The sequence below is a fragment of the Microcaecilia unicolor genome, unplaced genomic scaffold (genome assembly GCF_901765095.1).
Source record: "Microcaecilia unicolor unplaced genomic scaffold, aMicUni1.1, whole genome shotgun sequence".
NCBI classification, from domain to species: Eukaryota; Metazoa; Chordata; class Amphibia; order Gymnophiona; family Siphonopidae; genus Microcaecilia; species Microcaecilia unicolor.
The window spans coordinates 48,832-113,241 of NW_021963352.1; the positions used below are offsets into that span (position 1 = coordinate 48,832).

Below are 64,410 nucleotides of genomic sequence, written 5' to 3' on the forward strand. Positions count from 1 at the left end.
CAGACTTGCTGTATGATGTTTTGAGAGCCTCGGCTAAAGGTATGTCTCAGTCTCTGCCTGTCAATGGCTATGGCTTAAGCATTGGTCAGCTGACCATGCCTCCAAATCCCGCTTAGCCAAGTTGCCTTTTAAGGGCAAGCTGCCCTTCGGGGATGAGCTGGACAAGATCGTGACAGATCTCGGCAGTTCTAAAGGCAAGAGGTTGCCGGAGGTCAAGGCAAGGGCCAGCAGTGCTCGCCCAGGTTCCTCTAAGGGCCGTTTTCAAAAAGCCCGTCAGTATCGCCCGGGCAAGTCGGGCTCCTCCTCCTCCTTCAAGCAGAGGTTCTCCCCGAAGCAGCTTTCCTTTCGCAGAGACTGCCGCTCAGGAGGTTCTTCCTCCGGTACTCCCCCAGGGTCTCGTACCCAATGACGGGGCCCTGGTCCATGGCCCACAGCAGATAGGAGGAAGGCTGTCCTCTTTTCTGGGTGAGTGGACCAGGGTAACTTTAGACACTTGGGTTCTAGAAGTCATCAGAGACAGCTACAAGTTGGAGTTCTGCCAGCCCCTGAGAGACGGGTTCATGAACTCTCCCTGCAAGTCTCCCCTCAAAGTGGCAGCAGTTCAGCAGACTCTGGACAACTTGCTCCGCCTTGGGGCGGTGGTCCCAGTGCCCGTAGAGCAGCGTGGCACAGGACCTCCCCCTTTGGTCTTACAGCCTGGCTCTTGAGCGGAAGCGGGTGAAGAAGGGCTTCTCGGCCAAGGTCATTGCCACTATGCTGAGAGCATGGAAGCGCTCTACTTCTACTACGTACACCAGGGTATGGCGTACCTTTGTATCATGGTGCGAGGCAGGATCCCTGTCGCCCTTCACGGCGCCAATTGCTTCAGTGTTGGCGTTCCTGCAAGAAGGTCTGGAGAAAGGCCTGTCACTCAGCTCTCTTAAGGTCTAGGTAGCGGCTCTAGCTTGCTTCAGGAGTCGCCTGAAGGGTGCTTCCCTGGCTTCTCAGCCAGATGTGGTGCGCTTTCTCAAGGGGGTTAATCACCTACGCCCTCCTCTGCACTCGATAGTGCCTTCATGGAATCTCAATCTGGTGCTGCGGGCCTTGCAGAAGCCTCCCTTTGAGCCATTATCGCGGCTGTCTCTGAAGGACCTGACATTGCAAGTGATCTTTTTGGTGGCAATCGCTTCAGCCAGGAGGGTTTCCGAGCTCCAGGCGCTCGTGTAGAAAGCCGTTCCTGCGGTTCATGGAGGCAGGAGTGTCTATTCGCCCAGTGCCTTCCTTCCTGCCCAAGATTGTTTCTCGCTTCCATGTGAATCAGCAGCTTTGTCTACCCTCCTTCCATAGGGAGGATTATCCAGAGGAGTATCGTGCTCTCAGATGCCTGGATGTTAAGACGAGTTATCATCAGATACTTGGAAGTGACCGATTTCCGGAAGTCGGACCACCTGTTCGTGGGCCCCCGTAGGGGTCTGCAGGCATCTAAGCCTACCGTGGCACGTTGGGTCAAGGAAACGATTGCGGCGGCTTATGTGGCCGCAGGGAAGGTGCCGCCTATCCAGCTGAAGGCTCATTCTACTAGAGCACAGGCGGCTTCGATGGCAGAGTCCAGGTCCGTTTCCTTGGAGGAGATTTGCAGATCAGCAACTTGGGTGTCGGCTCATACCTTCTCACGGCATTATCGCTTGGACGTGGCAGCATGGGCCGAGGCCCAGTTTGGGGCTTCAGTGTTGCGTTCTGGGATTTCCATATCCCGCCCTGGGTGAGTACTGCTTGGGTACATCCCACCAGTCTATGGATTGATCTGCTTGATGATATAGAAGGTAAAATTATGTATCATACCTGATAATTTTCTTTCCATTAATCATAGCAGATCAATCCATAGTCCTTCCCAGATATCTGTACTGTTTGTTCTAGTTCAGTTATATTTCAGGTTCAAGTTTAGACTTCAGTTCCTGTTCAGGACTTCGAGTTCAAGTTCTTCCACTTGGATTTCCCTGGAGTTGGGACGACTTTGTGTTACAGTAAGCTGCTGCTTCTTTCCCCCCGTTTCGACGGTGGTTGGATTCATAACTAAATTATGCCAGTACTCCCTTCCGCTTCGTGAAGTAGTAGAGTAGATTTGTTTCCCTCTCGCTTTGGCAGTGATGGGTTAAGCCAGCTCCTCCCGCGGTTGCGGTAGAAGGACATGCCAGTTCCCCCTGCGTCGGCAGGTGTGGCATAACTAGGACTAGATGGGCCTCCTATAACACCACTGCGCCCAAGGTAGTGGAGACCAAAGAAGGGAGGGTAGGTAGAGGGAGGATGTACTTTCACAACACACAATTAATAAATTCAGAAAAACAATACTTCCACTATTGCTGTCTGAGCACGGCTTGGTCCAAGGGTCTCTTCTGCTTTTCTTTTCAGGGGTTCCTGTCCTTTTGATATTTCTACTCTATGTCCAGCATGTATATTTTCTGTATGTCCCTATCTGTCTTGTCCAACATGTCTCCTCATCCTCTCCTGATGATCAGTATCTCTTTGTGTCCCATCCATCATAACCCTAACCCTTCCCCTTGTGTCCAGTATTGCCCCTCTGCATTCTTGTCTTTACTAGTAAAAAAAAGGCCCGTTTCTGGAACGAATGAAACGGGCACTAGCAAGGTTTTCCTGGGAGTGTGTATGTTTGAAAGAGAGAGCCAGAGTGAATGTGCGGGTGTGTGACAGAGTGAGACTGTCTGTGTGACAGTGTGTGTGTGAGAATGAGTGTGTGTGGCAGGGCCCCCTCCCCTGTTACTAATGCCCATCACCCCGTTCCCTCCCCTCCTTTTCCTTCTCCTTCCCACACTTTGGGTTCCTTAAGGCTTTCAAAAGTCTATGTACCCCCGTGGCCCTAACGCCCAGTATCCGGATACCCCACCGCTTTCCTCCTCACCCACGATGTAACACTTTCACGTCCTTCATTTTTTTTTTAGTGTCCTATCTACCCTGTGTCCAAATGCCCGGCATTCAGATTGTGTTCCTCTCGTAAATTTTCATTTCTTTCATTCATTCAGAACTTGCGCCCCCCCACCCCCACCAACACTTTGGGTTCCTTCAGTCTTTTAAAACTCTGCTATGTACCCTGTGTGCTAATGGCCAGCATTGAGATTGTTTTCCTGTCCCAAATTTGCATGTCTTTCAGTCGTTCACAACTTCCCCCCCCCCCCCCCCCCCCCCTTCTCCAGTTTAACACTTTCGTTTCCTTCAGTCTTTTAAAACTCTCCCATCTACCCTGTGTCCTAATGGCCAGCATTCAGATTGTTTTCCTTTCCCAAATGTTCATGTCTTTCAGAACTCCCCCCCTCCCCCCATTTAACACTTTCAGTTCCTTCAGTCTTTTAAAACTCTCCTATCAACCCTGTGTCCTAATGGCCAGCACTCAGATTGTTTTGCTTTGCCAAATTGTCTGTCACTGATGTTACTGAGGTCAGTGCGTGCCTGCCCAGCAGACCACTTCCGGCAGGCACGGGCCCAGGCACATCCTGTTGGAGGTGAGAATTATTATATAGGATGTTCCCTCCAGAGCCAGTAAGGACCTCTTCTGTGTCCCTGTTAATGTTATAGTCCTCTTAACACCTAAAAATAGGTCAAGTGGATTACAATTCAACATCAAACCAGTCTACAAAACTGGGAGCTTCACAATATAATCATCAAATTAATGTAAAGAAAAACATAGCAACAACTAATTAGAAAGCACATATTTTCTAAATAGATGTGTCTTTAACAGCTTGCAAAGTTAAATAATGTGACTGAGATTTCACTAAGATTGACAAAGAATTCCAAGTTTGAGAAGCTTGATAAAAGAATAAAGCTATACAATATTTCTTAGAATGTAAACCCCTATAAGAGGGGAATGATAAATTTAGATTATTTTGAGTACCATATTTCCCATGCCCAGTTTCTGTCTTTACTTCACCCTGCACCCCAACCCTCTGTAGCCTGACATTTATTTATTTATGCATGCATGCATATGTACTCCACATTTCCCAATCAGGTAGTCAGTTCAGTGTGGAGGAAAAGAGAAATGGGTTATATGATACAGACATTCAAATATTTGAAAAGTATTAAGCCACAAATGAACCTTTTCCGGAGACGGGAAGGCAGTAGAACTAGAGGACATGAATTGAGGTTGAAAGGGGGCAGACTCAAGAAAAATGTCGAAGTATTTTTTGACAGAGAGGTTTTAGTTTTGATTAGTATTTATAATTGTCAGTGTACTGAAGGGTCACAGTACATCTTGTGAGTAATGTTCTATTGTATTTTGGCTGTGTATGCAATTAAGAAAAATACATAAAAATGGATTGAAGAGAGCTGTCACTTACTGGAATGCAGAAATACCTGCATTGGCACAGAAGACTTAAAAAGTTTTTGTGAGTAAATAAGAAAGTAGAGCTTATTTTTGTAGAAGCAAGCCTGCAGCCTGAAAACAAATGTTAATGCTTATGTGAAAAAAGGAAATGACTATCATCAAAAAGGTCTTCAAATTTGTTAAAATGTTAGAAAGGGAAACTACAGTATATTTTGAATTTCGTGCTGCAGAAACAAGATATTTGCTTATATCATAAAACATAACGCTTACTGTCTCACACATGCAGGTCCTTCAGTAATGAGAGTTGTGGCTTGCCTTTCATTGCAAATGGAGTATGTATACAGGAGGTTAATGGATTGCTAGTATCTCCAACCAATTAATTAAGAATATTTTATTGAAAATTCTGAAATTAAAAAACAAAAAAAAAACACCACAATACAGATTTCTTGGCACAAGAAAATTAACATTCCAGGAATTGTTTTTATTTTGACCTTACATTCATCCCAAGCAGTGTGAAGCATTTATAGTCCCCAATTTTATCCAATGAAATTGGTGTTTCCAACTACCATAATGCCCTAAGATATGTCTATCAGCAACCTAGGCTTGTATCTCATTCCTGGAACTGGGTAATTTGACAGCCCTATGGCACCAAGCATTTGCTTGTGCTTAGAAACAGACCATGAAGTAAGTCAGGGATAGTAGATGGCATGGATGGGCAGACTAGATAGAAAATTGAAGGCAGATAAAGACGATATGGCCTATGTTTTTATGTAAGCAGGCACTGGGAGCCTCCAGTCCTTGAGGGCCACACACTGGTTAGGCATTCAGGATACCCTGATAAAACACGATGAGAACTCCATACACTGAAGGCAGTTTAGGTACAAATGCATAACGCTTGAGGGCGTACAAGCAATGTTTAAAATTTACTTAGAAATAGAACTACAAGGTTCACATATTTTTCCTAAAAAAAAAAAAAAAAAAAAAAGGATTACACACTTCTGAAATTTCTACTTGGATTTTTAGTCAGGTGTTTGAGGACCAAATATTAAGTAGAGGAGATAGTGGGGGGGGGGGGGGGGGGGGGGGCTGTACTGTACCAGGATTTGTTTTATTCTTATTTTACACACATGAGCAATGTATGTGTTGGACTGATTGTGATCCACCTAAATGCTTAAATGGTTGAAGTGTTAAATCATAAGTCAAAAGAAGAAAATTACAGAACACTTTTGAACTATAAAGAATTTGATATCAAACTTTTGAAGAAAAAATATTGGCTTGCAGAATTTAATGGACAACAAAATTGACTTTGCTTAATTTAGTAAGGGTGCCAAGATGAAAACAGGCAATAGGATAGTTCCTTTGTTGTGAAAAGACTCATGGGAATTGTCTCTCACCAAGTCTGCCTCTTAACTGGGAAGACACCACTGTTTGGATGAGGCAGAACATCTCAAAGTGTTTCAATTAGCAGATTGGGTTAACCCATCAAGTTTACAATTGATAAGTACAGGGAATACAGAAGCATATGTAACGTAACCCGGGTCTCACTCCCAGCACAGCGTTCTGGGGCACAGACTAGCTCCATCTCAGTGTCGGGCACCCCTAGACCTGGGTCACAAACAAATTCTTCACTTTGAGCTTGGGCCAGGGCTGGATTTAAGATCCAGTAGGTTGTAGGGTTGCAAGACTCACTGGGTTTTTTCCCCCTCTATCCAGTCCAGTAGTAAATAGACCACTCATACACAAAGAATACTGCCCACACCAAGGATTGCATTTTATATCAAACAAGTTTACTAAATTCTGAAGTTGGCAGTTACATTTAATCTTCAAAGCTCCAACTCTCTGGGATAGATCCAGGCTGAATTCTCCCACAGGAATACATGCATAGATAGCTAAGTATTTTTCCTTATGTACATGACCTTCTGTCCTTTATCCATCCCATGGCCTCAATAATGAAAGGCCGTTCTCTCCGTCACAAGCTCTCTCCTTGTAGGGCCAGACTCCTTCGCCTGCCCTTCTCCCATCAGAGTCAGTCTCTGGTTTCATACAGGCTTTAATCCTGCTCTGGCTCCTGGGCTAGGATCCCCTTAACCCACCTGGAGCACTCCTCCTGTTCCAGTTATTGCCGTATTTGGCAATAGTTCCCTCTGAGGATTAGCTTTGGGTTATTTGCCTCTCTGGGACACCCCCTCTCCTCAAAGACCCTGCACTTTTCTCAACATGTTATTTTATAACTCTCAAACTCCATTTGTCAGTCATGGAGCTATTGGTCCACTTCTCACTTACTTTTTTTTTTTTATTTTAATCATCAACCAGATGCATTTCCCTCTGTATCTTCTCCCACAACACACCCCCTTGGGCTGGTTCCTAATCCAACCCCTCAGAGACCACTCCCCCCCCCCCCCCCCCCCCAGTAACTCTGGAAAGTCATCACAGATCCACTTAGTAATCCCCATTTTTAATGGGGGATTACACATATGTAGAATAAAAGGCTTTTATTGGTTAATTATTTTTTCCTGGCTGCAAGACAGTTAATTTACAGCCAACTAAATACCAGCTTAAAAACTTCTATATATATTTAATTAAAAAGTGTCATTATGACCACCATTGTTAAAAGAACATAAAATTCTTCAACAAGAAACACCCTGGAAGAAAGCTCAAAGACATCTTCAAAACAATAATATACAAGGTGCAGGTTACAAAAAAAAAAAAAAAAAGTTTCTCTTATCTTTCGTTACCAACTATGATCATTTCTTTTAGTGCACTGTTCCGTCTGTAGATGAAGGCATCTGTTTCAGCTCCCAACTTCGATAGTTCCTCAATTGAAGACACACAAGGATCATGATCTTGTAGCATTTTTGGCAGGTGACATCTATTGCGCTCAATACGTTGAGACCGCCTCACTGGAGTCAAAAATTTAAGTTCCCCAATGGTAGAATCATTGTCCTGAAACTGAATCCTTTTCTTCACACTACAAAGGGGCAAAAATCAATACAGGTTTTAGTAACTGTGCATCAATAATAAACTAAAAACTCTTGAGGCACTAATCTTAAAGATCTCATTTGCAATTCCCTACACCATGGAGGTATGTTGAGTTGGTTCTCTTCTTTCCTTCAACAAAGAATTTTGTGTGAGTTAGGGTTCAGATATTTCAGAATATGTAAACATTTCAACTGGTGTACCTCAGGGGTCTTGTCTGTCTGCAGTTTTATTCAATATTTTAATTTTACCATTATATTGATTGTTGAATTGTTTTGGTGTGGTGTTCAGTTCAGGATTTATGCTGATAATATTGTTTCTGGTGCCTGTAATATTCAATAAAAATGACTTGATCAATTAAGTCTCTACATGTGGTTTATGAGTTGGATGAAAGCGAATCACCTAAAGCTGAATGTCATCAAGACAGAGATTCTGATCTTATCCAGTTATTTCAGTTCTGATGTACCAGCTGTATTTTCTTTTGAAACTGAGGGCATTCCCACTGTTAATAGTCTACAGAATTTAAGGGTTATAGTAGACTCTACATTGACTACGAGTCCTCATGTTCAGAACATTAATAAGATTAGTTAAGAGACTGAAAGAGCAGTTAAAGTTGAATAATTTTCAGATGGTTATTCAAAGTATCATTTCACTGTGTTTTGATTATTGTGATAGTCTATTGTTGGGGGTTAGGAAGAACCTACCAAGTGGCCCAAAACTCAGTAGCAAAAGTATTGATGGACTGTAACCATTTTTTTGAGCACCTCTCTCCTATTTTTAAGAATGGATACCCATTAAGTACAGAATACAGTTTGTACAGAGAATCTTAATTTTTTAAGTATAAACTGGGCAAATATCTAAAATGCTTGCAGCCAAGCTTCAACTTTATCAGCCTGTATAATCTTTGAGGTCAGCAAATACATTTTTTGTTAGAAGTTCCATCACATTATGTGATTAAATCTGGCAAGTATTGTAGTCCAACCTTTTATATTGCAGTACCTCAATTGTGGAATGCTTTGCCCATGAGGTTGAGAGGGATCCAGGGTTTGGGTGAGTTCAAGACAGAATTGAAGACATTTTTATTTCTACAAGCTTATAAAGCGGTTTGAAGGGAAATTTTGTATACTATCAGGAAGGTGAGATGGGAGTTTTATTGAAGGAAATTCAGGAAAAAATCCATAAAAAAGGATCAGAGTATGAAACTTTGATTGTATGAGGGCATAGAGGTCTAAGAGGCCTTTATTTGTTTTAGTTTATTTTTATTGTATTATGTATATGAAGAACTGTAATCCACCTAGAACCTCTGCAATAATGTAAAATACATTTTTTAATTAAAATAAAAAAATGCTAATGGTGTATGCTGTCAACGCTCCTATAAACCAATTTTAGCTAAAGAAACAGCATAAGGAATGTCAAGTCAAATGCAAAGTGCTGATAAGGAAGGCTAAGAGGGACTTTGAAAAAAAGATTGCGTTGGAGGCAAAAACACATAGTAAAAATTGTTTTTATGTATATTAAAAGCAGGAAGCCGGCAAAAGAATCGGTTGGACCGCTAAATGACCGAGTAAAAGGGGTGATCAGGGAAGACAAAGCCGTAGCGGAGAGATTAAATGAATTCTTTGCTTCAATCTTCACTGAGGAAGATTTGGGTGGGATACCGGTGCTGGAAATGGTACGAAGCTGACGAGTCGGAGAAACTTAATGAATTCTCTGTAAACCTGGAGGATGTAATGGGGCAGTTTTACAAACTGAAGAGTAGCAAATCTCCTGGACCAGATGGTATTCATCCCAGAGTACTGATAGAACTGAAAAATGAGCTTGTGGAGCTACTGTTAGAAATATGTAATTTATTCTTAAAATCGAGCATGGTACTGAAAGATTGGAGGGTGGCCAATGTAACGCCGATTTGTAAAAAAGGATCCAGAGGAGATCCGGAAAATTATAGACCGGTGAGTCTGAAGTCGGTGCCGGGCAAAATGGTAAAGACTATTATTAAGAACAAAATTACAGAGCATATTCAAAAGCATGGATTAATGAGACAAAGTCAACATGGATTTAGTGAAGGGAAATTGCCTCACCAATCTACTACATTTCTTTGAAGGGGTGAACAAACGTGGTGGGGTACAAATGTAACAAAAATAAAATAAATAAATAAATGTGGATAAAGGTGCGCCGGTTGATATTGTGTATCTGGTTTTTCAGAAGGCGTTTGACAAAGTACCTCATGAAAGACTCCAGAGGAAATTGGAGAGTCATGGGATAGGAGGTAGTGTTCTATTGTGGATTAAAAACTGGTTAAAAGATATAAAACAGAGAGTAGGGTTAAATGGTCAGTATTCTCAATGGAGAAGGGTAGTTAGTGGGGTTCCCCAGGGGTCTGTGCTCGGACCGCTGCTTTTTAACATATTTATAAATGACCTAGACATGGGAGTAACTAGTGAGGTAATTAAATTTGCTGATGACACAAAGTTATTCAAAGTCATTAAATCGCGGGAGGATTGTGAAAAATTAGAACAGGACCTTACGAGACTGGGAGATTGGGCGTCTAAATGGCAGATGACGTTTAATGTGAGCAAGTGCAAGGTGATGCATGTGGGAAACAGGAACCCAAATTATAACTACGTCATGCAAGGTTCCACGTTAGGAGTCACAAATCAAGAAAGGGATCTAGGTGTCGTCGTCGATGATACTTTGAAACCTCCTGCTCAGTGTGCTGCTGCAGCTAAGAGAGCAAATAGAATGTTAGATATTATTAGGAAAGGAATGGAAAACAAAAATGAGGATGTTATAATGCCTTTGTATTGCTCCATGAATTAAAAAGGTGCAGAGAAGGGCGACGAAAATGATAAAGGGGATGGGACGACTTCCCTATGAGGAAAGGCTAAAGGGGCTAGGGCTCTTCAGCTTGGAGAAAAGGCAGCTGAGGGGAGATATGATAGAGGTCTATAAAATAATAAGTGGAGTGGAACGGGTAGATGTGAAGCGTCTGTTTACGCTTTCCAAAAATCCTAGGACTAGGGGGCATGCAATGAAGCTACAATGTAGTAAATTTAAAATGAATCGGAGAAAATTCTTCTTCACTCAAGGTGTAATTAAACTCTGGAATTCGTTGCCAGAGAAATGTGGTAAAGGCGGTTAGCTTAGCGGAGTTTAATAAACGTTTGGACGGCTTTCTAAAGGAAAAGTCCATAGACCATTATTAAATGGACTTGGGGAAAATCCACTATTTCTGGGGTAAGCAGCATAAAATGTTTTGTACTTTTTTGGGATCTTGCCAGGTATTTGTGACCTGGATTGGCCACTGTTGGAAACAGGATGCTGGGTTTGATGGACCTTTGGTCTTTCCCAATATGGCAATACTTATGTACTTATGTAACCTTCCTTTTGATTAGAAGATAAAGAAACATTAAAAGTCCAACTAGTTTCTTTCTGCCTGCCTTCTCCAAACTAGAATTTGAGCTTCTGTCATTTCATACTATATATGAAACATTTTTTTATAGTATGTCTAGTACTTAATTTGTGCATAAAAAGGAAGTGCAATGAACTGTGGAGGAGGAAGTGAGGGGTGGGAGGACAGAAGCAGGAAGAACTTTCACACCCCATCTCTGGTGAAGATATGGAGACCTTGTAATCTTCAACAGAAAAATAGATTTGTTCCATTTGAGCCTCATAAAGGAAGGCAGGCCTTAATGAACCCTTGAAGGTCCCAATTAGAGAGCTGCACGGGAACGGGTTCCTGCGGGGTTCCCGCGGGGACAGAGGCAGTTCCTGCGGGATTCCCGCGGGGATGGAAGCAGGTCAGCGGGATTCCTGTGAAAGTATAAGCTACACCTGCACCAGCCTCTCATCTACCGAATACCAAGTCCTTTGAGTGCTGTCTCCTCCTCTTCCTCCTTGCTTTAATAGCACAAATGTGGAAAGTCTTCCATTAAGGAGGTGGTAGAGTCACAAATGATGACGGAATTCAAAAAGGCATGGGATGAACACAAAGAACCTCTAATTAGAAAATGGAAGTTATATAAAACCTAACCTTAAATGGCTGCATGTGTGTGGATGTGTCAAGTGACGCTTAGATGGCGACTCTGGCTGTGATGAACTAGGGCTGATACCTGGCAGACTTGTATGGTCTGTGTCTCGTATATGGCAATCTGGTTTAGGATGGGCTGGAAAGGGCTTAGACAGCAACTTCAGTGGCTGGAATACGAGGACAGTGCTGGACAGACTTTTACGGTCTGTGTCCCACAAATGAGAAGACTGGAGTGGGCTTCAACAGCAATTTCAGTAGTTGTAACATAAGGATAGGGCCAGATAGACTTCTGTGGTCTTTGTTCCAGAAACACGAAAGAAAGATCATAATCAAGTATATAATATCACACTCGTTGATTTAATGATGAATTGATAATGAGTGTGACTATTGGGCAGAGTGGATGGACTGTTCAGGTCTATTTGCTGTCACTTACTATGTTACTATTAATCCTCTTTGCTCCCAGGCTGGTGCACAGACCTCAGCTCTGACACAGGCATGAGAATCAGATGTCACCTGACCTACTGGCGTGTTCATGTGGCGACCTCTCAGCACACAATGCCAGTGAATCAGAGACAAATCTTACATGTGCGCACCAGAGAGTTCCAAGATCCAACTTCCGGTCCTTCCTTGCCTACAGTGCTGTGGCTCAAATCCAGAGACTGAGGGAGCTGACTGGAATTTTCTTTTATGTACCATTACATTTTACGGGGATGGGTTAAATTCTTGCGGGGACGGGTTAAATTTTTGCGGGGATGGGTAAGATTTCTGACCCCATGCAATTCTCTAGTCCCAATATCCCTCCAACTTTACTTAAAGTAGAACAAAGAACTAATCCCCCTGTTTACAAAGCTGCACAACAATGCTGACACAGCCCAAAGTTAATGGGCTGTGTCGGCCTTACCGCACCAACACCTGCTAGCGTGGCTTTGTAAAGGGGGGGGGGGGGGGGGAATGTCTTGCGATTTTATATTTATGACCCGTAATAAAATCACAATTGTAATTAAAATATATAAATGGAAAATGACCTTAAAAACAAAAATTGTAAATGATGAATTGAACTCTCGACACTTGATTGCTTAATTTACTCTGTCACCATTGAACTTTAACGCAATACCACTATTTCTCATTCCAGAAATTACTCTCTATACCTGACTGCTTAAAGTACTCTGTCACTTATGAACTTTAATGCAATATTCTGTATTTCTCATTCCGATAATGGCGATCACCACTACGGCATAATGTAAGCCACACTGAACCTGCAAATAGGTGGGAAAATGTGGCATCAGCAAACCTTACTTTGCTTTTGGAATAAGTGTGATACTGCTCTTATTCCTTTTATCTGTCACATTCTCAACCTCTCACTTTCCACTGCGACTGTCCCTGCTGCCTTTAAACATGCTGTGGTCACACCTCTCCTTAAGAAGCCTTCACTCAACCCATCTCCCTCCTTCCTTTTCTCTCCAAATTACTTGAGCGTGCTGTTCACCGCCGCTGCCTTGATTTTCTCTCCTCACATGCTATTCTTGACCCACTACAAACTGGTTTTCGCCCTCTCCACTCAACCGAAACTGCGCTTACTAAAGTCTCCAATGACCTATTACTGGCTAAATCCAGAGGTCAATATTCCATCCTCATTCTTCTTGATCTTTCCGCTGCTTTTGACACTGTCGATCACAGCATACTTCTCAATACCCTGTCCTCACTTGGATTCCAGGGCTCTGTCCTTTCCTGGTTCTCTTCCTACCTCTCCCTCCGCACCTTTAGTGTTCACTCTGGTGGATCCTCTTCTACTTCTATCCCTCTGCCTGTCCTCAGGTTTCTGTTCTTGGTCCCCTCCTCTTTTCTATCTACACTTCTTCCCTTGGTTCATTAATCTCATCTCATGGCTTTTCCTACCATCTCTATGCTGATGACTCCCAAATCTACCTTTCTACCCCTGATATCTCACCTTGCATCCAAACCAAAGTTTCAGCGTGCTTGTCTGACATTGCTGTCTGGATGTCTCAACGCCACCTGAAATTAAATATGACCAAAACCGAGCTTCTCATTTTCCCCCCCAAACCCACCTCCCCGCTCCCCCCGTTTTCTATTTCTGTTGATGGCTCTCTCATTCTCCCTGTCTCCTCAGCTCGAAACCTTGGGGTCATCTTTGACTCTTCTCTCTCCTTCTCTGCTCATATCCAGCAGATTGCCAAGATCTGTCGTTTCTTTCTTTACAACATCCGTAAAATCCGCCCCTTTCTTTCCGAGCACTCTACCAAAACCCTCATCCACACCCATGTCACCTCTCGTTTAGACTACTGCAATCTGCTTCTTGCTGGCCTCCCACTTAGTCACCTCTCCCCCCTCCAGTCGGTTCAAAACTCTGCTGCCCGTCTCATCTTCCGCCAGGGTCGCTTTACTCATACTACCCCTCTCCTCAAGACCCTTCACTGGCTCCCTATCCGTTTTCGCATCCTGTTCAAACTTCTTCTACTAACCTATAAATGTACTCACTCTGCTGCTCCCCAGTATCTCTCCACACTCATCCATCCCTACACCCCTTCCCGTGCACTCCGCTCCATGGATAAATCCTTATCTGTTCCCTTCTCCACTACTGCCAACTCCAGACTTCGCGCCTTTTGTCTCGCTGCACCCTACGCCTGGAATAAACTTCCTGAGCCCCTACGTCTTTCCCCATCCTTGGCCACCTTTAAATCTAGACTGAAAGCCCACCTCTTTAACATTGCTTTTGACTCGTAACCACTCGCCTCCACCTACCCTCCTCTCTTCCTTCCCGTTCACATTAATTGATTTGATTTGCTTACTTTATTTATTTTTTGTCTATTAGATTGTAAGCTCTTTGAGCAGGGACTGTTTCTTCTATGTTTGTGCAGCGCTGCGCATGCTTTGTAGCGCTATAGAAATGCTAAATAGTAGTAGAGTGACTGAAATGTTAATCTCCCTGGGCAGGGTGTATTTTACTCTTCCTATTGGGGAAAACAAAACAAAAACAAAAAAAAAAAACTTTCCAAGGGTTGTAGTCCCCTCCCCCCCTCTCCAGGATCTTGCAGTGTCCAGTGAAAGAGGGTAGATTTTGTTTTCTGCCCTCAGTCCCATCTTTGGCTACTGAGCTTGGGGCCAAAATACCAGGGGGGGGGCGGGGAAGAGCGGTAGAGTCTGAGGTAACATTGAGATTTTCTACTTTTTCAATATAGGGCTAGATTTGTGCTGCTACTGATCACAAAGTTTACACTGGCCTAGTAGACTAAAGGTCTTTTCAGGCTTTGAATTCAAATCCCAGGAGACAGTCCTAGCTACCACTATACAGCACTTCCTAGGCAAACAACTACTTTGTATCATAAGATGTGGTCCATTTTGCATGTGTAACTAAAATAGCTAAGCCAGGGCTTCACAAACCTGTCCCGATTTTTCAGCAAATACACAAATGACCAGGTAAAATATAGAGTTTGCATACATTGGAATCTGGTGCAGCAAAGGCCTCAAGTATCCTTCCTTTACTTAAGAGGAATATTAAGTCATTGCTCCTATGTGATGACTAACAGGGACGCCCCTCTCTATTGCAAGGGGAAGGTGTCTCCTTATGAGTGGGGGAGGCATAGAAAGGCATACAAGCTAACGCCCAGTCATAGGCATTGCTACAGGGTGGCAAGTACCACTCAAGTTTTTCCCACCATTTTCCACCCACCTAGAGAATGACACAGGAGTGGGTAAGTGCAGTAAACCGTGGAAAAACTGCGGGAACACAAAAACCAGCTTTTTACCGTGGATGCAAACAGCAGTTAATTCCCTGCCCTGTGGGAGCGGTAATAACCCCTGCTCCCGCAGTAAATCGAAAGCGTACCTTTTTACTGTTGTTTTACCATCCTTCCTAACTCTAGCCGTAGTCCTCCCTGAGCATAGTCCCCTCTCCGCCCACTAAGCATGACATCACCATCCCATTCACGCAGGACGACTCACTCATCAAGATCACGTAAATCTCTTCTCCCCCCTCCCCATCCATAGTAGTGTAGGCTGCCAGCATTCAGGGCTGCCCGCAGCCTGTATTGAGCCAGGCAGTCAGAAGGAAGCAGCACCACTCTTAGCAGCAGCACTGGTGGCCGGGGCAATGCTGTGGTTAAGCGGCAGCCACAGGTACCGGCACCAGCAAATGCAGCCACAGATACCGGCACTTGCAACAGCAAATTCAGTCGCCCCAGCTTTCCCCTCCCCCTCTCGCAGCAGCCAAATCTGGGTTGGTGGGAGAACTGGCGCTGGCTGGGAGGAAGCAAAGAACTACAACAGCTGCCTCTTCCACATCGACCACAACACCCGGCAGATGGCGTGGATCAACCCGCGGGACAGGAGAGACAGAGGTTGGCAAAGTGCCAGCCCGATCCCGGGTTTCTTGTTGTAGTTGCAAACACAGGAAACAGGGCTTCTGGCCAGCTGAAACTTCAGGTTTTACACGGGAGCCACATGTTTCTTAAAATGTAAAGTGTCTGTTTCATTTAGGGGAAATTGCTCTGTTAGTTAGAAAATGTATTTCCTGCTCGCTAATTCAAGAGCTGTGTTAATTTTCAAGTCATAGAATGGGGTGATATTGGATAACAATGTGGGAAGGAAGCACTATTTCCTTAGCTTTGACACAGATATAGATGGTGGAGCCGCCCTGTTTTCTTGAATGTATACAGTTGCTCACGAGTGATGCTTGGATGGAGATTCTTCTGCACTAGCTGATGTAGGGACTAGGGAGAGCTAGCATCATGACATGGTGAATCCCAACTCTGTATGTTCTCTGGTTTAGATTTGGTTGGATACTACCAGAAGTACTGCATTTAAAAGTATTACTCCTTTTCTATGAAATAATTTGTTTCCCCTATTAACATCTGAAACTGTTCATTTCAGCTAGTTGATATTTACTGCCACCAGTGAAATTAGATCTGAAATTGCATTGCATATCTGGGTCAGCAGCACAGCAGTAATACTTGCCCAGATGTTTTGGTCATGCATTTGCTGTTCTGCCCCCATATTCATGGAGGGAAGGTGCATTATGAAGTATATTTTGTATGATTATTATTTGTATTTAATTGCATTGTCTGTGTAATAGATAGCACTGTGTACTGGCTGGGGCTCTTCCCCCCCCCCCCCCCCCCCCCACTTATAATTTGCAGCAGTATCCTGTGACTGACTCCTTGTAAGTTTTCCCTTTTGGCAGTAGCCTGTTAGCTCTGAAAAAGGGCCAGCTCTCCTCTCTCTGCCCCTGTGTGTGTGAGATCCCAGTTTTGCATGCTTTTGTGATAGCTGTTCTAGGGGCTTAGCACTATTTCATTATTGCTTGCTACCAATATTACATATTAAGGATTAAGGGTGGTTAAACAATGTTTCTGACTTTACTTTTTTTGAACTACTTTGGGTCCTTCCTACTGATCTGTATATCTGCTGTATATGGAATATATGGATGCCTGGTGTGCATGTATACATATGGCTGTAATCATAATCATTAAAAGGACAGACTTTTAAATGCCCATCTTCTTGCTCCCATGATACAGTTGAATACTATTATTATGTCTCACTATATTTTCAAATATAAGGCACATTGAACCTGAGTTTGCTTGGGATAATGTGGGATATACATGTCAAAAACTGCAGGGTTTTTTTTGTTATGTGTTGTATTTTTTTTTTTTTAATGTGGTCAACACTGCTTTTATTTTTACTGCTGGAAAGATGATACTGGGTTTGATGGACCTTCAATCTGCCCCAGTATGGCAACGCTTATGTTAATTATGGATAGCCTGAAAACCCAGTTGGCTATGACTACAGAGCCGATTTGGGAAGCAATAAGCTGGCTGTTGAGGTTGCTAGAAATGAACATGGTTTAATGGGCCAAAAAATACCCTAGCTGACCTAAATGTAGACCTATGACATCTAAAAGCCTGGGGAGGAGAAAATCTCCCTCTCCTCAAACAAGTCATCTATTTTCACAAGGTGACTAAACAGAAATAGTTTAATATGGATTAAGTCAGCCAAAAGAACAGTGTATTGTCTATTAGATTGTAAGCTCTTTGAGCAGGGACTGTCTCTCTTTGTTAAATTGTACAGCGCTGCGTAACCCTAGTAGCGCTCTAGAAATGTTAAGTAGTAGTAGTATTGACTACATTCACATTTTAGCATTTTGAGAGGCAAAAGCACTAATGAAAGAAACAGTCCTTACCTTTGCAAGTACGGTGTGGTATGCACACTAAACTTGATCACACTTGATTCTTCATTTTCCTTTTCAGGAGACACATGGTCGCCTGAGAAGTCCTTTACTACATCTTCCTCCTCCCTTCTCTTACTAGCACCTTTCAACTCTACTTTCCGCTCCATGGTTTGACCACCTCTTTTTCTTCTCCTCCTCCCGCTTTGAGATTTTGCTTTTGACGTCTGCTCTGAATCTTCTTGGACTTCATGCTCTCTCACTTCCTCTGCCCTCTCTTCATCATTCAAATTCTTCTCTTCTTCAGCACACTCTCCTAATGTGTTGGTTGAGAAAGCAATCATGTAAAATTTAGCAGCTTTAATAAGCCCAGTTCTCATTCACAATGATGACCTGTACAAATTATTTATAATGGTATACAGTTCAAAAAGCTATATTGACTCTGGAGAAAACCAAATCCTCCATTGGTTGCAATTTCTTTTATCGAGTCAACAGAAAGAGAAAATAAGTGGATGACATAGGCCTTAGAGACTCTCTTGAAGACACTCGGAGCTAATGCTAGGCAAAAAAAGTCAAAGTATTGATGCTAGTTTAAAGTTTTTCAATTTGGTAAAGTAGGATAATACTCAAAAGCGAAAACATCTGTATAAAAGCATGCAACTGTTTACATATCCTTATTTCTAACAGGCTACAGAAATTTTACTTACCAGATTCAGATTTCAGAAGATTGTTCTTTAAAAGATCAGCTAGAGTGTTCTGCAGCTCTTTTACTGGCTGAAATCCAAAAGAAAATGAATTTAACAAAACTGAATATTTTCTGGTGCCCACATCAAAAGGCAACACAAAAGGTATGCAAATAGTTTCTTTGCACACTCCAACTTGGACTTTCCATACGGCATAGCACTACTACTGTGCCACTAGACTGGCTGAAACTTAATACAAACCAGGCAGAATCTCTTTTTAATTGAAGGGGGGCAGACAAACCAACTGCTCCTAGCAGTCTGGATGCCAATGCCGAGCTGGGAAAAATTATGTTGGGGCCATGGCCCCTGTGCCCACCCCACTCCACTGCCTATGTTTGCCACAGTCTAACCTAAATGGGAAAATTAGGTTTAGGTTCTTACCTTGGTAATTTTCTTTCCTTTAGTCATAGCAGATGAAGCCATTACATATGGGTTGTGTCCATCAACCAGCAGGGGGAGATAGAGAGCACTCAACTTTTCACAGTGCCTCATGGCCAGCCAGCTCCACTGCCTCTTCAGTATTTGAAGCTTCCAAAGCAGTATGGCAAACCGCAATGGGAATAACATGAACTTTCCTCACAGCGAACGATGACCCCTTAACAAGGGCATGAACTCAAAAGGAAGGAATGAACACATCCTCCTGGAGGGAATAAACTCGTCCTCCTTATTGTATAACTGGAGGGGATACACGCAACCTCCTGGAGGGAATAAACTCATCCTCCCAAAACATAAACTGGAGGGAATAGACTCATCCTCCTATAAGTGAACATGAATCCTGAAGACTGTTTTCCAACTTTCTCCCAAGGAAGGAACTTCAGGAAACAAGAACAGAACCTGAAACAGATTCACAGCATACAGACAATCATACAGGGAGGGCTCATGGCTTCATCTGCTATGACTAAAGGAAAGAAAATTACCAAGGTAAGAACCTAATTTTCCCTTCCTTGTCATCAAGCAGATGAAGCCATTAAGTATGGGATGTAACAAAGCAATCCCTATATAGGGTGGGAACAGGTCACACCACGCGCTAGCACTTGTGCTCCAAAACGCGCATCCCTCCTAGCAGCCACATCCAGCCTGTAATGTCGGGCAAAAGAGAGCTTAGAAGCCCATGTTGCTGCACTGCATATCTCTTGACGAGAGAGTGCTCCAGTTTCAGCCCAAGAGGAAGAAATCGCTCTGGTAAGAATGAGCCTTAAAGGCTACAGGCGGACACCGGCCGGCAAGCAGATAAGCTGAAAAGATAGTTTCTTTGAGCCAGCGGGCAATAGTGGCTTTAGACGCTGGAGACCCTCTGCGAGGACCTGATAGCAAAACAAACAGATGATCATAGATCCTGAAAGAGATAGTAACTCGCACATACTGCAGCAGCGCCCTGCGCACATCCAACAGGTGCAACTGCCCAAAAGATTCTGGAAACTCCTCCTTATCAAAGGAGGGCAAGAAAATAGGCTGGTTTAGGTGAAACGCTGAAACCACCTTAGGCATGAAGGAAGGCACGGTTCGAACCGTGACCCTGGACTCTGAGAATTGCAGAAATGGGTCTCTACAGGACAGCGCCTGGAGCTCTTACACCCGTCTCGCCGAAGTAATGGCCACAAGAAAAAACGGCATTTAGTGTCAAATCTTTCTCCGATGCTCGCCGAAGCGGCTCAAAAGGAGAAGCCTGCAGGCCTTCAAAACTAGCCCCAGGTTCCAAGCTGGACAGGGTGCCCGCACGGAAGGCCGGAGCCGAAGCACCCCACTAAGAAACCGTGCCATATCTGGATGAGCAGCTAAAGACACGCCTCCAACCTTACCACGAAGGGAGGCCAACGCTGCCACTTGCACCTGCAGGGAATTATAGGCCAAGCCTATTTGTACATCATCCTGCAAAAAATCCAGAATCGGCGAGACAGGAGCCCGCATGGGTGTGATCGCTTTTGAAGCACACCAAGACTCAAACTGGCGCCAAATCCTGGCATAAGCCACGGAAGTGGAACGCTTGCGGGCCTGCAGGAGAGTGGAAATGACTGTGTTTGAATAGCCTTTGTCCCTCAATTGCGCCCTCTCAATCGCCATGCCATAAGACCAAAGCGGCAGGCGTCCTCAATGGCTACCGGGCCCTGTGACAACAGGTTTGGTACCAGAGGTAAAGGAAGGGGAGCCTCCACTAGCATCTGTTGGAGGTCCGCATACCAAGGCCTCCTGGGCCAATCCGGGGCGATGAGGACCACTTCTCCTGGGTGCAGCCGAATCCGCAGGAGCACGCACCCTATCAAGGGCCACGGAGGGAACACATAGTAGGCCCGGAGGCCAGGGCTGAGTCAAGGCATCCAACCCTGCCGAGCGAGGATCTCTCCATCTGCTGAAGAAGCACGGGACTTTGGCATTTGAACTTGTCGCCATAAGATCCATCACGGGCTTGCCCCATTTGGCACATATCTGCAGGAATACTTCGTCTGCTAGTTCCCATTTGGCTGGATCGATCTGATGCCTGCTTAGATAATCGACTTGCACGTTGCTCTGACCTGCAATGTGAGCTGCCGACAGAAACTGAAGATGCAGCTCGGCCCAGTGGCAAATCTGTTCGGCCTGCGCTCTGCACCGAGTGCCGCCTTGTCGATTTATGTAGGCCACTGCTGTCGTGTTGTCCGACATCACTCTGACAGCCAATCCTTCCAGGGTCACTTGAAAGGCCAGAAGCGCCTGAAACACCGCTTTCAACTCTACTACTACTACTACTACTATTTAGCATTTCTATAGCGCTACAAGGCATACGCCAGGCGGTTGATGGACCACTCCGATCCTCGGGTGTCCAGAGACCCTGGGCATGCTTCCCCTTGCAATGTGCGCCCCAGCCCTTCAGGCTGGCATTTGTCACTACTAGACACCAATCGGGGAGCGCCAGCGGCATTCCTCGCCGCAGCATGCTGTCTGAGAGCCACCACTCCATACTGAGTCGGGCCACAGGGAACCAAGAAAGTCTGCATTGATAATCCTGAGAAACTGGAGACCATCTTTGAAGTAGGGAATACTGTAGAGGTCTCAGGTGCGCTCTCGCCCAAGGCACCACTTCCAATGTGGCTGTCATCGATCCCAGCAGCTGGACAATGTCCCAAGCTCGTGGGCGGGGCATCCTCAGGAGCAGACGGACCTGATTCTGAAGCTTGCACTGCCTTAGCTCGGGTAGGTATACATAGCCCGAGTCTGTGTCGAACCTGGCCCCCAAATATTCTAGAGATTGTGAGGGGGTCAGGTGACTTTTGGCCATATTGACAACCCAGCCTAGAGACTGAACTACTGAGACCACTCTGGCTGTAGCTTGATAGCTCTCTGTTACAGAGTCTGCTCTGATGAGCCAGTCATCTAGGTATGGGTGAACCCTGATACCTTCTCGCCTGAGCAAAGCAGCTACTACCACCATTACCTTCGAAAAGGTTCGTGGAGCTGTGGCGAGGCCAAAAGGCAAGGCCCGGGAACTGGAAATGTTTTCCCAACACCGCAAACCTCAGAAACTTCTGGTGCGGGGGCCAAATTGGTATGTGCAAGTAAGCTTCTTTCAGGTCTAGAGACGTGAGAAACTCTCCTGGCTGTAACGCAGCAATGACTGAGCGCAGGGTTTCCATGTGGAAATGCCGCACTCTCAGGGACTTGTTTAATTCTTTTAAGTCCAGAATAGGGCGAAAAGACCCACCTTTTCGTGGCACTACAAAGTAGATGGAGTATCGGCCGTAGCCGTGTTCGGCGGGAAGTACCGGGGACACGGCCCCTAACTGAATCAGACCTTGTAAAGTCTCCTCTACCGCCGCCCATTTGGCGGCAGAACCGCATCAGGACTCCACAAACACGTCTCTTACTGGGGCGTTGAATTCTATTCTGTAGCCATCTCTGATCAGGTCCAGAACCCACTGATCTGAGGAAATATTGGCCCATTCCTCGGCAAAGAGGGAAAGATGTCCTCTGATGACAGGAAGCGAGGAGGGGGCTGGCGCACCATCATTGAGAGGGTCGCCCCTGAACTCCAGGCCTAGAGCCGGTGGCTGCGGAATGCTTGTCCGAGCGAAAGGAGTTCCTCTGCTGAAAAACGGGCATGAGAAGTGAACCCAGCAGAACGCCCCGGGCGGGACCTTCTAGCTTCACGGAAGCGAGGTCTATAAGAGGAGTGGACCGCCTGGCCCTTGGAGGAAGGCCTTGGCCTATCTTCAGGCAAGCGCTGGGGTTTAGGATCTCCCAGGCCTTTAACAAAAAAATTTTTTCCAACTCCTCACCAAATAGGAGAAGGCCTTGAAAGGGCAACTTCACCAACCTTTGCTTAGAGGCCATGTCCGCTGCCCAATGTCGTACCAAATAAGACGGCGAGCCACCACTGCTACTGCCATTTGTTTAGCTGAAGCTCTGACAATATCGTAAAGGGCATCAGCCAAAAAGGACAAGGCCGACTCCAGCCGCGGAGCCACATCCGAGAAGGGCTCCGCTCCATCTCCGGGCTGTTCCACTGCCTGTTGCAACCACGCCATGCAGGCTCTAGCAGCATAACAACAGCATGCAGACGCCCGAACAGTAAGACCTGCAATTTCAAAGGACCGTTTAAGTGCTGCTTCCAGCCTACGGTCTTGTATATCCTTCAGGGCAACTCCTCCTTCCACAGGGAGGGTAGTTCTCTTTGTCACCACAGTGACTAGGGCATCTACTTTAGGCATTGCAAAGCGAGCCAAATGCTCCTCAGGCAGAGGGTATAATTGCCCCATAGCCCTGGAAACATTCAAAGGTCCCTCAGGGTCAGCCCACTGAGCGGAAATAAGCTCTTGGATGGATTCATGCAAAGGAAAGGCTCGAGCAGGCTTGTCACTAGCTATCCTAGGATTCACAGAGGAGGCCGTGCCACTGTCAGGCTATTCAATAGAAAGGACCTGTAGGGCATCTGAAATAAGCGCTGGCAGCTCATCACAGTGGAAAATCCTCACTGCGGAGGGATCATCCAGATCCTGTGGTAATTCTGCACCTGACTCTGGCTCCTCAGACCACGAAGGCCTGCCAGAACTCTCCGAATCCTCACAGCCCGACCACCGGGGGGGGAGGGGGGGGGGAAGGGGGGGAGTAGGAGGTGCACCACAATCTGAAGGGGAATTAGCCCTTCTACGCTTTTCTTTATGCCAATTATCAGGGAAAATAGCCTCAGTCCCAGGCCAGAATCCACCGGGGGAGACAATAGAAGGGGCCTCAGACGACCCTTGAGGGAGAGCTCTTTTCAGCATGTATGCTTTATGCAATAACACCACAAAATCAGGGGAGAAAAACTCGCCCTGGGCACCCAGATCCCGTCCGGGGCTAGCTGCTCCCTTAATAGCCTCAATTCGAGGTCCCACCCCCCCCCCCCCCGGCTCAGGGCTCTCCGCCTGTACGGAGGCCGCGCCATGCGGAGAATTCAAAATGGCGTCCGCTGCCAGCTCTGAGCGGGAAGAATCATCGCTCACCATGCTCGGGCCGGCTCTTACACCTGTACAGCACGATTTACATAGCCCCACTGCTGATTTGCGCTTGCCACACCGGGAACAGCGCTTTACATTCTCTGCAGCCATCGCCGAAAACGGCGGGAAAATTCAAAATGGCAGTTTCGCGCCAAAAACGCCCCGATCGCGGGCCCACCCCGGAGGAGTTAGAAAACACTCTTACCTCACCGGACCGAGTATCACAGCTCCGGTCCCATAGAAGAATCAAAGGAAAACCTCTGTTCCATTTTTTTTTTTTTTAATGCTGTGAGGAAAGCAGAGGTAATAAGAACTCCGGAGGCTCAGATGAGTGGGAAAGGCAGGGAAAGGCGAACCAATGTGCCTGCATCCACTGAGTGGGAAAGGACAGGGAAAAGCAAGCTAATATGTCCACATCCACGGGGGCATGGGTAAGGCAGGGAAAGGGCTAACCTATGTGCCTTCAAAGTGAAGCTGCTATAGCCTCTAACACCCCGGCTAACAACTGGCAAGCCAGGAGCCACCCCCAGGCAGATTTTTGATGGAGCTCGAAGAAGCTGCAGCCACCCTGCTTGGGGAGATAGAGAATACTGAAGAGGCAGTGGAGCTGGCTGGCCATGAGGCACTGTGAAAAGTTGAGTGCTCTCTATCTCCCCCTGCTGGTTGATGGACACAACCCATACGTAATGGCTTCATCTGCTTGATGACAAGGAATACCTAGTTTCCTACGGCAGCCCAAGTCTGAAGCATAAAATATAAAAACTCAGTTGTTTGTGTAGTAAAAAAAAAAAGCTCACTACACATGCGAGTTTAAAGAAAAAAGAAAAACCCAAAAAGCAGGTGTTCTCCGAGGACAGCAGGCATATATGTAGCTGCCATCATCCACAGAGCCCAGTGTGAACACTGCCAGTGCCCCATCTCGCATGCAAGGGTATCTTCTTGCCTGATGCTCGAGCATAGAACCAGCATTATAGTACAAAAGCTAAGACAACAACTCCAAGTGGAGGCAGGAGGGATGCAATATTATGATGTCTGCTTGTCATCAGAGAAAGCATAGTTAGTTACCTATAGCAGATTTCTCCGAGGACAAGCAGGCAAGTTTTATAACTAACTGAAGTAGAAAGTAAGGGTTGGGGGGGGGGGGGGGGGGGGGGGGGAGAGAAAGGACTAAAGGGCGCAGTTGACAGTCAAGTAGTAAGATTTTCACAGGACTGCCTGTCCAAACCGGCTATCCCACCTGGAATTTTACTCTACACAGCAATGAGCAGTGAAGATGTGGATAGACCATGTTGCCACCTTGCAAATTTCTTTAATGGAGGAAGAATAGAAATGTGCTACTGAAGTTGCCATGGCTCTTACATTGCGAACAATGACATGGCCATGAATGGTCAGCCCAGCATGACCATACAGTCAACCAGCCAAGTTGAGATAGTATGTTAGTGATGGGAATCCCCAATCTGTTAGGGTCAAAGGATACAAAAAGCTGGGAGGACTTCATATGAGGTTTAGTATGTTCCAGATAATATGCTAACGCATGCTTGCAGTCCAAGGTATGCAGTGTTGCTTCTTCAACATGAGAGGAGAGTGTGGCTTCAGGAAGAAAATAGGAAGTACAATGGAATGATTAAGGTGAAACTCTGATACCACTTTAGGAAGGAATTTAGGGTAGGTTTGGAGGACAATTCTGTTGTGGTCGAACCTGGTGTAAGGTGGGTCTGCCACAAGAGCCTGAAGTTTGTTTACTCGTGTGGCAGAAATAAGTGCTATTAAGAATAGTACTTTCCAACTAAGGAACTTTAGAGAACAGGTACGGAGTGGTTCAAATGGAGGATTCATGAGAGCTGCGAGGATGACATTAAAATTCCATACCACCGGAGGCAGCTTCATAAGTGGTTTTGTATGAAATAAACCTTTCATGAATCAAACTATCAAAGAATGGACAGAAACTGGATTACCACCAACTCTTGAGTGGAAACCACTAATGGCACTCAAGTGGATCCCGATGGGAGTTGTTTTGAGGCCAGAATTAGAGAGCTGGAGTAGGTACTCCATAACAGAAGGAAGAGAACATCTAGCAGGATCAAGTGCTCTGGCTAAACACCAGAGGGAAAATCTTCTCCATTACAAACAGTAACATTTCTGCATAGAGGGCTTTCTAGAACCTAGGAGTAGCCTAGAGACATCTTCTGAAAGATTTAAAGGAGTTAAATCTATGTCGTCAAGAACCACACCGTCAGGGTTAGAGAGAGTGGGGGGACTGGACGAAGGAGGGACCCTTCATTCTGCATTATTAGGGTCAGAAAGGGATCCAACCTCAATGATTCCTTTGACAATAACTGTAGGAGAAGAGGGAACCAAATCTGTCAGGGCCAATAGGAAGCAATTAAGATAATGGTTCCTTGGTCTCGACAGAGCTTAAGAAGAGTTTTCCCAATGAAAGGAAGTGGGGGAAAGGCGTATAGAAGATCCGTTCCCCAGTGGAGCAGGAAGGCATCCAGAGCTACACGGTTGGGAGTGTACAGCCTGATACCACAATACTAGAGAGCAGCAAAAAGAAAACCCAAAGGGTAAAATGATTTGCAATTCTTAATGAATATAGGTAAAGCCCTCAGAGACCAAGGATTGACCGAGGTCTGACCTGCAAGACTAATATCTACAAGAGATTGTATGGTCTGCGGTCCTATCTCATTCATAGGGCTATGTTTTACCCATATTAGTTTGCTTATGAACAAAAAATCATTTAAGAAAATATATCAAAACAGTCAGTCTTTTTGCTGAATATTTGTTAGATAATACAATATAGATAAACGACAGAGAAAACTTCAAAACTTAGCTTTCACTGAAGTAGTGCAATAACCCCTCTGGTTGGATAAGTCTTAAATTGAATAAACAACGGGGCCCATATCGTTTCGCTTTGTTACAGGCTTCTTCAGGTTTTGCCCAATAGGATTATTAAGCAGGGGTATCACTTTACCGTGCTAAGACGTAAATCTTGGGACCAGTTCTTAACAGTCCCGAAATCTTTTCAAACCTGTACAGCCTGAAACAGAAGTGAGGAAGCTTGTTGTTCTGAGGAGAAATGAAGAGATCTATAGCTGGGGCTCCCCACTGCTAGAAAATTCGACAACCACCAACATGCTCAAGGACAACTTGTGAGGTTAAATGATTCTGCTCAATTTGTCCGCCACAGCATTCTGCTTGCCTGCTATGTAAATAGCCCTTATAGAGATTTTGCGAGAATTTGCCCAAGTCCATATCTGGATTGCCCATTGACAAAGGAAATAAGAACCTGTTCCCCCTTGTATGTTCAGGTAATACATCGCTATCTGGTTGTCCGTGCAAATGAGAACTAGCTGAGGCAGCAGTCTTGGAAAGTTTTGAGGGCATTCCAGGAGATCAATGTTTGCTTTCCTGTGGGGACCATGAACCTTACATTCGAAGACCACTGAGGTGAATACCCCAACCTACCATGGAGACATCTGTAGTGAGAACTTTCTGATGTGGATATGGCTGAAACAGAAGCCCACAGGTTAGATTCTGTGGAACCATCCACCACTGTAGAAGAGTGGCACAGTGTCTGAGTGACCTGAATTCAGGCTGAGAGCACCTCTGTGCCTTGAGACCACTGAGAGGAGAGTGGTCACTGAGGTACTAAGAAATGGAGTCAAGCTAATGGTGTTACATGGATTGTTGAAGTCATGTGGCCAAGGAGGCAGAGCAGCTGGCAAGCAGAAATCTGATTGGAACTGGAGATCTGAGCAGAGAGGTGCACAATATTTTCCAATCTTGATTGTGGTAGGTAAGCTTGACCATAAACAGCATCCAGGAGTGCCCTGATAAATTCTAAGGTTTGAACAGGTTAAAGATGTAATTTACACAAAGCTAAGGAGTTCTAGGAGATGTATGGTGGAAACAATGGACACCTGCACCTACTGTTGGGAGGCCACTCTGATTAATCAGTCATCAAGGTAGGGGAAGACAGGTATGCCCCACCTGCACAGTGTCACAGCTACTATTATCAGGCATTTTGTGGAAACCCAAGGTGCTGAGGCCAAGCCAACTGGCAAGACTCTTGATAATGCAGAGTCCCGCAGTAGAAATGTAGAAGCTTCCTATAAGCAGGGATAATAGATTTCTGGCTGTATGCCTCCCTGAGGTCTAGAAAGCAAATCCAGTTGAGTTGGATCATGGGAAGAAGTGATCCTGGGGAAAACATGCAGAAATTTTCCTTTGAGCAGGTATTTCTTTAAATCCAGTAGCTTAAGAATCAGTCGAACTCCCACTGTCTTTTTTGGTTTGAGAAAATACCTGGAGTAAAACCCTCAAGCCCTCTCTGGCAGAAAAACTGGTTTATAGCATAACATAAGAATAGTTATACTGGGTCAGACCAACAGTCCTCCTAGCCCAGCATCCTGCTTCCAGCAGTGGCCAATCCAGGTCACAAGTACCTGGCAGAAACCCAAACAGCAGCAACATTATATACTACCAAAACCAGGGCAAGCAGTGGCTTCCCCCATGCCTCTCTCAATAGCGGACTGTGGACTTTTCCTTCAGAAACCTGTCCAAACCTTTTTAAAATCCAGATACACTAACCGCTGTTACCACATCTCTGGCAGCAAGTTCCAGAGCTTAACTATTCTTTGCATGAAAAAATATTTCCTCCTGTTTTAAAAGTATTATCATGTAATTTCATCAAGCGTCCCCTAGTCCTTGTACTTTTTGAAAAGAGTGAAAAATTGATTAACTTTTACCTGTTCTACACCACTCAGAATTTTATAGTCCTCAATCATATCTCCCCCTCAGCCGTCTTTTCCAAACTGAAGAGCCCTAACCTCTAGCTTTTCCTCGTATGGGAGGAGTTCCATCCCCTTTATCATTTTGGTAACTCTTCTTTGAACCTTTTCTAATTCTGCTATAGCTTTTTTAAAATACGGTGACCAGAACTGAATGCAATACTCAAGGTGATGTCGCACCATGGAGCGATACAGAGACATAATATTCTTGGTCTTATTTTGCATCCTTTTCTTAATTCCTAGCATCCTATTTGCTTTTTTGGCTGCCGCAGCCACACACTGTACAGAAGATTTCAGTGTATTGTCTACAAAAACACCTAGATCTTTTTCTTGAGTGCTGATTGCTAAGATGGACCCCAGCATCAGGTAACTGATTTGGATTATTCTTCCCAATGTGCATCACTATGCATTTGTCCACATTAAATTTCATCTGTCATTTGGATGCCCAGTCTTCCAGTTTCCTAAGGTCTTCCTGCAATTTTTCACAGTCCACATGTTTTGACAACTTTGAATAATTTGTCATCTGCAAATGTAATCACCTCGCTCATAAGCACATATGTATTGCCATACTGGGACAGACCAAAGGTCCATCAAGCCCAGCATCCTGTTTCCAACAGTGGCCAATCCAGGTCACAAATACCTGGCAAGATCTCAAAAAAGTACAAAACATTTTATACTGCTTATCTCAGAAATAGTGGATTTTCCCCGTCCAATTTAACAATGGTCTATGGACTTTTCTTTTAGAAAGCCGTCCAAACCTTTTTTAAACTCTGCTAAGCTAACTGCCTTTACCACATTCTCTGGCTTGTTGTTCCATTTTCCAGATCATTTATAAATATGTTAAACAGCACCGGTCCCAGTACAGATCCCTGTGGCACTCCACTATTCATCCTTCTCCATTGAGAAAAATGGCCATTTAAACCTACCCTACATGTTTTCTGTCCAACTACTAACCTAATCCACAGGACATTGCCTCCTATCCCATGACTTTTTAATTTTCTCAGAAGTCTCATGAGGAACTTTGTCAAAAGCTTTCTGAAAATCTCGATATACTACATCAACCGATTCCCCTTTTATACACTTATTTATGCCTTCAAAGAAATGAAGCAAATTGGTGAGGCCAAGACTTACCTTGGCTGAATCCACACCAACTCTGTCCCATTAAAACATGTTTGTGTGTTCCATAGTTTTATTTTTTATAATAGTTTCCACTATTTTGGCTGGCACTGAAGTCAGGCTTACTAGTCTGCAATTTCCCGATCACCCCTGAAACCTTTAAAAATCAGCATTACATTGGCCACCCTCCAATCTTCAGATGTTACGGACAACTTCACAGGTTACAGATCACAAACAACAGACCAGCAATTTCATGTTTGAATTATTTCAGTACCCTGGGGCGTATACCATCCAGTCCAGGTGATTTATCACTCTTTAACTTGTCAATTTGGCTCAGTACATCTTCCAGGATCATCAAGGTTTCTTTCAATTCCTCCACATCGTCACCCTTGAAAACCATTTCTGGTACAGGTAGATCTTACATCTTCTTCCGTAAAGACCGAAACAAATAGTAACATAGTAACATAGTAGATGACGGCAGAAAAAGACCTGCCCAACAAGATAACTCATATTTGCTGCTTTTTGTATATACCCTACTTTGATTTGTACCTGTGCTCTTCAGGGCACAGACCGTATAAGTCTGCCCCGCACTATCCCCGACTCCCAACCACCAGCCCCACCTCCCAATCACCGGCTCTGGCACAGACCGTATAAGTCTGCCCAGCACTATCCTCACCTCCCCACCACCAGCCCTGCCTCCCAACCACCGGCTCTGGCACAGACCGTATAAGTCTGCCCCGCACTATCCCCGCCTCCCAACCACCAGTCCCGCTTCCCACCACCGGCTCTGGTACAGACCGTATAAGTCTGCCCAGCACTATCCTCGCCTCCCAACCACCAGCCCCGCCTCCCGATCTTGACTAAGCTCCTGAGGATCCATTCCTTCGGCACAGGATTCCTTTATGCTTATCCCACGCATGTTTGAATTCCGTTACCGTTTTCATTTCCACCACCTCCCGCAGGAGGGCATTCCAAGCATCCACTACTCTCTCCGTGAAAAAATACTTCCTGACATTTTTCTTGAGTCTGCCTCCCTTCAATCTCATTTCATGTCCTCTCATTCTACCACCTTCCCATCTCCGGAAAAGGTTCGTTTGCGGATTAATACCTTTCAAATATTTGAACGTCTGTATCATATCACCCCTGTTTCTCCTTTCCTCCAGAGTATACATGTTTAGTTCAGCAAGTCTCTCCTCATACGTCTTGTAACGCAAATCCTATACCATTCTCGTAGCTTTTCTTTGCACCGCTTCAATTCTTTTTACATCCTTAACAAGATACGGCCTCCAAAACTGAACACAATACTCCAGGTGGGGCCTCACCAACGACTTATACAGGGGCATCAACACCCCCTTTCTTCTGCTGGTCACACCTCTCTTTATACAGCCTAACAACCTTCTAGCTACGGCCACCGCCTTGTCACACTGTTTCGTCGCCTTCAAATCCTCAGATACTATCACCCCAAGATCCCTCTCTCCGTCCGTACCCATCAGACTCTCCCCGCCTAACACATACGTCTCCCGTGGATTTCTACTTCCTAAGTGCATCACTTTGCATTTCTTCGCATTGAATTTTAATTGCCAAACCTTAGACCATTCTTCTAGCTTCCGTAGGTCCTTTTTCATGTTTTCCACCCCGGAGGGGTGTCCATTCTGTTACAGATCTTAGTATCATCCGCAAATAGGCAAACTTTACCTTCTAACCCTTCGGCAATGTCACTCACAAATATATTGAACAGAATCGGCCCCAGCACCGATCCTTGAGGCACTCCACTACTTACCTTTCGCTCCTCCGAGCGAATTCCATTCACCACCACCCTCTGGCGTCTGTCCGTCAACCAGTTCCTAATCCAGTTCACCACTTCGGGTCCTATCTTCAGCCCATCCAGTTTATTTAAGAGCCTCCTCAGTCATTCATTTTCTCTGCTATGGCCTTGTCCTCTCTGAGTGCCCCTTCATGATATAGCGGTCCCACAGATTCCCTCACAGGTTTTCTGCTTCTGATGTATCTGAACAGTGTTGCTATGAGTTTTTGTCTCTGCTGCAAATTTTTCTTCCTATTCACTTTTAGCCTTCTTGATCAACTGCAACATTACAAACATAAAAGAGTCAAGTCTTCCGGCACTGGACACTTACAAAAGTGCCCAGTGCCGGAAGACTGACTCCATCCTTGCGAAACAGGGAACCCGGGACAGGAGTGACACAATTTTGATTTTTCCAAGGTAAGTACTGTGAAACAATATGTATACTGGCAACTGTTGGTCTTGTTAATGAGCATTATTTTCAAGTTATATTCTGTAGCAGTAAGAGTTATTACTACATAAGGACTTTGTCTATATTCACCAGTGGAGTGTTTTTAATGACCGATGATTATAGTGAGCACCCTTATATTGAAGGCTTACCTTACGAATGGGCACATCTTCTGTTGTTTTCTCCAGTTTTAGAACATTTGCAGTTCTTCTGGTACAGATTATCTATGCAGAATTTGCTATATATATTTTTTTGGTGGTTTAAATTCTAGATTCCTTGTGTGAGTGTAATTGAAATCACCATTATAATGTTGCCCAATTTGTCAGCTTTCCTAATTTCTATAAACATTTCTTCGTCTGTTTGTTCTGTCCTGGTGGACGGTAATACAACCCTACCGGTATACTCTTTCCCTTCACATATGAAATTTCCACAAGGATTCCACGCTGCCATCTGTTTCATGTAGAATATTTATTTTGTTTGACTCAATTACCTCTTTATAGCACAACCCCTCCCCCCCATTTGATCCACTCTATCATTATGATATAATTTGTACCCTGATAACACCTGTTGATTGTCCTCCTTCCACCAGGTCTCCGAGATGCCGGAGGGCAGAGAGCTTCTCCGAAGTATGTTTTGTTTTATTTTTTTAGGTAGTTGAAACGAGACTCTTTTGGTGGATGGCCAGGAGGTCTTTCCTAAAGCAGAGCATAACCACGCTGAATGATCCAAAGTACCCAACGGTCAGACGTTATGAGGGGCCACTTCTCGAAATAGGATCAGCCTGCCTCCCATAAGTAGATTGCTTGGCAAGGTAAGCAGATGATGGCTATGAACTCTAGGAAGGAGTAAAAAAAACTTGGTTGCTGTTTATGCTGAGAAGCAGCCTGTGATTTCTGTGCCTGCTGCTGCCTTGGGCATGAGCACTGGGACCTAGGCTACTGAGGAGCAGCAGTAGGATTGTAACGGTGTTTAGAGGTATAGTAATAAAATTGCCGAAACCCTCCCAAAAATCTTCTAGAAGATATAGCAGAAGGCTGTGGCATAGAAAGAGTTTTAATGGTATCTATGTTTTTTTATGTTGGTTTTTTTTTTTTTTTAAAATCAGATTAGCTACCTCCTCAACTTTGTCACCGAACAAATTGTCTCCATGATGAGAGACATCAGCTAGGCATTCCTGGGCTGCAGGTTCGAGGTTGGAGAGACTGAGCTAGGAAAGGCATCAAATGGCTACTCCCAAGGCAGAGATGCGAGAAGACACTAAGGTTTCAAAGGCCTACCTTGCCAGATATTTGTGGCCATACAGTTTTCCTGTGAAGTTTAAGAAACTCAGAGGCTTTTTAAGGAAGAAGGAAGTCTGCAAAGGAGAGAGCACTCTATATTAGTGACTAAATAAATTGAGGAATAAAGCTGATAATCTAACATACAGTTGATTAACACAGAGGCTTGAAATGCTCACCTGCCAAAAGAGTCTAGTGTTCTAGCTTCTCTGCCTGGAGGAGCAGAAGCATGAGATCTTGCACTGCGACTGTGTTTTAATGCAGATTCCACAACTAAGGAACACTGAATAATTGTGGTTTTTCAAACCCAGTGCGCATTTCTGTCTATACATAGTATCAATTTTCTTTGGCGCAACCTGAGCTGTTGATAGTCTAGGAGGAGAGTTCTTCCTCAGTCTCCAGTCTGAAAGGTATGGCCTGGGCCATCTCGCAGACAAAACCAGGAAAGGTTATATTTTCTGGGGGAGACTTACGTCTTTCAGGTGGCAAAGAATGCTCAAGACAGAATACCATGGGACTCCTGAGCTGAGAGGTCCTGCAGATCTTGGTCAAATTCCCAGGGGAGGTCCTCTTGGGAAGTTTGTGGAAGAGCATTGAGGCAATACTTCCTATGCCAGTGTTGACGCATCCATTCGTCAGGTTCATGCTGCCCCCGACAATCGATGCTGAGCTGGTGTGCGGGACCTCTTCTGTGACTGCCGCTCCGATGTATTCTCGGGCTGGGCTGAGGCTGGCCAAGCACTCTGCAAGTCTGATTAGACTGCGAACGGTAGCCCCAATAGCTCTTCCTTGAGCATAGCCTGGCTTTCCTCCTTCAGAGGTGTCGGTACCGTCTGGGAAACTGGTGTGGAGGCAGCCTGAAGCATAGACTGTCTAGACGTGGAAGACCTCGAGGACCCCAAATACTCTCATTGAGGAGTAATCAGTTGAAGAAAAGGAGAGCGATCACTGTAGCATCGACACATCCTTTGTGAAGATGCCGACGCTTCTTAGGTTTTATTATGCTGCAGGTTCCTCGAAACACACAGTATCAACAGTGAGGACGTGGAGTCCTTACACGGCCACAGTACAGAGTCTGATGCCAAGCATTCCCGATGCAGCATTGGTGCACCTGATATTGATGCAGGTTCCACATCCAGTGCCAAGTCCCATGCCATGCTCTAAGCAGAACCAAAGTTTGTTTTTCTGCAGGTTATAAGTGTCCTTATTTTCATGTGCAGACAGCGGTCACAGGACCGTGCTCCAGACCCAAGCACTAAACACACCAGCTATGGGGGGGTGGGGGGAGGGGTCAGTGCCCGAGATAGTCCTATTTAGGGTAAATTTAACTAAGAGAAAAAGAAGAAATATGAAAGAAAAAAAGTGTCCCAAAAAAAGAAAAATTTGACACACTGAGATTAGAAACCCAACCTCTCTGCTCTGCAGAAAAAGCAAGATTGCTGGTCCCACGCTCGAGCGTCAGAAGGGTAAGACACCTGTGCATGTGCAGTAGGGGCATTGCCTCAAGTTTAAAAAGTGACAGTGCACTATGGCAGTGTCCACACTGGGCTCCATGGATGTCATCATCCACATGTGACAATATCATGACTGCTTGTCCTTGGGAAAACTTACTTATAGACTGAAAAGTGTTACAAGCTGTACAGCTATTTTTATATAACCAGTTTGTTGGGCCACTGTATATGTGCAGAGAGCATATATGCAGCATGCTATCTGCCCCTGTTATCTTCAGCCACAGCAGGGAAAGCTGAGGGGTTGACCTGCAGATATATGATTTTGGTCTCAGTGAATGGTAGCTGGTAGAACATAGACTGCATGTGATTGCTACTGTGGTAATTAATTATGCTGCTGGCAGGTGTGCCTGAAAAGTAGTGCAGCGCTGGGTCCTGCTAGCTGCTAAAAAAAGGGGGAACAGCAGGATGATGGCAAATGTAGAGGGAGGAGGGCAAGGAAGTAGACTATCAGTGTGTCATTTTTGACAGGCTCCTTTAGCTAGTATGCAATAAAGCAAAGTTTCTTACCTGAAGCAGGTATTCTCCGAGGACAGCAGGCTGGATATTCTCACGTGTGGGTGACGTCACGTCGGCCCCCGGAGGATTTTCAGCAAAAAATCTCTAGAAGTCTCTTCTTGAGCGTTCCGCCGCGCATGGAGTTCGTACTGTGCGTGCGTGCACGTAGTTTCCCACCCGTCGCGCGGTCATACTCCTCAGTTGAATCCAATAGATAGAAAGAAAGACAACTCCAAAGGGGAGGTGGGAAGGTTTGTGAGAATATACAGCCTGCTGTCCTCGCAGAATACCTGCTTCAGGTAAGAAACTTCGATTTCTCAGAGGACAAGCAGGCTGATATTCACACGTGTGAGGTATCCCTAGCCCCCAGGCTCACTCAAAACAATAACCATTGGTCAATTGGACCTCGCAACGGCGAGGCCATAACAAAGATTGACCTGAAACCAGAAACAGCTAACAGAGTGCAGCCTGGAACAGAATAAAAATGGGCCTAGGGGGGGTGGAGTTGGATTCTAAACCCCCAAACAGATTCTGCAGCACCGACTGCCCAAACCGACTGTCGCGTCGACTGTCCTGCTGAAGGCAGTAATGAGATGTGAATGTGTGGACTGATGACCAAGTCGCAGCCTTGCAGATCTCTTCAATAGTGGCTGACCTAAGATAAGCCACTGACGCAGCCATGGCTCTAACATTATGAGCCGTGACATGGCCCTCTAAAATCAGCCCAGCTTGGGCATAAGTGAAGGAAATGCAATCTGCTAGCCAATTAGATATGGTGCGTTTCCCGACAGCAACTCCCCTCTTGTTGGGATTAAAAGAAACAAACAACTGGGTGGACTGTCTGTGGAGGCTTGTCCGCTCCACGTAAAAGGCCAATGCTCTTTTGCAGTCCAAAGTGTGCAGCTTGCTTTCGCCAGGACGGGTATGAGGACGGGGAAAGAATGTTGGCAAGACAATCGACTGGTTCAGATGGAACTCAGACACCACCTTCGGCAGTAACCTAGGGTGCGCGCGGAGGACTACTCTGTTATGATGAAATTTAAGATAAGGAGCATGAACCACTAGAGCCTGAAGCTCACTGACCCTAGGAGCTGAAGTAACAGCCACCAAGAAAATGACCTTCCAGGTCAAGTACTTCAGGTGGCAGGAATTCAGTGTCTCGAAAGGGGGTTTCATCAGCTGGGTGAGAACGACATTGAGATCCCATGACACTGGAGGAGGCTTGACAGGGGGCTTTGACAAAAGCAAACCTCTCATGAATCGAACAACTAAAGGCTGTCCAGAGATAGGCTTACCTTCTACCCGATGATAAGCACTAATCGCACTAAGGTGAACTATTACTGAGTTGGTCTTGAGACCAGACTCTATAAGTGTAGAAGGTATTCAAGCAGGGTCTGTGTAGGACAAGAAAAAGGATTTAGGGCCCTGCTGTCACACCAGACGACAAACCTCTTCCATTTAAAGGAGTAACACCTTTTAGTGGAATCTTTCCTGGAAGCAAGCAAGACTTGGGAGACACCCTAAGACCCAAGGAGGCGAATTCTAAGCTCTTAACATCCAGGCCGTGAGAGCCAGAGACTGGAGGCTGGAATGTAGAAGCGCCCCCTCGTTCTGAGTAATGAGGGTTGGAAAACACTCCAATCTCCACGGTTCTTCGGAAGATAACTCCAGAAGAAGAGGGAACCAGATCTGAGGGGGCCAAAACGGCGCAATCAGAATCATGGACCCTCGGTCTTGCTCCAGTTTCAGCAAAGTCTTCCCCACCAGAGGTATGGGAGGATACGCATACAGAAGGCCTGTCCCCCAATGAAGAAGAAAGGCATCCGACGCTAGCCTGCCGTGGGCCTGTAGTCTGGAACAGAACTGAGGGACCTTGTGATTGAATTGAGTGGCAAAAAGATCCACCGAGGGGAAGCCCCACTCTCGGAAGATCTTTCGGGCTACAGTCATGTTCAACGACCACTTGTGAGGTTGCATTATCCTGCTCAGTCTGTTGGCCAGACAGTTGTTTACGCCTGGTAGATAAAGGCTTGGAGAAACATGCCGTATTGGCGAGCCCACAGCCACATCTGGACGGCTTCCTGACACAGAGGGCGAGATCCGGTGCCCCCCTGCTTGTTGACGTAGTACATGGCAACCTGGTTGTCTGTCTGAATTTGAATATTTTGATTGGACAGCCGATCTCTGAAAGCCTTTAGGGCGTTCCAGATCACTCGCAACTCCAGGAGGTTGATCTGAATACGCTTTTCCTGAAGGGACCAAGCTCCTTGAGTATGAAGCCCATCTACATGCGCTCCCCACCCTAGGAGGGATGCATCCGTCATCAGCACTTTTTGTGGCTGAGGGATTTGGAAGGGGCGCCCCAAAACCAGATTGGACCGAACTGTCCACCACTGAAGGGAATTCCGAAAGTCGGTGGACAGCTGGATCACATCCTCTAGATCCCCTTTAGCTTGAAACCACTGGGAAGCTAGGGTCCACTGAGCTGATCTCATGTGTAGGCGTGCCATGGGAGTTACATGAACCGTGGAAGCCATGTGCCTTAGCAGTCTCAACATCTGCCGAGCAGTGATCTGCTGAGACGCTTGAACCCTGGAGACCAGAGACAGAAGGTTGTCCGCTCTTGTCTCGGGAAGATAGGCACAAGCTGTCTTCGCGCACAACAGAGACCCTATGAATTCCAATTTTTGAACTGGGATTAGATGGGACTTTGGGTAATTGATTACAAACTTCCGGTGAGCTGGAAGTATCGAGATGTGAGTGTAAGCATCCTTTAAGTCCAGAGAGCATAGCCAATCGTTTTCCTGATTCATGGGAAGAAGGGTGCCCAGGGAAATCATCCTGAACTTTTCTCGGACCAGATATTTGTTCAGGCCCCATAGGTCTAGGATGGGACGCATCCCCCCTGTTTTCTTTTGCACAAGTACCTGGAATAGAATCCCAGCCCTTCCTGCCCTGGTGGAACGGGCTTGACCACAATGGCGCTGAGAAGGGTGGAGAGTTCCTCTGCAAGTACTTGCCTGTGCTGAGAGCGGAAAGATTGAGCTCTCGGTGGGCAATTTAAAGGTTTGGATTCCAGATTGAGGGTGTATCCCTAACCGGATTATTTGAAGAACCCACTGGTTGGAGGTTATAAGAGGCCACCTTTGGTGAAAAATTTTTAACCTCCCTCCTACTGGTAAGTCGTCCGGCACGGATACTAGTAGTGAGGCTATGCTCAACTGGAGCCAGTCAAAAGCCTGTCCCTGGTTTTTGCTGGGGAGCTGCAGGGGCCTGCTTTGGCGCACGCTGTTGACGAGAACGAGCGCGCTGGGGCTGAGCCTGAACCGGCTGCCGGGAAGTAGGGGTGTACCTACGGCCCCTAGAGACGTAGGGAGCACCTGCTTTCCCTCTAAAAATTTCCTAGATGAGGAAGTAGATGCAGAAGGCGCCCGGCGGGAGAGAGAGTCCATAGCGTTATCACGCTGATAGAGATGATCAGCTCTTCAACTTTCTCACCAAAAAGATGATCCCCCCCCCCCCCCGGCAAGGGATATCCGCAATCTTCTGCTGAGTTCGTTCCTCCAGGTTAGAGGCACGCAGCCATAAGAGTCTGCGCATCACTATACCCATAGCAGAGAATCTGGATGTCACATCACAAGTGTCGTAAATACCCCTAGACAGGAATTTGCGACACGCCTTCTGCTGCCTGACCACCTGGCGAAAAGGCTCAGCCTGCTCCGGCGGGAGCGCATCAACCAAGCTCTCAAGCTGCCTCACTGAGTTCCGCAAATGAATGCTCGTGTAGAGCTGGTATGATTGAATTTTGGACGCGAGCATGCCAGCCTGATACGCCTTCCTCCCAAAAGAGTCCAAAGTTCTGTGTTCCCAACCCGGGGGCGCCGAGGCAAAGTTCCTAGAACTTTTGGCCCTTCTGAGAGCAGAATCCACCACCGCAGAATCATGAGGCAACTGAGGCCGGATGAAACTGGGTTCTCTGTGGATCCGGTACTGGGACTCAGCCTTTTTCGGAACAGTTGGGCATGAAGGAGGCTTTCCCCAATTCCTCATCAGCACTTCCTTGAGTGTATCATGAAAAGGAACTGTGGTGGAAGACTTAGGTGGAGATGGATAATCCAGGACCTCGAGCATCTTAGCCCTGGGCTCATCCACAGTCTCCACAGGGAAAGGAATAGCCTTAGACATTTCCCGCACAAAAGAGGAGAAAGACTTAACTTTCCAGAGGGGAGAGCTGCTTCTGAGGTGAGGGAGTTGAATCAGATGGAAGACATAGAGAGTCCTTGGCAGAGAAAAGTCCAGGCCTGTCATCATCATCAGATAGGGCCAAAAGCTCAGAAAGAGCAGCCTGGATCTGAGCCTGTCTCGACGAGGAAGTATGACTTCAATGACGGTGTCGAGAAGTCGACTCCCTTAAAGACTCCAGTGAAGCTTCCTCCACCAACGACAATGGAGAGTCGACCCGGGTGGCTGCCGACTCCGGTACCACAAGCGGTGCCGGAGAAGGCGACCTCACCACAGGGAAAAGGCTAGGTGCCGCAGGAGCATCCGGCACCAACGGTGCCGGACGCAATTGGTGCAGCACTGCTTCCATAAAATTGGGAAACAGCCTTAATGCGCTCATCAAGAGAAGCTGTCAAGGAAGGCTGCGGTGCCGGTGTGGGCTTCGGAGGCAGAATCTGCAGGGGTTGGGGAGCCGGTACCGGACTGCCAGACGACCGTCGCGCCGACACCTCCATCACAGAGGGAGAGCGATCCTCTCGGCGTCGACGCTTCTCGGGTGCCGAATGCTTCGACAACTCGGAGCTCCCGGTACCATGTCGAGAAGGAGAACAATGACGGTGCTTCTTGACCTTCGCCCGATGCCCGTCATCGAGACTCCTTGGTACCGGTGAGGAAGACGTGGAATCCACATGTCTCCTCGGGGCCGGTCCGAGACAGGTTGGTCCCGGGGGGCCTGCAAAGCAGGAGGCGCCGAGGCGGGTGGAGACCCACTCAATGTATCACTACTCCCAGCATGCATCGGTCTTTTGGCAGCCTTTACCCGGTCTCCCGACGCCAACGCAGCCCTCGATGTCAACGCCGTCAACGCCGAGGTACCGGACCCAAAAAGCTTCTCTCTCTGAGCTTCCCTCGAGAGCTGGGTGCGTTTCTTCATCTGAAGACTCAACTTACAGCTCTCCGGGCGATGGTCGGGCCCAAGACACTGAAGGCACCAGGAGTGCGGATCATTGCCAGAGATGGTCCGGTTTGCAGCGGGCGCATGGTTTGAAGCCGCTGGGCGTCTTCAATGACATGGTGGGGAAAATAACCTTTGCGAAATCAAAAGATGCGATTGTGTCAGAAAAATAGACACAAAGAAAAAACCCGACTGAGCGGCCTAATAGTGGTCACAACGAAAAATAAAGGAAACTTATCAAAAAGGCAAAAAAACTAGAAAATAAGGTAAAAAAAATTTTTTTTTCTCCTTTAGAACAAATTAAACGCTCTTCCGACGAAAGAGAAGAAATTTCACTCAGAGAGGTAGAAGAAACGCGAAGCGCTCAAAAGAACTCCGTGTCTCCTCAGACGCGGAAAAGAAGAAACTGAGGAGCGTGATTGCGAGACGGGCGGCAAACTACGTGCACACATGCGCAGTACGAACGCCACGCTCCAGAAGAGACTTCTAGAAATTTTTTGCTGAAAATCCTCCGGGGACCGACGTGACGTCACCCACACATGAGAATATCAGCCTGCTTGTCCTCGGAGAAAGACCAATCTGATTCTTATTTTTTGTAAGTTGAATAGGGGTCATTCCATGCCAAGCGGTCTAATCCTTCCCACCATCATGTTCTCCAATTTTGTTCAAATTTTATCTGTTGCGCGAGTCAAGTGTTAAACGAAGTTTCCCAAAACTTGAGGTCTCTAACTGCAATAATTGCAGATCTAGACCTCCTTTTCTGAAAGGTTGTCAGTCCATGAGCGCGCAACATTTACCAAAATGCCATTTTTGGGGTCTAATAAAATCCAAAAACATTTATAAGAATGGCTAAAAAACTCAAATCCTGTACAGTTTTTGATGCTAATTCCGATGAAATACATTTTAACATTATGGATGCAAAATCCAGTCAAACAAGTTGACTCAAAGTGTGCTTCAAAATTGGTCGCAACTCATCGGAACATATTTGGACCAATATTCAGACCGCAACAACTTCCATGCAAACAAATATATGGACTTGAAATTTTGAACAAGCATGATGCTTGTGCTGGACATAATACTGCCAGATTTGCAACTAACCAGCATCTATAACCGCCCTGCAGGATCTCTTCAAAGTTGGCACTGTCAGCGCAAATGGTAAAATGTACCAAAGTGCAGAATGAAATGTGAACATTGTAGGATCCAGGTTATTCTCACTCTAGCACAAAGACCTCTCCTGCTTGGTGCGACATTTTACATATTTGGTCAGGTTATTATTATTAGCATTTGTTTAGCACTACCAGACGCACGCACGCAGTGCTGAAAGCGAATGATACATACCTGTAGCAGGTGTTCTCCGAGGACAGCAGGCTGATTGTTCTCACGACTGGGTTGACGTCCACGGCAGCCCCCACCAACCGGTACAAAACTTCGCGGGCGGTCCCGCACGCAGGGCACGCCCACCGCGCATACGCGGCCGTCTTCCCGCCTGTGCGCGACCGTTCCCGCTCAGTTGAATGGCAAGCAAATTAATGAGTAAACGCAACTCCAAGGGGAGGAGGGAGGGTAGGTGAGAACAATCAGCCTGCTGTCCTCGGAGAACACCTGCTACAGGTATGTATCATTCGCTTTCTCCGAGGACAAGCAGGCTGCTTGTTCTCACGACTGGGGAATCCCTAGCTCTCAGGCTCACTCAAAACAAGAACCCAGGTCAATTGAACCTCGCAATTGAGTTCAGACCTCAACCGGGCCCGGCTCGACTTCGAGGCACCGAGTTCTCGGTGGCGTCGTCGAGCGGTGGACTCCCGCACCGGCGGGGATGAAGCTCCCTCCATCGACGTCGACTGGGACTCCACCTGCGTGGCGGTCAAGACCGGCACCGCAAGCAGCGTCGAAGGCCTCGGCACCGGGCTAGAGCACGCCGGCGCCTCCATCAACGGCCTGGCGCATCAGCCCTTCCAGGATCCCCGGAAGGATGGCTCGGAGGCACTCGTCAAGGGGGCCGGTGGAGGTGCCGGTGCCAGAATCTGCTCGGGTCCAGGAGACGGCACCGAAGTGCTTGTGCCCTGACGTAGCGATACCTCTACCACCGAGGGGGAACGCTCCTCCCGGCGCTGCTGCTTCCTCAGCGTCGAGTCATCTCTGGAGCCGCTGGTAGCCACATGCGCCATGGGCGACCGATGACGGGGCTTTTTAGCCTTCTTCCGGTGCCCGTCATCAGTGCTCGGCGGTACCGAAGAGGAGGAGGTAGATCCCCCTCGGCCTCGCCACCTGTGTCCGTTTCCGTAAACCGAGACACAAGGTGCACGTCTTGGTATCGTGCTCCGGCCCGAGGCACTGGAGGCACCAAGCGCGAGTGTCGGTCTGCAAGATATGCCGGCCGCACCGACCACACTTCTTAAATCCACTCGGGACCTTCGAAGAGATTGACGGAAAAATCACGTCGGCGAAGTCAAAGTCGTCGATGGTGGTGGTAAAAAGCACACCCGAAAAATAAATCGACCGCGCGGCCACAACGAGGTTCCCCCCGCTAAAAGTACGAGGGGAGTAAAACAAAGTTTTTTTCTTGTTTTTTTTTTTTTTAATGACAACAGAACAAAAGAAAAAACAAACGAAGAAAACTCGCGTCTAAGGCGCGGTCCGGTTTCCGGGGCTGACAGAGAGAGAGAGACGAACACGGCTCTCTCCAGCGCGGAAAAGAAAAGACTGAGCGGGAACGGTCACGCACGGGCGGGAAGACAGCCGCGCATGCGCAGTGGGCGTGCCCTGCGTGCAGGACCGCCCGCGAAGTTTTGTTCCGGTTGGTGGGGGCTGCCGTGGACGTCAACCCAGTCGTGAGAACAAGCAGCCTGCTTGTCCTCGGAGAACACCTGATACAAAGAGACAGTCCCTGCTCAAAAGAGCTTACAATCTACATAATACTGTTCACAAGCTGATTCAGGCAGACTCTTTTTTAATAATTGGCTTTGAACTTTGGTACATTTTACCATTTGCGCTGACAGTGCCAACTTTGAAGAGATCCTGCAGGGCAGTTATAGATGCTGGTTAGTTGCAAATCTGGCAGTATTATGTCCAGCACAAGCATAAGGGAAAATTAGGTTCTTACCTTGATAATTTTCATTTCTTTAGTCATAGCAGATGAATCCATTACGAGTGGGTTGTGTCCATCAACCAGCAGGAGGAGATAGAGAGCACTGAAAAACCATAGTGCCTCATGGCCAGCTAGCTCCATCTGCCTCTTCAGTATTTGAAGCTTCCAAAGCAGTGTTACACCGCAAAGCATAATAACATGAACTTTCCTCACAGCGGATGAACGCCCCAGAACAGGAGCAACAATTCAAAGGAGGGACGAACTCAACCTCCTGTAACAGAACAGAAATCCTGAAGACTGTTTTCCAACTTCTCCCAATGAGGGAACATATCTACAGGAAAAACTGAACATAAAATTAACATCAAACACATAATGAACCACTGAGGGAGGGCTCATGGATTCATCTGCTATGACTAAAGGAAAACAAATTACCAAGATAAGAACCTAATTTTCCCTTCCTTGTCATCAAGCAGATGAATCCATTACAAGTGGGATGTATCAAAGCAATCCCTAGATAGGGTGGGAACAAGCCACACCACGCGCCAGCACTTGTGCTCCAAAATGCGCATCTCTCCTGGCAGCCACAGCCAGCCTGTAATGTCGGGCAAAAGAGAGCTTAGAAGCCCATGTCGCTGCACTGCATATCTCTTGAAGAGAGAGTGCTCCAGTTTCAGCCCAGGAAGAGGAAATCGCTTTTTTGGAATGTGCCTTAAAGGCTTCAGGTGGAGGCCGGCCAGACAGCAAATATGCTGAAAAAATAGCTTCTTTGAGCCAACGGGCTATAGTGGCCTTAGACGCTGGAGACCCTCTGCACGGACCTGACAATAGAACAAAAAGATGGTCAGAGGTCCTGAAGGCATTTGACATGCGCAGATATTGCAACAGAGCCCTTCGCACATCCAGAAGGTGCAACTGCCCAAATGATTCTGGAAATTCCTCTTTAGAAAAGGAAGGCAGGAAAATAGGCTGGTTTAGGTGAAACGCTGAAACCACCTTAGGCATGAAGGAAGGCACCATACGTACCATAACTCCGGACTCTGAGAATTGCAGAAATGGGTCTCGACAGGACAGCACCTGGAGCTCAGATACCCGTCTCGCCGATGTCACGGCCACCAAAAAAACCGTCTTTAAGGTCACATCCTTCTCCGAAGCTCGCCTAAGCGGCTCGAAGGGCGAACATTGAAGGGCCTTTAAAACTAAACCCAGGTTCCAGGCCGGACACGGAGCCCGCACGGGAGGACGGAACCGAAGCACCCCTCTAAGAAACCGTGTCACATCCGGGCAAGCAGCCAGAGAGAGGCCAGAGACCTTCCCTCGAAAACATGCTAAGGCTGCCACTTGACGCAGGGAATTATAGGCCAAGCCTTTTTGTAAACCATCCTGCAAAAAGTCAAGTTTCGGCGAGACAGAAGCCCGCATGGGTGTGATCACTTTAGAAGCACACCAAGCCTCAAATTGGCGTCAAATCCTGGCATAAGCCACGAAAATGGAACACTTGCGGGCCTGTAGGAGAGTGGAAATGAGTTTACTAGAATAGCCCTTATCTCTTAATTGAGCCCTCTCAATAGCCATGCCGTAAGACCAAAGCGGCAGGTGCCCTCCATTTTTACCGGTCCCTGTGACAACAGATTTGGTACCAGAGGTAACGGCCAGGGAGCCTCCACCAGCATCCGCTGCAGGTCCGCCTCCTGGGCCAATCCGGGGCGATGAGAACCACCTATCCTGGATGTAGCCGAATCCGCAGGAGAACTCGCCCTATCAAGGGCCACGGAGGGAACACATACAGGAGGCCCTGAGGCCAAGGTTGAGCCAGGGCATCCAACCCCGCCGAACGAGGATCTCTCCGTCTGCTGTAAAAGCGCGGGACTTTGGCATTCGCACTTGAGGCCATAAGATCCGCTACGGGCGTCCCCCATTTGGCACAGATCTGCAGGAATACTTCGTCTGCAAGTTCCCACTCCGCTGGGTCGATTTGATTCCTGCTTAGATAATCGGCTTGCACGTTGCTCTGACCGGCAATGTGAGCTGCTGACAGAAACTGCAGATGTAGTTCGGCCCAGTGGCATATCTGAGCGGCCTCTGCGGCCAGTGCTTGACACTGAGTGCCGCCTTCCTTGTCGATTTATGTAGGACACCGCTGTCGTGTTGTCCGACAGAACTCTGACAGCCAATCCTTCCAGGGTCAATTGAAAGGCCAGAAGCGCCTGAAATATCGCTTTCAACTCCAAGCGATTGATGGACCACACTGACTCCTCAGGTGTCCAGACACCCTCGGCATGCCTTCCCCGGCAATGTGCACCCCAACCCTTCAGGCTGGCATCTGTTACCACCAGGCACCAATTGGGTAGCACTAGCGGCATTCCTCGCCGCAGCATGCTGTCTGAAAGCCATCACTCCATACTGAGTCGGGCCGCAGGGAGCCAAGTGAGTCTGCATTGATAATCCTGAGATATTGGAGACCATCGTTGAAGCAGGGAACACTGCAGAGGTCTCAGGTGCGCTCTCGCCCATGGCACCACTTCTAAGGTGGCCGTCATCGACCCCAACAGCTGGACAATGTCCCAAGCTCGCGGGCGAGGCATCCTCAGGAGCAGACGGACCTGCTTCTGAAGCTTGCACCGCCTTTGCTCGGGTAGGTATACATACCCCGAGGCTGTGTCGAACTGGACCCCCAAATATTCTACAGATTGAGATGGGATGGGGTCAGGTGACTTTTGGCTATATTGACGATCCAGCCCAGAGATTGCAGTACTGAGACCACTCTGGCTATAACATGATGACTCTCTTCTGCAGAGTCTGCTCTGATGAGCCAGTCGTCTAGGTACGGGTGAACCCAGATACCATCTCGCCTGAGAAAGGCAGCTACTACCACCATTACCTTTGAAAAGGTTCAGGGAGCTGTGGCGAGGCCAAAAGGCAAGGCCCAAAACTGGAAATGTTTTCCCATCACCGCAAAACACAGAAACCTCTGGTGCGGGGGCCAAATTGGTATGTGCAAGTAAGCTTCTTTCAGGTCCAGAGACGTGAGAAACTCTCCTGGCTGTACCACAATGACGGAGCGCAGGGTTTCCATGTGAAAATGCCGCACTCTCAGAGACTTGACGACTTCTTTTAAGTCTAGAATTGGCCGAAAAGACCCTCCTTTTCGCGGCACCACAAAGTAAATGGAGTAATGGCCAGAGCCAAGCTCGGCGGGAGGCACCGGGCACACCACCCATAGGTGAATCAAGCCTTGTAAGGTCTCCTCTACCGCCGCCCGTTTGGCGGCAGAACCGCATCGGGACTCCACAAACATCTCTTATCGAGGCACTGAATTCTATTCTGTAGCCATCTCTGATCAGGTCCAAGACCCACTGATCTGAGGAAATCTTGGCCCACTCCTCGTGAAAGAGGGAAAGTCGTTCTTCTATAACAGGGAGCGAGGAGAGGGCCGGCGCACCATCATTAAGAGGGTCGCCCTTGAACTCCAGGCCTTGAGCCAGCTGCTGCAGAACGCTTGTCCGAGCGAAAGGAGTTCCTCTGCTGAAAACGGGCACGAGACGTGAACCCAGCAGAATGCCCCGGGCAGTACCTTCGAGTTTCTCTGAAGCGAGGTCTGTAAGAGGAGGGAACCACCTGACCCTTGGAGGAAGGCAACGGCCAAGATTTCCTCACTTCCTTCCCGTTCACATTAATTGATTTGATTTGCTTACTTTATTTATTTTTTGTCTATTAGATTGTAAGCTCTTTGAGCAGGGACTGTCTTTCTTCTGTGTTTGTGCAGCGCTGCGTATGCCTTGTAGCGCTATAGAAATGCTTAGTAGTAGTAGTAGTAGTAAGAGCTGGGGTTTAGCATCCCCCATGCCTTTAACAATGTTCTCCAGCTCCTCACCAAATAGAAGGAGGCCTCGAAAGGGCAACTTCACCAACCTTTGCTTAGAGGCCATGTCGGCTGCCCAATGCTGTAGCCACAACAGGCGGTGAGCCGCCACCGCCACAGCCATCTGTTTAGCCGAAGCTCTGACCAGATTATAAAGGGCATCAGCAAAGAAAGACAAGGCCGACTCCATCCGTGGTGCCACCTCCGCAAGGGGCTCCACTCCATCTCCAGGCTGTTCCACTGCCTGTTGTAACCAAGCAAGGCAGGCTCGGGCAGCTTAACAGCTGCATGCAGACGCCCGTAAGGACAGGCCTGAAATCTCAAAGGACCGCTTTATGGCTGATTCAAGGCGTCGGTCCTGCATGTCCTTCAGGGCAACTCCTCCTTCAACCGGGAGGGTAGTTCTCTGTCACAACTGTGACTAGGGCATCCACTTTAGGCACAGCTAGGCGCGCCAAATTCTCCTCACTTAGAGGGTATAATTGCCCCATAGCCCTGGCAACTTTCAAGGCTCCTCGGAGTCAGCCCATTGAGCTGAAATAAGCTCTTGGATGGAGTCATGCAAAGGAAAGGCTCGAGCAGGCTTCTTAGTACTTATCCTCTGATTAGCAGAGGAGACTTCAGCACTCGCAGGATCTTCGATAGAGAGGGCCTGCAGCACATTAGAAATCAGCGCTGGCAGCTCATCATGGTGGAAAACCTCACCGCGGAAGGATCATCCGGATCCAGTGGCAATCCTGCACCTTCCTCTGGCTCTCCAGACCACAAGGGCCTGCCAGACCCCTAAGACTCCTCACATCCCGACCACCGGGGGGGGGGGGGGGGGGGGGGGGGGGAACGGGGGTGCGCCACTCTCTGAAGGGGAATCCACCCTTCTGCGCTTGTCCTGCGGCTATCTGTCAGGGGAAAACGCACCTGACGGTAATTCAAGGCCGGGCTCTACTGGAGGGGACACAGGCAGCCGGGCCGATTGAGACCCCTGCGGGAGAGCTCTTTTTAACATAAATGCTTTATGCAGCAGTAAAACAAATTCAGGGGAGAATGGCTCACCCTGGCCTCCCGGTTCCAGTCCAGGGGAAATGGCTCTCATATTAGCCTCCATTCGAGGCTCCCCTCCAGGCTCACACCCCTCCGCCTCAGTGGGGGTTGCGCCATGCTGTTACAAAATGGCGCCTGCTGCCAGCTCTACAGAGCGGGAAGAAACCTCGCTCAGGCCGGCTCTGACATCAGAAGAGCACGATTTACAGAGTCCTGCTGCTAATCTGTGCTTGCCACAACTGGAACAGCGCTTTACAACCTCCGCAGCCATAGCCGAAAATGGCGGGAAATTCAAAATGGCAGTTTGCGCCAAAATCGCCCCGAACGCGGGCCCACCCGGAGGAGCTTCAAAATGCTCTTACCTCTCCGGATCGAGTCGACAGAGCTCCAATCCGCTGCACAAAGTGAAGGAAAACGTCTTTTCTTGGATCGCAGCGCTACAGCGCAAAGCAACTTTTTTTGTTGTTGTTGACGCTGTGAGGAAAGTTAGAGGCAACAGCGCAAGAGGCAACTTTTTCCACGCCGGAGGATCTGTAGCGTGGGAAAGGCAGTGAAAGGGCGAACCTATGTGCCTGCATCCACAGCGTGGGCAAAGACAGGGACAGGGCTTGCCTGTGTGTCTACATCCACATCGGGGGCCGGGAAAGGCAGGGAAAGGGCGTACCTATGTGCCTTTAAAGTGGGCACCATCAGCCACAACACCCCTGCTACAACTGGCAACAGCACAGGAGCCACCCCAGGCAGATTTCTGAAGGAGCTTGAACAAGCTGCACCCACCCTGCTGGGGAGATAGAGAATACTGAAGAGGCAGATGGAGCTAGCTGGCCATGAGGCACTATGGTTTTTCAGTGCTATCTCCTCCTGCTGGTTGATGGACACAACCCACTCATAATGGATTCATCTGCTTGATGACAAGGAATGCTTGTTCAAAATTTCAAGTCCGTATCTTTGTTTGCATGGAAGTTGTTGCGGTCTGAATATTGGTCCAAATATGTTCCGACTAGTAAAAAAGCCCCGTTTCTGATGCAAATGAAACGGGGGCTAGCAATGTTTTCTTCTGTGTGCATGTGGGAGTGTGTGTGTCCCTGCCCTCTGGCCTCTCTCCCCTCCCCCCTCTGAGTCCTTCACTGTTACAGAGCCAGAGATTTGATTTCGTGCTCTGCTGTTTTCCTTCACTGATTGTGTTACAGAGAGGGTGGGGCAGACACTCATAGGGAAACCGGATATCTCGCCCCCTTCACACTTCCGGCTGGAGGCTTCATAGAACGTTGGTTTTGCCTTTTATATAGAGAGATGAGTTGCGACCGATTTTGATGCACACTTTGAGTCAACTTGTTTGACTGGATTTTGCATCCATAAGTTAAAATGTATTTCATCGGAATTAGCATCAAAAACTGTACAGGATTTGAATTTTTTAGCCATTCTTATAAATGTGTTTGGATTTTATTAGACCCCAAAAATGGCATTTTGGTAAATGTCGCGCGCTCATGGACTGACAACCTTTCAGAAAAGGGGGTCTAGATCTGCAACTATTGCAGTTAGAGACCTCAAATTTTGGGAAACTTCGTTTAACACCTAACTCGCGCAACAGATAAAATTTGAACAAAATTGGAGAACATGATGGTGGGAAGTTTTTTTTTTTATTTTTAGACCACTTGGCATGGAATGACCCATAGACTAGTCTTTTCCAGTCTGCTTTTAGTATGCAAAATTCAGTATGACTATTTAATGCACATTAGCATTTACAAGCTGGCATTCTTTTTATTTTACTGTACTTAAATGCCGGAAACCATAAAAGAAAGAAGAAATGTCCCAAGATGAAGACTAGCTTTATCATTTTACAATAGGGTCTTTGTGGTGAAACAGTGGATTTCCAAGCCTATGACCTGCATTATTTTAGGAAGTGCATGTCCCTTTTTGGCCAGCAGATGTGACTGTCTTTTGTATCTAAAGTTGTTACAGAACTGGCAGTTTCCTTTTTCCTACCTAAGCTGTGAGGTAATTTTTTAGTCTCAGTTTGGAAGTAGAGAGAGAAAGACCTCTTTACTGAGGCCCTGTGAGCAGTTACATTTCATAAACTGTGAGAAGCTATATTTCCTAAACTTCCCAGATACTACTTAGATAGTAACAAGTGTTTAGATAGGTAACTGAATATGGATCAATTATAAAACTGTTATTGCCTGTTACTTCTCCATCTGTTTTATATGGTTCAGTGTTCAATTTCCTGACAATATATTTTTAGTTTATTGGACTAAGAATCCTGGTGGTTTGTGTTTTGGTTTGTGGGTGATTTCTGGGAACTGTGGGACCCCTGAGAGTGTGGTTCCAGTGTCCTAGTAATCACCAGAGAATAACCTGAGAGTGGGAGACTAGCCCAGAGGCAAGTGGGACCCAGCAGGCAGGTGGGAAGGGTTATGCCAGTGTAGAGCACGTGCAAAGGTGGTAGTTGACCCGAGAAGTGCTGGGACAGATCCTTTATATGGCCGCAGGGTTAACTACCCCAGGTGGACTCTAGGCATTTTGTGACAGGTCTCATACAGTTTAATGGGTTTTTATAAATACCATGCTTCTGCAGAAGAAACTTTTTGATTTGAATTTTCACATGTTTAGGTTTTTTAAATTATTTTTAATAAAGCAATGAAATGGAGAATGAGGCAATAAGCACATTGTTTGCACAGTTACAGAAATTAGCAGGTCTGTTCCAGTTACTTTGTTCAAACTGTAGAATGTTGCAGATATGGGCCTAGGTTTTAGGGAGAAACCAAACAGCTTAACTAGTTATGCTGACAACTTTAAGGTGGTCAAACACCTCCTGGGAAATGAGTACACTCTTCTGCCTATTAGGAGGATAGGTATGTACCATATAGTATTAAACTCCAAAACTAACTGAAAATGCATCAGAAGTTGTTAGGACAAAATCCTCATGTTTTAACTTGGAAAGATTTAAAATATTTAATGGCAAAATGGGATTGTCTAAACATCCAATAAACTATTTTAGACACTGTTAAAGCTGCTTTATTACTGGTTAAAATATTTGATGCATTATCCTAAAAAGGATGATATTCTGTCTAAAGTTCACAAAAGTGGTAAAGATGAGAGCCTCACCTGAGCACCTGCCTGAACTGCTCTCTCACAAATTGAAATCACATTCTCAATGGAACCAGTTTGTTGCTCCAGACGTGCACGACACACCCAGTATTTAGCAAGTTTTTTTGCATCCGGCACACTCTGAACCAGATTTTCCAAGGTGGCAAGTACCTCTTCCTGTGGACATCCCTGGAAAGCAGGAAAGAACAAGGACATAACCATGCATACAATGTGGTCATGCAGAGGAAATACTCCCCCCACCCCTCCAAAAAACATATACACTCTTCCAGCAAGGAGAAAAATGCATCACAATATAGAGATTTCTCCAAATCCAAGCTGATTAACGTAGGGGCAGCCTAAGCAATCTGCTGCATGAGGTGAATGGTGAGATGGTGCCCCTGGCATCCTGCCCCCCCCCCACCGACTCACTTCCTGAGGAAGAACATGGTTGGGACTGATAGAAAACTACAAACTGACAGGAGACAAGCAATTAAGTTTATTACAAAATCATGAAAATATAAAAACCATTATATGTACATAAAACCAAAGTAGAACAGCCTAATGGAGGCAAACCACACACAAAAGAAAAATATCTCATTCATTCCAAAAGGGTTGAGACCTCTGGTGCTGGTGGCCACCAAGACCTAGCGGCACACCTCTGAGGCCTGGAGTGAGGAGCACAAGTACTCAGAGAGAATATAGAGTCTGTATAATTGTAACAAGACAGTGGGTTTTTTAAAAGCCTGTGATAATTGTTTTGATATTTTCCTGCAATGTATTTCTCTAGTTTGGCCAGCAGGAGGTGTATGTTATGCTTTAAGCTATTGCAGATAAGCAGCACAAAGAGGAAATGCCTGCGGTGATGTGGCTAGCTATTTTCAGATGTTTTTGTTCTGGGCTCCGATTGGCCTGGAGTTTGAAGTTACCTAGGAGCTACTGGCTTTTGCTCCAGTTTCAGCCAGAGAGAAGAGAGATCTCTTTACTGAAGCCCTGCAAACAGTTAAATTTGATAACTTGCGAACAGCTATTAGGAAAGCAGTAGTGTCTTCACCTGCTGGCAAGAGAATATAACTCACACATCTGAAGTGATCTGGCAGGATAAGAAAAATTATTGATGGGCATGGGACAGCTGTGTGGATATATGACATGCATTTTGTCATCCAATCTAAGTCCTACACAAAGTTTTCAAATCTTGACAGTATACATAATAGTGATTCAGAAATGACACACATCTACTGTATCTGCTTATGTAAACAGTGGGTAAATTATACCTGGTCAATCAGCTTAATGCATTCCGCAATTGTCTTATTAACTTTTTCTGTGAATAGCCCTTGCTCATCCTCCTCAAGTAGGGTGATCCAGAAGGGCTGAACTGGTGGTTCTTTTGGCACCTCTTCCTTGGGTTCAGCTACCTCTGGTGCTTGTACAGGGGGCCTTTTTATCACCCTTCCTTTTGAAACTCTCCATTGAGCTATACGAGCCCTACATGTAATAAATAAATAAATGGGGGGGGGGGGGGGGGGGAGAGGAAAGAAAGGGAAAAAAAAAGCTAAAATAAACTTAAATCCCTGAGTGAGTGCAAATTCTAAACCTCTTCACATTCTTAGACTAACTTTCCAAACTTCATATATGAGCATTTGATAGTTGTGGTGCTGTGATGCATAACCTTACTCTCCATAAATTGAACACCTTGGCTAGTGTTAGGGTTCTCAATTTAGGGCTCAATAAGATGTGCATTAAACAATATACTTAAGTTTCATCGCACAAAATTCTAATGCACATGCTTAAAAAAAAAAAAAAACACCCACTCCCTTACTCCTGATGCAATAAACTACCAGCATGCAAGTTATCTGACATTAAGTATGCGCGGATAGAAAAAAGGAAAAAACACAGCACACATTGCTGCGGAGATCTGCAGTGGTTTGCTTCATTGGGCTTAATAGTCTCCTTCCTTTTAAATTTAAGTGGTTTAATTTTTGTATTGTCAATTTCAATGACAGGCATAAATCTACAACACAGCTGTATGTATGGTTTTTCTATTGCTGTGTATTTTGCATTGTTTGTTTAAATGCTGTGTTAAACATTATAAAAAAAATCTTATTGGACACAATTTCAGCAAAAAAACTTTCACCATAATAGCAATAGTGAGCTGAATATTTTTGAACACTTAATCATTATACTATATACTATGCGGTATCCATTCTATTGATCCTACTTATCTTTGTCTTTTTTCTTCTTTTTTCTATATTAAACTCGAAGCGGAGAAAAAGACCTCATCAGTCCTTGCATGGTGTTACTGTGCTTAATGTGCTCATACGCCAGCGTTCCTTGGACTCCGTTATAATCCTCGGTCTTGAAAAACTCCGCTTCTATATAGTGGATTATGAATATAATAATCAATAATAGTCAATCGTGATATTTCTTTCCTTCAATCAGGGGGCCAAGCAACTTTTGGCTGATCACGATATCTTACAACATGGCATTTCTGCTCCTATGACACCGGTAGTGAAAAGACAAATATATAAAAAAGACAAAGATAAGTAGGATCAATAGAATGGATACCGCATTGTATATAGTATAATGATTAGGTGTTAAACATTATACCACTTTAAAACTAAAAAAAAAAAAAAGTGTCGTCCTTCATTGGTTCACAAACAGAAGGAAGATATTTAAATACAGGAACCAATTAAAATCCCTAGATTGTAGAAGTTTCTAGCAGCATTTCACCGTGCATACGGTGGTACATTCCCACTCGAAGTACAAACACAGGGACACTCCTACAGGTCCCTCAATCATGTAAAATACTTGGCCTTCTGTCATCAGCAAACATCTGCTACAGTAACTTTGCTTTCTCCAAGGACAAGTTGTATTCTCATAGCAGAGAATCCCTAGCTACCAGGCTCACCGAAAACAATGCTAGGATAACAGGGATCCAAAATGTTGAGGCTCGAATTCAATTAACCAGTCTAGTTGTGAAGGTGCAGCCTGGAACAAAAGAAAACTAGGCCCACGTTGAGAGACCACTCATGTGGTTGCAAACCCTACTCAGTCTGTCCGCCAGGTAGTTGTCCTGTCCTGCTAGGTATGTGGCTCGGAAGACCATTCTGTGAAGAAAGGCCTACTGCCACACCCCCACTGCCTCCTGACACAAGGGGTAAGATCCTATACCACAGCAACCTGGTTGGTGGTGGACTGGATTATAGACACTGAACAAATTCTTCAGGACCGCCTGACAGAACTAGCTGTCACTTCGGATTATCCTGCTCAAGGCAGCAATGAGATGTGAATGTGTGGGCAGAAGACATCGCAACTTTGCAAATCTCCTCTATGGAGGCCGACCTCAGTTGGGCTACCGACATCACCATGGCCCTGATATTATAAGCTTTAATGACCCTCTAGAGTCCGCCCAGGCTGGGCTTAAGTGAAGGAAATGCAATCTGCTAGTCAATTAGAAGTTGTTTGCTTGCCAATTTACCCCCATCTGGTTTGGATCAAAAGAAACAAAAAGCTGGGTGGACCATCTATGGGCTTTAGTCTGCTCCAGATAAAAGGCCAAGGCTTACTTACAAATCTGAGGTATGCAGTACACCTTTTGCCAGCATGGGCATGTGGTTTTGGAAAAAAATGTTAGCAGAACGACTGACTAAAATGGTACTCCAACACTGCCTTAGGAAGGAACTTATGGTGCATGCGGAGAACTACTCTACTGTGGTGGAACTTATTTTCTCAACTACTAGGGCCTGAAGCTCACTGATTCTGTGAGATGAAGTGATCACCACCAAAAAAACAACTTTCCAGGTCAAATACTTCAGATAACAAAAATCAAGTGGCTCAAAAGGAGCTTATGTGGGTGAGGACAATGTTGAGATCCCATGACAGTTGGAGGTTTCACAGGGGGCTTTCTCAACAGCAAACATTTCATGACATTAACAGCTAGAGGCTGTACAGAGAGGGGCTTACCTCCTACATGGAGATGGTACCAACTGACCCAAGATGAACCTTTACAGAGTTAGTTTTCAAACCAGGTCTCAGAAAGGTGCAGGAGGTATTCAAGCAGTTTTTGTGTAGGACAAGTGAGGGGATCTAAGGTCTTGCCCTCACACCAAATGGCAAACTTCCTCCACTTAAATGAGTAACACTTAGTGGAGTCTTTCCTGGAAAACAGCAAGATGCAACAGACACCCTCCATCAAATCTAAGGATTCAACACTCAACATCCAAGCTGTAAGGGCCAATCTCAATGGATCCTTGGAGGACAACTCCAGAAGAAGAAACCAGACCTGCCTTGGCCAGTAAGGGGCAACTAGGATCATAGCTACCTGGTCTTGCTCAAGTTTCAGCAAAGTTTTCTCTATGAGAGGTATTGGAGGACACACATACAGAAGACCTTTATCCAATGGAGGAGGAGGAATCTAACGCTAATCTGTCGTGTGATATGTTGAAAAGAGTAACAAAAAGATCCACCAAGGGTGTGCCCCGCTCTCAGAATATCTTGTGGGCTATGCCCATGTTGAAAGACCACTCATGTGGTTGCAAACCCTGCTCAGTCTGTCCGACCGGTAGTTGTCCTTTCCTGCTAAGTATGTGGCTCGGAGGACCATTCCGTGAAGAAAGGCCTACTGCCACAAGGGGTAAGATCGTATACCCCCCCTTTTGTTCACACAGAACACTGCAACCTGGTTGTCCATTTGAACGAGAATAATTTGGTTCTGTAGCTGATCTCTACTACTACTACTACTTAGCATTTCTATAGCGCTGCTAGGGTTACGCAGCGCTGTACAATTTTAAACAAGGGGAAGGACAGTCCCTACTCAAGAGAGCTTACTGAAAGCCTTCAGAGTGTTCCAAATGGCCCCAAGCGCAAGAAGATATAGTAAGCTGTTTCCTGAGCTGACCAAGTACCCTGGGTGTGAAGTCCATCTACATGAGCTCAGCATCCCAAGTTAAATGCATCCTTAACACCTTCCAAGGAAGTGGAATTTGGAATGACAGTCCCACAGTCAAATTCCAGAGAAGGGCATGAGTCAACTCTGGAGGAATCTGATTTACATCTGCTAGATTCCCAGCTGCCTGAGACCACTTGGCTTCTCTCAAATGGAGACATGCCATGGGAGTTACATGCAATGTCGAGGCTATGTGATCCAGTAATCTTAACATTTGCCGAGCTGTGACCTTGCTGCTTCAGATTTGTGAAACGAGTGTTTATCAAGGCCTCTGCTCTTGCTTGGGGAAGAAAAGCCCGAGCCTACAATGTACTAAGCAAGGTTCCTGTGTACACCAATCGCTGAACCGGGAGAAGTTGGGACTTGGGGTAGTTTATCACCAATCGTAGCAGTTCCAACACTCGAATAGTTAAGTGCATTGACTGTCACTCCCTTCTACAATATGCACTTGACCAGCCAATCATACAGATCGAGAAACACATATACTCCCAGTTTGCACAAACACATTGCAACCACTGCTAAACACTTGGTGAATACCCTGGGAGCTGGCGTGAGGCCAAATGACAGAATGGAATACTGGTAGTGGCATTTCCCTATTCAGAATCTGAGGAACTTCCTGTGACTGGGAAAGATTGCCGACACCCACATTTAAAGCGAATGATACATACCTGTAGCAGGTGTTCTCCGAGGACAGCAGGCTGATTGTTCTCACGACTGGGTTGACGTCCACGGCAGCCCCCACCAACCGGAACAAAACTTCGCGGGCGGTCCCGCACGCAGGGCACGCCCACCGCGCATGCGCGGCCGTCTTCCCGCCCATGTGCGACCGTTCCCGCTCAGTTGAATGACAAGCAAAGGAATGAGGAAAACGCAACTCCAAAGGGGAGGAGGGAGGGTAGGTGAGAACAATCAACCTGCTGTCCTTGGAGAACACCTGCTACAGGTATGTATCATTCGCTTTCTCCGAGGACAAGCAGGCTGCTTGTTCTCACGACTGGGGTATCCCTAGCTCTCAGGCTCACTCAAAACAAGAACCCAGGTCAATTTAACCTCGCAACGGCGAGGGCATAACAGAAATTGACCTACGAAGAACAACTAACAGAGTGCCGCCTGAACAGAATAAAATCGGGTCCTGGAGGGTGGAGTTGGATTCAAACCCCAAACAGATTCTGCAGCACTGACTGCCCGAACCGACTGTCGCGTCGGGTATCCTGCTGCAGGCAGTAATGTGATGTGAATGTGTGGACAGATGACCACGTCGCAGCCTTGCAAATCTCTTCAATAGTGGCTGACTTCAAGTGGGCCACTGACACTGCCATGGCTCTAACACTATGAGCCGTGACATGACCCTCAAGAGTCAGCCTATACTGGCCGTAAGTGAAGGAAATGCAATCTGCTAGCCAATTGGAGATGGTGAGTTTCCCGACAGCGACCCCTTTCCTATTGGGGTCGAAAGAAATAAACAATTGGGCGGACTGTCTGTGGGGCTGTGTCCGCTCCAGATAAAAAGCCAACGCTCGCTTGCAGTCCAATGTGTGCAACTGACGTTCAGCAGGGCGGGTATGTGGTTTGGGGAAGAATGTTGGCAAGACAATTGACTGGTTAAGATGGAACTCCGACACCACCTTTGGCAGGAACTTAGGGTGAGTGCGGAGTACTACCCTGTTATGATGAAATTTAGTATAAGGAGCATGAGCTACCAGGGCTTGAAGCTCACTGACTCTACGAGCTGAAGTAACTGCCACCAAGAAAATGACTTTCCAGGTCAAGTACTTCAGATGGCAAGAATTCAGTGGCTCAAAAGGAGGTTTCATCAGCTGGGTGAGGACGACGTTGAGATCCCATGACACTGCAGGAGGCTTGACTGGGGGCCTTGACAAAAGCAAGCCTCTCATGAATCGAACAACTAAAGGCTCTCCAGAGATGGCTTTACCCTCTACACGATGATGATAGGCACTAATCGCACTGAGGTGATTCCTTACTGAGTTGGTCTTGAGGCCAGACTCTGATAAGTGCAGAAGGTATTCAAGCAGGTTCTGTGCAGGACAAGAACGAGGTTCTAGGGCCTTGCTCTCACACCAGACGACAAACCTCCTCCACTTGAAAAAGTAACTCTTTTTAGTGGAATCCTTTCTAGAGGCAAGCAAGACACGGGAGACACCCTCAGACAGACCCAACGAAGCAAAGTCTACGCCCTCAACATCCAGGCCGTGAGAGCCAGAGACTGAAGGTTGGGGTGCAGAAGCACTCCGTCGTTCTGCGAAATGAGAGTCTGAAAACACTCCAATCTCCACGGTTCTTCAGAGGACAACTCCAGAAGTAGAGGGAACCAGATCTGACGGGGCCAAAAAGGTGCTATCAGAATCATGGTGCCGTGGTCTTGCTTGAGCTTCAGTAAGGTCTTCTCCACCAAAGGTATGGGAGGATAAGCATACAGGAGGCCGGTCCCCCAATGGAGGAGAAAGGCATCCGACGCTAATCTGCCGTGTGCCTGTAGTCTGGAACAGAACAGAGGCAGCTTGTGGTTGGTCTGAGAGGCGAAAAGATCCACTGAGGGAGTGCCCCACTCTCGGAAGATCTTGCTTACCACTCTGGAATTGAGCGACCACTCGTGCGGTTGCATGACTCTGCTCAGTCTGTCGGCTAGACTGTTGTTTACGCCTGCCAGGTATGTGGCTTGGAGAAGCATGCCGAACTGGCGACCCCAATGCCACATCCCTACGGCTTCCTGACACAGGGGGCCAGATCCGGTGCCCCCCTGCTTGTTGATGTAATATATTGCAACCTGATTGTCTGTCCGAATTTGGATGATTTGGTAGGACAGCCGATCTCTGAAGGCCGTCAGCGCGTTCCAGACCGCTCGGAGCTCCAGGAGGTTGATCTGAAGATCCTGTTCCTGGAGGGACCACAGACCCTGGGTGTGGAGTCCATCGACATGAGCTCCCCACCCCAGGCGAGATGCATCTGTTGTCAGCACTTTCGTAGGCTGTGGAATTTGGAATGGACGTCCCAGGGTCAAATTGGTCCGAATGGTCCACCAGTGCAGCGAATTGCGGCAACTGATGGACAGGCGGATGACATCTTCTAGATTCCCGGTAGCTTGACACCACTGGGAAGCTAGGGTCCATTGAGCAGGTCTCATGTGGAGGGGAGCCATGGGAGTCACATGAACCGTAGAGGCCATATGACCCAGGAGTCTCAACATCTGCCGAGCTGTGACCTGCTGAGACGCTCTGGTCTGAGAGGCAAGGCATAGAAGGTTCTGCGCCCTTGCTTCGGGGAGGAAGGCCTGAGCCGTCTGAGAATTCAGCAGGGCTCCTATGAATTCCAGAGATTGGACTGGCTGGAGATGGGACTTCGGGTAATTTAGCACAAACCCCAGCAGCTCCAGAAGGTGGATAGTGCACCGCATGGACCGAAGAGCTCCTGCCTCTGAGGGGCTCTTCACCAGCCAATCGTCGAGGTACGGGAACACGTGCACTCCCAGCTTGCGTAGGTAAGCCGCCACCTCCACGAGACACTTCTTGAACACCCGTGGTGCAGAGGCGAGCCCAAAGGGCAGCACACAATACTGAAAGTGCCATGTGCCCAGACGGAATCTGAGATACAGTCAGTGAGCTGGCAGTATCGGGATGTGAGTGTAAGCGTCCTTTAAATCCAGGGAACATAGCCAATCGTTTTTCTGAATCATGGGTAGAAGGGTGCCCAAGGAAAGCATCCTGAACTTCTCTTTGACCAGGTAGTTGTTCAGGCCTCTCAGGTCTAGGATGGGGCGCATCCCCCCTGTTTTCTTTTCCACAAGTAAGTACCTGGAATAGAATCCCTGCCCTTCCTGCCCGGGTGGCACGGGCTCGACCGCATTGGCGCTGAGAAGGGCAGAGAGTTCCTCTGCAAGTACCTGCCTGTGATGGGAGCTGAAGGATTGGGCTCCCGGTGGGCAATATGGTGGAGTGGAGGCCAAATTCAGGGTGTATCCGCACCGCACTATTTGGAGAACCCACTGGTCGGAGGTTATCAGTGGCCACCTTTGGTGAAAAACTTTCAACCTCCCCCCGACCGGCAGGTCGTCCGGTACGGACACTTTGATGGCGGCTATGTTCCCATGGATCCAGTCAAAAGCCCGTCCCCGGCTTTTGCTGTGGAGGCGCAGGGGGCTGCTTAGGTGCACGCTGTTGATGGGAACGAGCGCGCTGGGACTGTCCCTGTGCCTGAGGAGGCCTTCGGGCCGGCTGGGTGTACCTACGCTTGTTGTAGGCGTAGGGCGCAGCCTGCCTGGCCCAGGAAAACCGTCCACCTGCTGAGGTGGATGCTGAAGGCGCCCGGTGGGAGAGCTTGTCGAGAGCGGTTTCCGCTGGTGTAGTTGGTCCACCAACTGCTCGACCTTCTCGCCAAAGATGTTATCCCCCCGGCAAGGGACATCCGCCAGTCGTTGCTGGGTGCAGTTGTCCAGGTCAGAGGCACGCAGCAAGGAGAGTCTGTGCATCACTATACCTTGGGCCGCAGCTCGAGATGCCACATCACAGGTGTCAGATACCCCTGGACAGGAACTTTCTGCACGCCTTCAGCTGCCTGACCACCTCCTGAAAGGGCCTGGACTGCTCCGGAGGGATCTTATCGTCCAAGTCCGCCAGTTGCTTCACATTGTTCCGCATGTGAATGCTCGTGTAGAGCTGGTATGACTGGATGCGGGTCACGAGCATGGAAGCTTGGTAGGCCTTCCTCCCAAACGAGTCCATTGTGCGAGACTCCCGCCCCGGGGGCGCCGAGGCGGTATCCCTCGTTCTCCGTGCTCTCTTGAGAGCAGAGTCCACGACCGCCGAGTCATGAGGCAATTGGGGCCGCATCAACTCTGGGTCAGAGTGGATCCTGTATTGGGACTCCGCTTTCTTGGGGATGGTGGGGTTAGATAAGGGCTTCAGCCAGTTCCGAAGCAGTGTCTCTTTGAGGACATTGTGCAACGGTACCATGGAAGACTCTCTAGGTGGTGATGGATAGTCGAGGACCTTGAGCATCTCAGCCCTCGGCTCATCCACAGAGACCACGGGGAAGGGAATGCAAATAGACATGTCCCTGAAGAAGGAGGCAAAGGAGAGGCTCTGGACATCAACCCAGTCGTGAGAACAAGCAGCCTGCTTGTCCTCGGAGAAATACAAGTACATAAGTATTCTTCTCCATTAATATAATTGCCATAATATTCCTATGCACCTTATCTGTTATATATACTCTGATTCTCTATTCCATCAATGTGATTGTAGTTGTATTATATTGTAAGCCTCATTGAGCCTGCAAATAGGTGGGAAAATGTGGGATATAAACAGTGGTGTGCTGGTAAATGTTCAACAGGCTCTCTCCCCGGTCCCCCTCTGCCCCCCCCCAAATTGCAGAGCTGGCTATGGCCGGGGAGAGAGCCTGGGGGGGGGGGGGGGGGTGCAAATGCATTACTCCAGGAAAAAAAATTTAAATGATCCCAGGTTCCAATCTAATTCATGTTTAATGTGCGATAAAATGCCATAAATAAGTAAATAAATATAAACATTTAATGTTGAGCACCTGATTCTCAAAGTGAACATATTCCAAACACTATAATGAAAATATGATTTTTTTTTCTACCTTTGTTGTCTGGTGACTGTTTTTCTGATCATGCTGGCCCAGTATCCAATTCTGCTGCTATCTGTCCTCTTAACTCCGTTTCCAGGGCTTCCTTTCCATTTATTTCTTTCCTTTCCTCTTCATTTCTGGTCCTCAGCTTCTGCCTATTTTCTTCATCCATGTGCAGTTTTTCTCCTCTTCCTTTTCCCTCATCTCATTCCTCACTCTTCCCTCCCCTCCATCCATGTCCAGCATTTCTTCTCTCTCCCCTGCCCTCCATCCACCCATGTCCAGCGACCCTTCTCTTCCCCTGCCCTCCATCCACGTATGTCCAGCGACCCTTCTCTCCCCCTGCCCTCCATGCACCCATACCCAGTGACCCTCCTCTCCTCTGCCCTCCATCCACCCATGTGCAGTGACCCTCCTCTCCCCTGCCCTGCATGCACCCATACCCAGTGACCCTCCTTTCCCCTGCCCTCCATCCACCCATGTTCAGCAGTGACCCTCCTCTCCCCTGCCCTGCATGCACCCATCCCCAGCGACCTTTCTCTCCCCTCCATCCACAAACGCCCAGCGACTCCCTTCTCTCTCCTGCCACCCCCTCCAGAGTTGTTTGGCGAATTCTCCTCCCTCCCTCCGGATCCGGTCCCTCACGTCACCGACCTGACTCTTCGAATTCTTTGGGGCAGGCAGTCTTGCCTGCCCGCTGCGCCAGTGCTGGCGCTGCCGGTTCGCGCTTCAAAATGGCCACCGAGACTTACAAGGGTGGCCTCCAAGACTTCAGCAGAAGTCTTAATGTGTGGATGAGGGAGGAGGGTTTTAGATTTGTAGGAACTGAGCAACATTTTGGGGAAGGGGGAGCCTATTCTGAAAGGATGGGCTCCACCTTAACCAGGGTGGGACCAGGCTGCTGGCATCGGCATTTAAAAAGGAGATAGAGCAGATTTAAACTAGAAACTATGAGAAGGCTGACAGTTGCTCAAAAGCGCATGGTTCAGAATAAGGTATCTTTCAAAGATATCACCAAAACAGGTAATATAGGGTATCCCGATAGTGAGGTTGCAAAAGAGGCCATAGTAGACCAGGTGTCCTTAAATAAAAATCAAAAGATTGCAAATTAATACTGTCAAGTACTAAGCATGATGTAAATAGAAACAACAAACAGTTTGAAATATCTGTATTTGAATGCCAGAAGCTTAAGAAATAAGATGGGAAAGTTAGAATATATTGCACTAAATGAAAAATTAGATATAATAGGCATTTCTGAGACCTGGTGGAAGGAGGATAACCAGTGGGACACTATCATACCAGGGTACAAATTATATCGTAGTGATAAGGTGGATTGAATTGGTGGAGGGGTAGCACTGTATATTAAGGAGGGCCTTGAATCAAACAGACAAAATTCTGCAGGAAACAAAACATCTTGGAATCCCTATGGATTGAAATTCCATGTGTAAAGGGGAAAAGGATAGTGATAGGAATATACTACCATCTGCCTGGCCAGGATGAACAGATGTAGAAATATTATCGAAAATTAAGGAGCTAACATACATTGGGGCATGCTATGGAGGTAAAATTCCTTGACAAAATCAAGGATTGTTTTACAGAGCAGTTGGTACAGGAGCCGATAAGAAAAGGTAAAATTCTAGACCTAGTCCTTAGTGAAGCGTATGATTGGCATGGGAGGTAATGGTGATGGGGCCCACTTGGTAACAGTGATCATAATATGATCAGATTTTATATTGACTTTGGAGCAAGTATACACAGAAAATCCAATACGTTAGCATTTAACTTTCAAAAAGAAGACTAATAAAATGAGAACAGTGTGGAAAAAAAACCAAACAAAAAAAAAACTTAAGAGGAGCAGCTGCGAGGGTCAAAAATTTACATCAGGTGTGGATGCTGTTCAAAAATACCATCCTGGAAGCCGAGACCAAATATATTCTGTGTATTAAAAAAGGAGGGAAGAAGACCAAATGCCAGCCAGCATGCTTAAAAAATGAGGTGAAAGAAGCTATTAGAGCTAAAAGAAAATCCTTCAGAAAACAGAAGGAACCCACTGAAAATATTAACATATATGGAATGTCAAGTCAAATGCAAAGCGATAAGGAAGGCAAAGAGGGACTTTGAAAAAAAGATTGCACTGGAGACAAAAACAGGTAGCAAAAATTTTTTTTAGGTATATTAAAAGCAAGAAGCCGGCAAAAGAATCAGTTGGACCTCTAGAAGACTGAGGGGTAAAAGGGTTAAATCAGGGAAGACAAAGACATAGAGGAGAGATTAAATGAATTCTTTGTTTCAATCTTCACCGAGGAGAGATACCGGTACCAGAAATGGTATTCAAAGCGGACGAGTTGGAGAAACTGAATGAAATCTCTATAAACCTAAGAGGATGTAATGGGGAAATTTGACAAATTAAAGAGTAGCAAATCTCCTGGACCAAATGGTATTCATCCTGAGTACTGATAGAATTGAAAAATGAACTGGCGGAACTATTGTTAGTA

At 46.8% G+C, this 64,410-nt stretch overlaps 1 protein-coding gene across 1 annotated transcript; it reads right to left on the reverse strand.

Moving 5' to 3' along the window:
• Nucleotides 1-6,139: 6,139 nt before the first annotated feature.
• On the reverse strand, nt 6,140-52,857 carry LOC115459241 (cytoskeleton-associated protein 2-like; the record flags this gene model as incomplete). Its single annotated transcript, XM_030189099.1, has 5 exons — nt 6,140-7,280; nt 17,509-17,809; nt 18,201-18,267; nt 51,394-51,564; nt 52,647-52,857. Coding segments are annotated over 5 exons (997 nt in total), but the record flags the coding sequence as incomplete, so codon positions are not given.
• Nucleotides 52,858-64,410: the final 11,553 nt, after the last annotated feature.